This window comes from Hordeum vulgare, chromosome 7H, assembly GCF_904849725.1.
Source record: "Hordeum vulgare subsp. vulgare chromosome 7H, MorexV3_pseudomolecules_assembly, whole genome shotgun sequence".
In the NCBI taxonomy this organism is placed as follows: domain Eukaryota; kingdom Viridiplantae; phylum Streptophyta; class Magnoliopsida; order Poales; family Poaceae; genus Hordeum; species Hordeum vulgare.
The window spans coordinates 526,628,684-526,700,772 of NC_058524.1; positions in this window are offsets into that span (position 1 = coordinate 526,628,684).

Genomic DNA, 72,089 nt, shown 5'->3' on the forward strand with positions numbered 1-72,089 from the left:
GTCCCCTATGCTTCAGCCATAGGTTCTATCATGTATGCGATGCTGTGCACTAGACCGGATGTTAGCCTGGCCATAAGTATGGCAGGTAGGTTCCAGAGTAATCCAGGAGTGGATCACTGGACAGCGGTCAAGAATATCCTGAAGTACCTGAAAAGGACTAAGGAGATGTTTCTCGTGTATGGAGGTGACGAAGAGCTCGCCGTAAAAGGTTACGTCGATGCAAGCTTTGACACAGATCCGGACGACTCTAAGTCGCAAATCGGATACGTATTTATTCTTAATGGGGGTGCAGTAAGCTGGTGCAGTTCCAAGCAAAGCGTCGTAGCAGATTCTACATGTGAAGCAGAGTACATGCCTGCCTCGGAGGCGGCTAAGGAGGGTGTCTGGATGAAGCAGTTCATGACGGATCTTGGAGTGGTGCCAAGTGCACTGGATCCAATAACCTTGTTCTGTGACAACACTGGTGCCATTGCCCTGGCAAAGGAACCAAGGTTTCACAAGAAAACCAGACACATCAAACGACGCTTCAACCTCATCCGCGACTACGTCGAGGAGGAGGACGTAAATATATGCAAGGTGCACACGGATCTCAATGTAGCAGACCCGCTGACTAAACCTCTTCCACGGCCAAAACATGATCGACACCAGAACTATATGGGTGTTAGATTTATTACAATGTAAATTCACATGGTGATGTGAAGGCTAGATTATTGACTCTAGTGCAAGTGGGAGACTGTTGGAATTATGCCCTAGAGGCAATAATAAATGTATAGTTATTATTATAATTCCTGTATCAAGATAATAGTTTATTATCCATGCTGTAATTGTATTGAATGAAGACTCATTTACATGTGTGGATACATAGACAAAACACCGTCCCTAGCATGCCTCTAGTTGGCTAGCCAGTTGATCGATGATAGTCAGTGTCTTCTGATTATGAACAAGGTGTTGTTGCTTGATAACTGGATCACGTCATTGGGAGAATCACGTGATGGACTAGACCCAAACTAATAGACGTAGCATGTTGATCGTGTCATTTTGTTGCTACTGTTTTCTGCGTGTCAAGTATTTATTCCTATGACCATGAGATCATATAACTCACTGACACCGGAGGAATGCTTTGTGTGTATCAAACGTCGCAACGTAACTGGGTGACTATAAAGATGCTCTACAGGTATCTCTGAAGGTGTTAGTTGAGTTAGTATGGATCAAGACTGGGATTTGTCACTCCGTGTGACGGAGAGGTATCTCGGGGCCCACTCGGTAATACAACATCACACACAAGGCTTGCAAGCAATGTAACTTAGTGTAAGTTGCGGGATCTTGTATTACGGAACGAGTAAAGAGACTTGCCGGTAAACGAGATTGAAATAGGTATGCGGATACTGACGATCGAATCTCGGGCAAGTAACATACCGAAGGACAAAGGGAATGACATACGGGATTATACGAATCCTTGGCACTGAGGTTCAAACGATAAGATCTTCGTAGAATATGTAGGATCCAATATGGGCATCCAGGTCCCGCTATTGGATATTGACCGAGGAGTCTCTCGGGTCATGTCTACATAGTTCTCGAACCGGCAGGGTCTGCACACTTAAGGTTCGACGTTGTTTTATGCGTATTTGAGTTATATGGTTGGTTACCGAATATTGTTCGGAGTCCCGGATGAGATCACGGACGTCACGAGGGTTTCCAGAATGGTCCGGAAACGAAGATTGATATATAGGATGACCTCATTTGATTACCGGAAGGTTTTCGGAGTTACCGGAAATGTACCGGGAATGACGAATGGGTTCCGGGAGTTCACTGGGGGGGCAACCCACCCCGGGGAAGCCCATAGGCTTTGGGGAGACACACCAGCCCTTAGTGGGCTGGTGGGACAGCCCCAAGGGGGCCTATGCGCCAAGAAAAAGAAATCAAAGGAAAAGAAAAGAAAAAAGAGGGAGGAAGTGGGAAGGGAGGGGGACTCCTCCCACCAAACCAAGTCCAACTCGGTTTGGGGGGGGAGTCCTCCCCCCCTTGGCTCGGCCGACCCCTTGAGGGTCCCTTGGACCCCAAGGCAAGGTCCCCCTCCCTCCTCCTATATATATGGAGCAATTAGGGCTGATTTGAGACGACTTTCTCACGGCTGCCCGACCACATACCTCCATAGTTTTTCCTCTAGATCGCGTTTCTGCGGAGCTCGGGCGGAGCCCTGCTGAGACAAGATCATCACCAACCTCCGGAGCGCCGTCACGCTGCCGGAGAACTCTTCTACCTCTCTGTCTCTCCTGCTGGATCAAGAAGGCCGAGATCATCGTCGAGCTGTACGTGTGCTGAACGCGGAGGTGCCATCCGTTCGGTACTAGATCGTGGGACTGATCGCGGGATTGTTCACGGGGCGGATCGAGGGACGTGAAGACGTTCCACTACATCAACCGCGTTCTCTAACGCTTCTGCTGTACGATCTACAAGGGTACGTAGATCACTCATCCCCTCTCGTAGATGGACATCACCATGATAGGTCTTCGTGCGCGTAGGAAAATTTTTGTTTCCCATGCGACGTTCCCCAACATATGAGACCATGGGGCTGACATCTCATGGGACGAGAAGTCAGTGAGGGCATATCAAGGTGTGACGGTGGTAACACTGAGTTATATCATTCAAAAAAAGTGTGATACTAACCCTTGCACGAAAACTTAAACCTCCTAAGTCGATCGTAGATCGAGTCTTGTTAGTGTGTTACCTTACCTTTCTTGCTGCCACAGGTCTTCCTAAAAGGGAATACGATTTAGTAGGTCGTAAACCTGTTATTAGGTACACACCAAGTAGAGGGGGCAGGATGAAGGTATCAATGGCCCTGGAATAAAGCGAATCATCTGGTCAGGGGGCACGGGTGTTTCCGGTCTGGGACCGAGTGGTAAAGAGCTCTCCCCTTGTAGCGCGCGGTATAAATTCGATCCCATGTTAGTCGAGGATGTCGGCTTCCCCGTCTTATGGTTTTTCCCTGGAAGCGTAGCCTGGGTGAAGCCATTCTTCACGGGGGGGAATGGGTGTGTGTTGACTCTGAGTGTTTGCTTCTAAAATACCGTACACGGGATTAGTCCGAGTGACTATTGAAACATGTGGGTTGTGGGTAAAGAGTACACCCTCTGCAGAATCAAAACTATTCGAGTAGCCTTGTCCATGGTTAAGGACGACTGCTTGCCTTGCAAGTGTCGGTCTTCAGAGGAATTAAACTAAAACAGGGTGGTACCTATGAACCTGGATAATAAGTATTGTTGATATTATGAATTCTGATGTGGACTAATCATGTGTGGTATATAGATTTCTTAGAGTATCCTTGGGACGGTTCTACCTCCTGTATAGTTAGTGTTGATATTATATAAACCCTTTCTGTGGTGTCGCTTAGACGCCAGACTATGGCAACCGTTATTCTTTCATATAAGCCCTTTCTATGGTGTCGCTAAGGCGCCCGAGTGTGGCAATCGTTACTACTTTATGTGGTGTCGCTCCGACGTCCGACGGTGGCACGCATGCTATTACTTATTCATCGTTATCTTCATATAAGCCCTTTTTATGGTGTCGCTCCACACACTCAACTATGGCATGTTTAGTAATATTCCATTAACAAGTCCCTTTATGCGGTGTCGCTAAGACACCCGACTGTGGCTTGTGTTACTTGTCCTTCCGAGGTGTCGCCTCAAACGCCCGATCAACAAGCTTATAATTGATTGTTACCATTCCTTGCTTGCTTATAAAACATTGGTGGAAATGGTTTATCTACATGAATGCATTCGTGAATTAATTCTTATGGCACAATAGAGTTATTAAGTGAATTATGCATGCATCTCACCTGCTTTAACTTATCTGTTTTCTTGATGTTTGCGAGTACATTCAAAGTACTCACTGGCTTGTCCCTAGCTATTGTCTTGGCCAGATTGCTTTAGGAGAGGAGCAGGATATCGTCAACCCTAGAATCTAGGAGTCGAGGATAGCAACCTTGTGAGATAGGAATTTATCCAGGTCAGTTGTTCCTATGGGCACTGGAGATTCCTCGAGTTGCTTCCGCCGTCACCCTCAGACTTTTGTCAAAACCAGTGTACCTTCATGGTATTGTAACCCATATTTTGTATATTTGCTTGCGATTTCTGTATCAAGTGAGTGTCCACCACCTAACAATAGTCCTGGGGTTGGTGAACACAAAGGCCTGTTTTTTTTTTGAAATTATTTTTCCAAAAAATTGGTAGCTACATGATGCTTATATATAAATGATCATTATCGTGAATATCACATAACTATGCGCTTTTCTATCAATGGCCCAACAGTAATTTCTTTACCCATCGTATGCCTACGACATGAGAGATCCATTAGAGAAAACTATGGGCCCTGGGTCTATTCACTTATAAGTTTACAAACGCTACAATTACCTTGTTGTATTTATTTACTTTTTTTACTTTGTAATTATCAACTTTCATCTACATACTTTACTTGCTTGCAAATAACGAGTCCAAGGGGATTGACAACCTTCTTACCCACATTGGGTGCAAGTGTTTGCTGCTTTGTATGCAGTCGTTAAAGACGGGGGCTGGTTGTTACGCCTATTGGTTCGATAAATCTTGGTTCTCTACTGATGTAAATACTTACCTACATTATGATGTATCACCCGTTCCTCTTTAGGGAAAACCCAATGCAAATCACAAGTATCACCCTCTAGAGGCGGGATTCCTGCAGCCTCCTGAGGGGGTGCCGAGGCCTTCTATGGAGGGCCCTCGGCAGGCGCTGGCGGGGCCTTGAGGGGCTCAAGCGATGCCTCCGTAGGGACGACATCTAAATGCACAGACTCGACATGATTATTTTTAGCGCAAACTTGCTCCTCCCACTCCACCACAAGGGTCACAATGGCCATTTGGGGAGTGGCTGCTAGATATAGCAGCATGTGCTCGCGAGGGTGTGCGTCGCATCCTTCTCATCACAATGGATGGTGAGGATGCTGCTGCATCCAAGCATCTTGATGAGGCTGTAGGCATGGTGGGTCGCAGCCATGAACTTGGAGAACGTCGGGTAGCCCAAGATGGCGTTGAAGGGCAGGCCGATGTGAGCCACATCAAAGACGATGAATTCCGTACGACAGTTCTTGCGAGTGCCGAAGGTGACGGGGAGGCGCTCTTGCCCTAGGGGCAGGGTGAAGCCGCGGGTGACGCCCAAGAAGGGCCTAGTGGGTGACAGGCGCTCATAGGCACCTGGAGCATCTCGAAAGTCTCCACCGAGAGCATGTGGAGGCATGTGCCCCAGTCAATGAGCGTCTTCGTGAAGGCCACACCTCTTATAGTGGGAGTACACATGATAGGGACAGTGCATGTCGCCCTAGTGGACTTAGGGTCATCGCTGACGTCAAAGGCGATGGGGGACTCGACTCACTTGAGGCGGCCGGTGGACTCGAGCGCCAAGAGGACCGTGTTTGCCTCGCATGAGAAGCTCCTGAGGTGGTGGCTGGATGGAGGGGCCTAGGGCCCTCCTAGGATGCAAGAAACCCCATGGGTCCCTTGGGAGCCCCCACTGGTGGCAGTACCCCTGGTCGGAGCCGCGCGGCTCCCGTGCCCAACTGCAGCAATGCCGCGGGGGACGCAGCGGATGATTCAGAGGCGTCTGCCGGTGTCGCCCGTCACGGACGAACTATGGGATAGCCCCGAGGCGCACGATGCGCGGCACCATCCAGTTGTGCTGCGGCCCAGAGTAGGAGGATAAACGGTGCGTCCGCGTCGCTCGACACACGGGGGTGAAGCACGCAAGGAGCACGGGCGCACCTGGACACCCTGTGCGGCGCAGACGAGCTCAGTGACGTGCTCGAGCCAGGCGTCGCGACTGTCCGTGCCAACACACCAGCGCAGAAGCCCCTGCGCCATGAGCAAAGCGGCCTGTGGAGGGGGGCTGCGACCTGCGGGCGAGGAGGCAGTGATGCAGCGGCAAAGCGCGTGCGTGCCCACTGACACGTGGACAGAGGAGGCCACCTACTCCCCAACGGGCTCGACAAACCGCTCCCCGGGGCACCTCGGTCGGCTGCTCGACGCACAACACGCTTTCGGCGAGCATGGACGTCATCCATGTCAAAGTTGACGTCGAGGTCGAAGGCGCGGAGACACCAAGTCCCCCTACCTGACGTGCCTAATGTCAGAGTCTGGGATATGCGTCCAAGAAACCTCTCCAAGAACCGGGATTCGAACACTGGGGGGCTTGGCTTGGCAACCTATGACCCTACACAACTATGGCGAGGCCATGACTCACTCACTCACACCGGGCACGATGGGGACGCGGGAACTACCCAGGTTCGGGCCACCGTGCGGTGTAATACCCTACTCATGCATGTGTTGGATTATTGTGTAACGGAGAGCTTGTCGCTCGAGGTACATGAAGGTGTGGGGGAGAATCCCTTAATCTCCTTAAATGGAAGCGAGACTACCTCTCTTGTAGTGCGTTGGTCCTCTTCCCCGAAAATATGAGCGGGAAAGGGTGTCCACAGGGTGGCATTCGAAGGGGGACAGGAGCCCAGGCTTATCCTGACTAAAGGTGGTCTTCGCCTGATAAAGTGGTCTCCGTGACACGCTTGTGGGCTCAGTGATTACCACCATCCCGGTGGGCTGCATCAGCGAGGCCTTCTTTCACCGGAATGGCAAGCTTTGGGAACCTTCCTTTGGAGAGGCAGCGGGAGTTGCACTTTAATCACCAAAGAGTAAATCCTCCCTCTATGCGTGCCTGCTGGCACGACCTCTGTCGTCCTTGTCTGCGCGGGTGTGTCACCCATGTGATGGGCACGGAGCTTCGCGACTGGAACTATACATCGGGCCTCGTGGAGTGGCTTTGCGAGGGAAGTCGTGCGAGGCAATCTAGCGCTTGGTGGCCCGAGCTAGAACTAGCCTCGCGGTGAGGGGCCTCGCGGGGCTAGCTCCTTGCAAGGCAGCTTCTTCCGGAGCGGTCGTGGCCAAGCCATCTAGTAGCGGGCCGGCCTAAATGTCGCCTCGTGGACCAGAGGCAGACGGACCGTGGTACCCTGGTTCCCACTAGGCCAACAAAGAGGAAAGACTAAACTATGACACTGAATTGCACTGTGTGTGATGATTTAAGAGAAAGGACTAAGTTATGTTTAGTACCATACCGTGAATGGAGTAGGGGTTTAGAGGACGGACACCTATAAAACGGGACCTCATTGGTGAGGCTCTATGTGTAGCCTAGCATTTCACGATAGCTTAGCTTGACGCGCCCAACTATAACAAGTTAGTGAAGTGTGATGTTTACTTAATTTGCCTTGTGTAAACCACTAAGCTCAAGCCGTGTATGAGTTATGGGCGAAAATTTGACACATGAACTCATTGTACGAAGCAATCCCTTAAGTACTGAGCTTGAAGGAATAGAGCTCTCCCATCGAGGTAAAATTTTAGAGGTGAAGTCATCTCTCAAGTACTCATTTTAGAGGCCCATTGTGGTAAATTTTCGGTGTTCCTTCTAAATGCATGAATATTTTGAAAATTCTGAACATTTTCAAATTTATGTACTTTTTTAAAATACGTGAACATTTCCAATTTGTGAGGATTTGTTCTGAAATTCGCGAACTTTTTCTAAAATTGCATACTTTCTGAAAAATCATGAATATTTTCAATTCACAAAAATGTATTTTTCTTTAAAAAAATTCATAAATATTTTTATTTTTATTTTAGAAAAATACCCACTCTACCATTATTTCCTGTTTTCGTCCCTCTCTCTCCTTTTCCTTCTCCTTTCCAGATGGGCAAGGCCCAATTGAGGGATTGGACAAGCAAACTAAAGAGCCATTGGTTAAGCCATTGGTTAGCGAGCGCTTCTTCGGGAGCTTCGCAACGAGCACTCGCACAAGTCGTCAATTGATGCGTTTTCAGTCGCCGTCACGTATCGCGCTCCGAGCTATTCTTTCGGATTTTTTTCCTGCACGTTTTTGGCTTTTTAGATTGGTTTTTCGCTTTTTTTTCTTTCGGTTTTCACCGTTTTTTGCTATCTTTTTGACTAAAAATAAATAAATATTTTTTTGCACGAAAAAACGTGTTTTCTGGTTTTATTTTCACGAGAGGCACAGTTTTACCTTTGCAAGAGATACGGCCGGCCTCTCGGAAATTGAAAAAAAACGTGTTTTCTATTTTTTTACGAAAGACATGGTTTTGCTTTCGCGAGAGGCACGGTCGTGTCTCGAAAAGAGAAAAAACACGCTTTTTCACGAGAGACGCGGTTTTTCCTTCCGCGAGAAGTACGGTTTTACCTTCGTGAGAGGGACACCGTGCCTCTTGAAAAGGAAAAAACGTGTTTTTTTACGAGAGGTACGGTTTTACCTTCGTGAAAGGCACAATCGTGCCTCTCGGAAAGGAAAAAAACGCGTTTTTGTGTTTTCTCTCTATCGCGAGAGACTCGGTTTTTTTGTTTAATTTTTTTTGAAAAAAAGTTCGTCAAAATCTGTCAACATGAGATCTTGCTTTAAAGATCTTGACGCGATAAATTCAACGATAAAGACGGATCGAGATTTGGACGCACGATTTAAGAAATAAAATCTTTTGAAAAAATAAATCCGTAAAAAAAAAATCAGGTTGAGACAAGTAACACGCATACAATGGGTTATTTGTCATAACCGAAAGAAGTAGAAGTAACCTTTAAAAGGTGTATTTCTTAACTTGTGATTTGATCATCCTTTGACGTGTTGCATTTGTTGATTATTTCGCTGTCGGGAGAGGGCCGGACTGGTTTTCTCCTGCGTGCGTTTCTGACGCGGTAGTCCCAGGGAAGCTTGCTGGTTCTGCAGCGAGCGAGCGAGCCACCGGTTTGTCCGTCATCCGGTCGGGCATCTCGAACGATAGATTTTTCATAAAAGACTCACGCCACGCTAGCGTTGAGGAGGGCCAGAACAGAAAAAAGAAATCGGATGTTGTAGGATAGCGAAGCCAACATGTGAACCCGTTGGAGAGTGTAATGTACACATACCATCAAAGTAGGGAAGCTAGAGAAAATTAAGTATGGAAGAGAGTGTATTCTCTAGCAGATCCTGTATAAAGCCAATCTAAAAAATCATTTATAGTTTGCGGAAAAAGGATTTTACGGGCCAGCGCGGGTGCGGACATAGTCAGATCCTGTAAATCAGACCCGTAAAAAAGGATATTCGTAAAAAAAATTTATTTTACGGATCGGCAATGCAGGGTCTTCTCGGACGCCACCGCGTCGACCCGCAAACCAAAGACCCCATAAATTAGAATTACTAATGTGCAATATAAGTAAAATGTTAATATTACAATACAATAATCATTCAAAGTACAATAATTATTCAAATCACCGTAGCATCAACATCTCGTTCCCGAGATGGCGATTTCGAGGAAAATGCAAAGTGGCCGACGTTCCATCCTCGCCGCCTCTTTCGGTTCTCTTCTTCGTGCTCCTTCACAGCAAGGGCCATCACCAAACTCTGCTGGCGAAATGTGAAAAGCACTGTCTCAACATTTGAGTCATCCGAATCGGATGAATCCTCGAGCAAAAACTTCTCGCATAGTCTCAACTCCATCTCCAACGGTAGCTCTCCGACCGCGGTGGATTGGCGGATCCGGGGGAGTCGGTGCAGTGGCTCGGCGGAAGACGGCAGGGGCGCCCTCGCGACGCAATTCAGTCCGCAGATTTGGCGGAATCGTCGGCGGCGGACGGGCGGAACCAATGGCAGGGCGGCGGCGAAGGGGGTGGGGAAAGGGCGCGAGCTGAAATGTCCCTCCCACCAAATGTTTTCCTGGGATAAAAGGCACCGTATAGGCGAGGCGGAAACATGTGTTTTCTCGGGGGTCTGGGAGGGGATTTTGCTGCGCCATCAAAAAAGTTTACGGGTCGGACGCTTTTGCGGGGTCTGATCGGACAACATTTTCGCGCAGACCCGTATTTTGACGGTTATTTTGCTGGTCGGAGTATTATACGAGGTCTGCTAGAGATGCTCTGATAGTATGAAAAATGCCGATACCCGAATACAAACAACTAGCAATGGAAACATTTGACCGAACGCCATAAACCGAATTAATAGAAATATATGTCAACTCGATTTAGCTTGGTTCTATGATTTTGGGTGTAAAACTTTTCACCTTGAATTATAAAAACCCCTCCAGTCCACGTTTGTTGTCTTTCATATGTATCTAAACATATTTGAAAGGTAGATACATTTGTTTGAATGATAATTAATATAAATTAGAGGTGGCACAACAAAGCGCGAATTGCACTTTAGTAGGGAGCTATAATTTCGGACAAGTGATAGAGATGTTTTAAAGTAGACATTTCGAACTTCCAATCCAAGCAAACGACGTAAGGATAAGCCCTAGTTGTTGTAGTACTTGTAGAAGAATATATTTTTTTGGAGGGTAGTAATAGTATGGAAGAATTGGTTTCATTATTTGTTAACTGGAGCCCTCAAATGTTTTTCTATTTATATTCGTGTTTTAATATTAAGCTGATTCATATAAATATTTGATATGTCAAAATCGTAGTTGTAATTAGAGTGGTTAAGAAGGTCTATCTGTCTACATCTTTTGTGTCTCGCCAACATTTCAAGGGTCACATGATTAACAACGCATGGATACAAAGATGCTAGCATTTTCTGTCGAAAAGCTTCCTGAAATGCGGGTCACTCTCACAAATCAGGTGGACCCAAATGGTGTGGCACAACTTTAAATGAAAGTGACATTGCTTTTTTGTGAAAGTGCCGACAAATGAAACATCTTGATTATTCAAGAACATCAACAAACCGAACGCCTTAAATCGGTCTCAAACGTGTGAACGGGTCGACAGACGGATCCCTCACCGCTCAAAAAAACCGACCCATCCGGGTATCTCAAACCGGCCTTAAAAAGCAGGGTGGATATGCGGCATGCCCGGGCTCGTCCCCCACGTTAGCAGGACCCACCTTCGACCTCACATTGTCCCCACGGAAACCCTTAATCCGAAAACCCTTGCTCACTTCACTCCGCTCTCGCTCTGTCTCTTCTTCTCCCCTCCTGTGATTTTTCCGATTTTGATCCAATCCGACGACTCTGACGAGCATGTTGAGCTCCAGCTACCGCTCCGACTCCGAGCTTGTTGTTGACGAGGAGTTGGCCCTCCGCATTGCACTAGAGCGGTCAAAGGTGGCCACAGGGAGCAATTCCGGATGTGCCTTATTGCCGCTCCCCGGCTTGTGCTTTGCGGACAACAGAGCTGGCCCCTTGCGGCCCGTGCGCAGATCCGTGTCGCCCCTCCGTCATCCACCTTCTCCGTCGGCCGTTGCTCCAAAGGGTAGCAATGGGTGTTAATGCATGCTTTGCGGGCCTAGCGAACAAGGGAGAGGGACGCGGATGGGTAATTCATTCGTCGCCAATGTGGGTTGCTCATAGTATCCGACGAGGAGGAGCGATTCCTCGCTTGGTTCTACCGTTGCTTTCTTACACGGCGAAGGCAAACGCTTACCGGCTCCAGAGGAAGAAGGGCAATGCGCTTTGGCTAGCCATAGTCGGAGCGTGAGGCGGCGAAGACAATGGTGGAGGCAGTGACAAAGGCGGCGAGGGTGGCCCAGCTCAAGCGGCAGCAGTACGGGCCATCCGACAGATAAGGGCCTCTTGGCATCTCTGATTCCTCCTCGGGCGACGACAACGATCACGGCTCCATGTCCGACGACTCCAATGGTCCGCCAGCTGCGACGGACGCCTACAGTTATGCTGACGACCGGAAGGGCAAAGGGCTGACAAGGAAGATGTTCCTCCTCCGTTTAATATTATCATTTTTTAGTAATTTTAGTTCAGAACTTGGCAGGTGATTAATTGTGGTGATCTTTGGATGCTGTAGAGTGCATTATGTGTATTTGTATTTCGTTGTTCGTGTTGCCGATTTCTATGCCCGCTGTTTGATTTGTGTAGACTACTTCACGTTGCATGAGTAGTATAAATATACGGTGTCGGACGTGACGTATGCGGTTGTGTGGTCGAGAATTTGAGATTTAACAGGTCACTATCCGTGAACGAGTAGTGAGCCAGATTTGATAACTGTGGTGGTAGATGTTTCAAGTGCTCACATAAATAAAATTAAGGTCCATTACCGCAAGTGGTACAATCTGCTTACGTGGTATGACAATCACTTGAACGGCCCATGGTGAATGCCACATAATGGTGGGCACTAACAGCTATAGCCAAGATCTGTTCTGATGCTTGGAATTTATGTAATTGGAATGGTAATTGGAATTTATGTGGTCTGCATGTGAGTTGGCTTTGATGTCGGTTTCAGAAAGATTTCGCTTAATTAAGATTGTTAAAGGTAGTTCCTATAAAGAATCAAATTAATGGCGTATACAATGTTTGACTTACTGATGTAGATCCTATACCGTGGGTTTTCATTCTTGAGAGACTACGAATGTAACAAGAGCATTGGTTGACAAAAAGATCACCCTAAGATAATCATCTCATAATTATTGGGAACGAATCAAATTAGATGGTTCTATGCCTCAACCTTTCTGACTTGCTTCTTCGGAACCAAGGTGGAAGGATTGAAAAACTCAGTCATTCACAACCACTCATGGACACATTGAAGCATCGGACTTTTCATGAAGATATGTATTTCCGTTAAAACATCAATTTTCTATGCAATGTTCAATGCAAACTCAATGAAGCATTCTCAAATTTTTAACCGAAGCCAATAGAGATCACGGTAACAAAACATGAAAAGTTTCAACTTATTAACTTCACTATTATATTTCCAAAATTTAAATTATTCAATGAAAAAAATGTATCATGGGCGTTTGGTGCATCACTTACACTGGGGATAGCTATTCTGATTATGGTCGGCGTTGGTCTTATTCCCAGGGCCGCTAATACTGGCCTATATTTCATCGGCGGACAACACTTTTGGGGAATTTTTTTCCCAAAGTTCTGAGCTGCCAACCCGACGATACACGCACCGTCACAGTTGGCTCCCTCCACGTCGAGGGTCGCTCATGCCCCTCCTCGACGGCGCGGGGAGGCCATGCCGCCCATCTTGCGTTGCTGGTGGTTCCGGCCCGATGTCGAGCACCACCAGACGTTGTCCCGGCGCCGAGCAAGATTCGGGCCTGACCAGACGCCCGAGCACCACAGGATCCGGATCTGACAAGATTGTTGGCGCTGCCCATGTACCCAGCATCCTCCCCAACCACCTGAGTGTCCTCCTCTGCCACGACATCCCCTAGTGATCTTCTCCCCCATGCTCAACCCCTCTATTAACTTTATATGTTTTTGGTGTGTGTTTGGTATATGAATTTTGGCAAGTAATAACATTTGCGTAGAACATATGCCATGCATTTGTGATGAAATTGAGAAGCCTTTTTCTTCTGTCCTTATATTTATGTTTGTAAGTTTTTATTCGTTTTACTTTGTGTACATAGTGGTGTGCACAATTTGTGAAGATTACTGTAAAAGCACCGATGCCACTACTTTGACATTTACCATCCAGCTAAATGGGAGACTTCATCACTGACATATAAAAGCACGCCAATTTTTATTTGTTTAATGTTTCTTTTCTTACTTTATTTAGCAACAATAACGTTTACATCTACAGAGTCTGCTATGCTACGTAACACAACCAATTTACTAATATCACTTCCCCAACATTATTTTCTGAAGGCAAACCAATCTTTGATTGGATGATTAAGAACACACTCGTATCTTCGATACATCAGGATTCAAGTTCTGGTGCTCGCATATATTCTAAATTTATTTCAGGATTTCCGACGATGCGTGTTCATTGAAAAGAGATGTTTTCGTTACGAGGCGCCAACGATAACTTCGTAAAATTTCAAGATGATGTGTTGCCTCAGTCTCTCGAAGGTCATCATAGGGATATCGTGTACGTGTGTGCGTGAGTGTATGTGCGTATGTATGAACGCTTATGTTTGTATTGTATTAAAAAAATACTTTCTGAAGCGAGAGGGTGTCCTAAGGATAATTTGGTCTGGTTAAGGTCTGTGGCAGACTTCAACTTGCAAGAGGATGACTTGGTCTCCTTCGATTTGACATATCACATTCTTAAGGTGAACTTTTGCAACTTGATCAGCGTAGACGATCATAATGAAAAACATTATGCCCCCCCCTATGATCCGATGTCAGAAAGAAGGGAAATGATGTAATGGAGCATGAAGTTCAGATCAAGCACGTCGTCAAGTACCACATGTGCGATGATGTTCAGACCAAGCTGGTTGACCATATCCTGCATAGGAGCCTACGAGTAGCACTACATGACATATATGTGATTGACTTTTCCTAGATTTAATTGACAATTAGCTACTCCCTCCATCTCAGTTTATAAGTCCGGCACGTGTATCTAGGTCGTCAATTTGATCAACTTAATGATAATCATATCACTAGTGGGGACGGGGCCTTTAGCCCCGGCCCATAAGGGGCTTTAGTCCCGGTTCACCAACCGGGACTAAAGGGGCGGGACTAAAGGCATAACCTTTCGTCCCGGCCCTCTTACAAGCCGGGACTAAAGGTGCTCCACGTGGGCGCCTCGTAGCGCCCCAGGGGCAGGCCCTTTAGTCCCGGTTCGTTACACGGACCGGGACTAAAGATTTTCAGATTTTGCTGGTTTTGGTTTTTTTTTGAATGGAATTATTTTTGGGTTTTTGGGTTTTAGGGTTTAGGTGTTCGGGAGATTAACGTGATGCCTCGTTTGGTGTTCGGGAATTAGTTTTCATATAATTTAAATAGAAATAATTATGCATATATATATATATATAAGATTAACTTATCTAACAAACGAGCATATATATACAATTATATGGAGATCTGAATTATCGGGACTAGAGCCCGTCTATTCGATTACATGGACGAACATCGGTAATGGCCCTTAGCTACACTAAATCGTCCTTTGAGCTCTATAACTTCCGTCCTCAGAAATCCTGCAAGCTCCTCTGCAACAGCAATCGCGCGTTGCTCTGATAGGACCTTCGTCCTCATGGCCGTGTGCTATATAAGAAGAGGAGATGAATATGAATATCAATCATGATAACAAAGAATGACGGGTAAAAATAGAGGTGTGAATGTTCATTGCTTACATCGAATCTGTGATCCTTGAACTCAGAGGTAAACGTGCGAATGGTCTCACAAACATAGTATCCGCATAGATGCGTTCCCCGTGGCTGCTGGTCGCACTTTACGAGAATAGAATATATACAATCAAAATAATAATCTAGCATCATAAATGTATTGAAAATTAATAGAAGTATATCATACTACTACTTACCTGAGCCGCTCTAAAGGTCAGCTTCTCAGGAAAGTTACCGGGAGTCACGCACTTGAACCGCTTCCAAACCCTGCCCGACAAGGATAATGATTTGCTAAGTTTTTCATTAATTGATATATCAAAAAATCATCGAAAGAGACCGATAGAGCGCAAGAATGATTAAAATTACCCTTGGAGCATGTCCTGCAGGCTTTGGAACTGTTCTAAGGGTATCGATAATGGGTCGAAGGCATCAACTCTTCCCTTATCAATTTGAATGTCCAACAGAATCCAATGGAAGCTACACATGTATATATATATATGTGTCAGTAACTTATCAATTACACTTATAAGTGAATGGACACAACAGAGTAAAGACCCTCACCTGAAGTTATATGGAAACAGTATGTGGTCACAGAAAGTTTGATCTGTTAGAAACCTTAGAAGGTTTTCCTCCGTCTCCTTGGGTTTATCAGTTAGCGTCGCTATATGTATTTTATCTGGGTCAATAAACCCAATATTTAGGATGCTCTTACTTTTACAATCCAGAATCTTCATTCTGCATAATAGAGTACAAGTTATATATAGACAATGAATTGAAATAACTAAACAAGTTATATGTAGACAACGAATTGAAAAACTTACAAACAATAGCAACTCATAAGCGATTTGTCGAGGGCGTCGCCATTGTACATCTGGAAGAGTTCATCAAAGTCGATATGGATTTCTTCGGAGCGGCCGTAGTACTCCCGTGGGACACTCAACACGACCATCGTTCTCCCATTCTTTGATTCACTTAAGTACCATTTATGTAAGTAACACATATTTGTTGGGAGATCATCTTTGCTGACCAAAGGCTCTCCCATGACAAACTGTGGCTTAGGGGCTACCACAGCCTTGGGTATCCTGTCGTCTTAGGAAGCCAGCAAATCTTCAACCGAGATACCACATTCAGCCGCCCCAACTCCTTTTCTCTTTCAAAAGCTTGCCCCTGCACCGGAGGGGGCACATTCTCGGTTAACACCTTGAGGGGTGGGATTGACTGTTTGGCCTGTTGTCCAAGCTGAGGAACGTCTGATTTTTTCTTGCTTGTAGTTGAACTTGATTTGCTCCCACTTGCACTTGCACGTGAGCTGCTCTTTTTCACTTCCTTCTGCAATGTGCGTGTATAGTCATCAGGCTTATAGTGTAAGTCATACTGTGATGGAAGGGTTATGAAGTCTTTTGCCCATGCTATTTGCTTCTCGGTGTATTCCGGGCGGGGCTCGGGTTTCTTCTTTTTCATCTGCGCATCATGTTGTTCCTTTGCTATCCTGGCGTTTTCCTTGGGGGTACGATCATAAGGTCTGATAGGAAGATTAGCATGAGGTACCTTTGGGAGGGGCGACAGTTTGCGCTTTGGGGTGCTCCGTCGCTTAGAAATCATCGACGGAGCGTTCTTGCTGGCACGCTTCCGCTTAGTATCATGTGCGAGCGGCGGCGGAGACGGACGACCCAAGTCCGGCGACGGTGATCGAGATGGTCTCGTGTTGTGCTGGCCGACGTCATGTGGAGGTAATGGAGGTGTAGGTGACCTGCGACGACTCGAAGGCGGTGTTGTCCTTGGGGCCGAGCCTGGAAGCTTGATGTAGTTCTTGTCCCATAGGATGACTCCACCCAGTACTTCTCTGAGTGTCCTCTCATCTTCGGGTCCAGCTATGTCGAGCTCCATATCATTAAACCCCGTCATGATTTCATCCACCCCGACTTTAGCAAAGCCAGCTGGAATCTCACGGCCATGCCATCGTGCATCAGGGCCAGAAGGTAAAGCTTGTCCAACGGCCACCTTCATGGATATGTTCTTGAATTTCTGATGGAGTTCACATGATGTTGACTCCTTGATTCCATCCACGGGGTAGCCGGGACCGCCCTCTATCATTCTTCGTTCATCGTCGGGCGGGGCCTCAGATTCAGCCACGCTGCTTTTCCGCTTAGATGGGGCGCCGGTAATATCAAGTGCAGGATCTTCCTGGCGCGGTACTCCTCTAAGCTCATCAATCTGCTTCTGTTGCTCGTTAATCCTGGCAAGCAACTGGTTGAACTTGTCATTCTCCTCATCCTGCTGCCGCTTCTTTGCTCTCTCTCGGCTTCTGTAAGTGTCTTGGTCTCTGGCAAACCCAAGCCACCACGGGTATGAAGGACCGAAGCCTCGCGTTCGTCCTCCATGTTCGTCATTGCCGAGGACCAGTGTGAGCAAATCTTTATCTCTATCTGAAGTGAACTTTCTTTGTCCCTCCTTAATTTCTTTCACTATCCTTTTCCAATTCTCCCTGGGTATCCTAAGATCGTCATTGCAGATGAGGTCCCCTGTTATTTTGTCGTACGACCCACCATGCGCAAGGAACCAATTTGTTGCCCTCAATTCCCACTCATCACGGAGTGGTTCAGGTACGACGCCTTTATCTATCAGATCTTGTTCTTTCTTATCCCACTTTAGGATGGCAGTCTCATAGCCCCCTGGCCCCAGCTTGTGGTGATATTTCTTCTTGTCGGCATTTATCTTGTTCTTTTCTGATAATGCATGGGCATCTTCTGACTCCTTGTACTCTTGAAATGCCTTCCAGTGATTCGCCTGCTTGGCTAGATACCCCTCGAATACTGGCACTTTCTTTGTCTTCAGATAGTTTTTCCATAGCTTCTTCTTCCAGCTACGGAACAGTTCGACCATCTTCTTCAGAGTCCACTGCTTGACTTTGGCCCTCAGTTTTTCTGCGGCGTCTTCATTCTCACATTCTGGCAGGTTGAAATGTGACATGAGATCATTCCAAAGATTATCTTTGTACCTTTCGGCGACATAGTCACTATCGGCTGCCCCTTTGCGCTTGTTCCACTCCCGAACGCTGATCGGGACGTGATCCCTAACGAGAACTCCGCATTGCTTCTTGAATGTGTCAGCAGCATTCTTAGGAAGCTTGGGTTCGCCCGTAGGAAATATCACCTCAAATGTGTAATGCGTCTGTGCATCCAACTTTCTAGTCGGGCCTCGTTTCGTAGTTTTGCTCGATGTGGAGGCCTAGGAGGGACAAACATTCGTCAAATGAATGTATATGTATACAATATAGAGCTATCTCCAATATTTTTCACATATTACAAGTGATTGTCGAACTTCATATGTATACCTCGCCGGACTTCTCCTCTTCACCGGCTTCTCCATCAGTGGAGCTATCACCTTCTCCGTCATTGGTCCTATCTCCTGCCCCATCGGCTTCATCTTCGTGTCGCTCGACCTCCATTCCAACGTCCTGGTTTAGATATGACGACGGAGATTCAGCTGGTTCAACGTCGGGGCCGTCTTTGATTATATCTTCGAGAAGTTCTTCCTCTTCGAGGTTCCTGATATGTGGATCCATAGTTCTGCAAAAAAACGGATTCTCTTAACCTTTGTACCAAAAAAGAATTATTCTATCAGGAACTCCGTTCCAAAACAACTTAAGTCCCGGGTCGTGGCTCCACCCGGGACTCCTAGATTTCTGCATAGTATTCAAAGTAGGAGTACTTTTCCAATTTGAGCATTCAATAAGCAAAACCAAATCGTAAAATAAAGTAGTATTCAAATTAGCATGCATTCAATTATAAGCTAATACATCATCACTTTTGTCCGTACATCGTCGAATATTATCACTAATACTCCTCGAATACTATCATACATATAGCATCACTGATACATCTAGAACCGTAGCGCCCGACGGGTATCGGCGCGGGCGGTGGACACCCAAAGAGAAGGAACCATCACAGGATCATATCTCAGTGAGATCCCCGAAGAACCTGTCAGGTATGCTCGAATCTGCCCTCCAACGCAACCATGTAGCGACGGACGTGCTCATCCTCCTCGCTGACATGGTGAAGTACCACCTCCGCGGTGTCCGGAAGCCTCAACACCCTCACTGGTCCACACGACCGCCACCAAACAAGGATCGGGTCAACGACGGGCTGGCTCCTCACCAACCTACGCCCCCCGGAAGGTAGCACCTCCCAATACCAGCCGGGCGGAGCCCAGTCCCGGACAGGGCCCCTCTGATCAAGCAGGTGTCCTCCGCCGAGTCGACGACGAGGATGCGGGATAGACATCGTAAAATAAACTAAAAAAATAAACTAGTTCTATTAATTTTCTTGCTAAAAATAAACTATTAACACTTAAGCATATACAATAGCAAAATTAAACTATTAACACTTATACAATAGCAAAATTAAGCAATAATCTAAGAAACACTATTAACACTTAAGCATATACACTATACAATAGCAAAATTAAGCATATACACTATACAATAGCAAAATTAAATGACACTATACATATTTTTGTTCATATACACTATCTTATTTTCTTATTTTTGTTCATATTTCTTCTTCTTGTAACCCTAACCTAATTCTAAATATTACTAACCCTAATAATCTAGCACAAACCTAATAACAATAGGAATTAAATGACAAAAAAAACTTTTTATTTTTCTTCTTTTCTTCTCCTTTTTTTTTCTTTTCTTCTCCTTTTTCTTCCTTTCTTCTCTTTTTTCTTCTTTTCTTCTCCTTTTTCTTCCTTTCTTTTACTGGCCGGGGTGTTGGGGAGGAGGGGGCAGGGGGCTTACCGGCCGGAGGTGTCGACGGCTCGCGGCGAGGAGGACGGCGCGGCGCGTGGCGAGGAGGACGGCGGCGCGCGACGAGGAGGACGGCGGCGACGAGGAAGACGATAGCGACGGCGAAGAGGACGGCAGGCGGCGGCGAGCAGGACGTCAGGCAGCCTGATGGCGTCGTCGAGTTCGTCGTTGTGCCGCGCCGGGCAGGAGAACGAGAGGAAGAAGAAGAGAAATGGACGATTTGGGTTGGAATTTTTCGAAGTCCCGCTTATATAGGTGGATCTTTAGTCCCGGTGCGTGGCTCCAACCGGGACTAAAGACCCCCTTTAGTCCCGGGTGGAGCCATGGCCCGGGACTAAAGCCCCTCGTTTCCCGCCTCCTCGCCTGCCGAAAAGGGGTCTTTAGTCCCGGGGCGTGGCTCCAACCGGGACTAAAGGGGGTCTTTAGTCCCGGGGCGTGGCTCCAACCGGGACTAAAGCCCCTCCTCGGATGTACGATAAGTTTAGTCCCACCTCGCCCAGCGAGGGGGACTAACACTTGTTTATAAGCCCCGTCGCAGCTTCTCCATCGAGCTCCTCTCTTAAGCAGGCTTACGGGCCTAAAATCACTAAAAATTGTAACTATATTAGAAATTATATGGAAAATTCAATCTAAATTATATGGAAATTATATTAGTTTTGACTATCCAAACTATTATCTATTTCTTTATTTTCAATTAAAAACTATGTTTATTAAAAATTCTTTTTGCATATTTGAGAATTTGACAAAACTATGATAATGAAAAGTGTTTCAAATTGAATAAATAATGCAAAACTATTTTTTATTTTCATAATTAATTATTTTGACTATCCAAACTATTATCTCTCGAAGTAGCAGCGTTTCGAACGAGAACTCATCTCTTACAAAGGGATTTCATTTTTTTGAACTTATTTGAACTCCATACTTTTTGTGTGTTCAAAATGCACCATTCAAAGGCACATCACAAAATTTCAACAATTTCTGACTTCATTTGGTATTCTTCGTGCATTTACTTATTTTTTTTGAGCTAGTTGACCCTGAAATTGAAAAGCACTACAAATGAACTATGAAAATGTTGAAAGTTGGCATGCTATCATCATTTCACCCACATAGCATGTGTTAAAAAGTTGAGAGGGCTACGACAAAAACTGGATGCAGTTCGTGTACAAAACGGACAATCTCTCTCGAAGTAGCAGGGTTTCGAACGAGAACTCATCTCTTACAAAGGGATTTCATTTTTTTGAACTTATTTGAACTCCATACTTTTGTGTGTTCAAAATGCACCATTCTAAGGCACATCACAAAATTTCAACAATTTCTGACTTCATTTGGTATTCTTCGTGCATTTACTTATTTTTTTTGAGCTAGTTGAGCTTGAAATTGAAAAGCACTACAAATGAACTCTGAAAATGTTGAAAGTTGGCATGCTATCATCATTTCACCCACATAGCATGTGTTAAAAAGTTGAGAGGGCTACGACAAAAATTGGATGCAGTTCGTGTACAAAACGGACAATCTCTCTCGAAGTAGGTGCGTTTCGAACGAGAACTCATCTCTTACAAAGGGATTTCATTTTTTTGAACTTATTTGAACTCCATACTTTTTGTGTGTTAAAAATGCACCATTCTAAGGCACATCAAAAAATTTCAACAATTTCTGACTTCATTTGGTATTCTTCGTGCATTTACTTATTTTTTTTGAGCTAGTTGACCCTGAAATTGGAAAGCACTACAAATGAACTCTGAAAATGTTGAAAGTTGGCATGCTATCATCATTTCACCCACATAGCATGTGTTAAAAAGTTGAGAGGGCTACGACAAAAACTGGATGCAGTTCGTGTACAAAACGGTCAATCTCTCTCGAAGTAGCAGGGTTTCGAACGAGAACTCATCTCTTACAAAGGGATTTCATTTTTTTGAACTTATTTGAACTCCATACTTTTTGTGTGTTCAAAATGCACCATTCAAAGGCACATCACAAAATGGACAATCTCTCTCGAAGTAGAAGCGACCCCCACAATAAGAGACGACATTCTTCTTCTCTCATATATGGTGGACACTAGCTCACCTGTTTTTTCAACCGTCGATGATGGTCGCTACTCCTACTTCCCCTAGTGCATAACCAATATCTAGCACAAGGAGAAGAAGGAGAAGCGACCCCCACAACAAAAGTGGTTCCGCGGCACGCCACGTGGTTCCACTGCACGCCACGTGGGACTAATGGTCTTTCATTTTTAAATGACTGTTTTAATCAAAAACAGATCTGTTACAAAAGGGATTTCATTTTTTGAACTTATTTGAACTGAAGACTTTTTGTATATATATGTGGTCGAAATGCATGATACCATGAAGTTAGAAAGGGCTAAACCATTCAAAAGTAGCAAATGAAGTTAGAAAGGGCTAAACCATTCAAATTTGGAAACTATAATGGCACAAACAGAAACTAGACATACATAAATTGGTCCAAGAAGTACATGATACTAGTCCAAACAGTACATAATAATAGCTACCATAGATATATATACAAGTGTTCGACGTTCAGAACACTACTCGTCTGAATCATCTAAATCAGAATGTCCGCCTTCCTCGAGGTGACGCTGGCCATAGTGGACGACTCGAATCGTGCGGTACAACTCGTATGAAACGTATGCATCTTTTGCTACATACTCAATGTTGATATCATCAAGTGGGCCCTTCTCCCAAAGTTTGTGCTGAGACTTTGGGAAATTGGTCTTCATATCACCACATGAATCGTCGATCAAGGCAACTGCCATATGAGCCATCGAAGTCATGTCATGTCGAAGCCTGAATATCGTTTGGAGATCAACGAGGCAACCAGCTGGTATCTCAATACCGAAGCTGTGCCTCATCTTCAGCTTGTCGTTCCTTATGTCAACGGAAGCAAAAGTGATGCCGCTGCGAAGGAAGTCCATGAGTTCTGGACAATGCTTATCACTCCTGCAACAGAAACAAATTAAAATGGAACAAATGTTACATACTGCTGCAATAAGGAAACATGTTTCACTACAACTAAAGAGAAAATTATCTTTAGGATTCAAATAGAACATATGCAATGGAACCTAGAGAGATCACTATAGCTATCCAATGGAACCTAGAGAGATCACTAGCTATATGCAATTTTCATGACTATGACATATCATATTGCTATCCAATGGAACCTAGAGAGATCACTAGCTATATTCAATTTTCATAACCTTGGATCAAAGAACACCGCATAAAATTGTGTCACTACAACTATGATTTCAATGGAACATATTGAACCAATCAGATTTTCAGATTGTGGAACACTATTCCAATCAGATTGTGTTCCCTTCAACTAATCAAAATTGTTTCACGACAACTATTTGAAGCGAACCAACTATGATTCCAATGGAACATATTAAACACTAGTTGATTCTAATACGATTTTTCAGATTATGGAACACTATTCCAATCAGATTGTGTTCCCCTTCAACTAATCAAAATTGTTTCACTACAACTATTTGAAGGGAACCAACTATGATTCCAATGGAACATATTAAACACTAGTTGATTCTAATACGATTTTTTAGATTATGGAACACTATTCCAATTAGATTGTGCTCCCCTTCAACTAATCAAAATTGTTTCACTACAACTATTTGAAGGGAACCAACTATGATTGAAACAAATAAACTTACAATGTCATTATCTTGGATCAAAGAAAGCCTCAAAACTTACCTCGCCCATTGGAAGCTCAAGACATGGCATGCGAAGCATAGTTGGATGACGGCAACACCGCGTTGATCGGCCGTGTACTCCAGATCAAGCCCCAAGAACTTCTCATGATCCACTGCGTTGTCAAACCATCGTTCCTTCAACTGTTGAAGAAAAAACGGCACCTCCCTGCTCAGGTTCGTGTACACGACATGGAGCTTGGTCGTGCCATGTGCGAGCACCTCATGAAAGCTAGTTGGCATGGTGGAAGAAGAGAAGGGAAGAAGAGAGGAGAAGAACAGAGAGGGAGAGCGAGAGAGAAGAAGAAACAGAGAAATGGCGACTGTACGCTTCGGTTCGTGCTTTTCATCGCCCGAAACGACGCGGGATGCAAACCGTTTGGGCCTTTAGTCCCGGTTTGAGCCACCAACCGGGACTAAAGAGGCATACCAACGGTTGCCACCACTACGGCAGGCCACATGTTAGGCCTTTAGTCCCGGGTTGAGCCATCAACCGGGACTAAAGGGGGATACGAACGGTTGCCACCACCACTGCCCACCGCGTAGCCCTTTAGTCCCGGTTTGGGACATGAACCGGGACTAAAGGCTCCTTACGGGCCGGGACTAAAGCCTCGAGGGAGGCATTGATAATTGGGGCGACGTGGCCAGGCCTTTAGTCCCGGCCCAGAGGCAGGCCGGGACTAAATGGTCCCGGCCAAAGGCCCGTTTTCCACTAGTGTATATTACAAAAAATATATCATTAAAAACTTTAGATGTTCTATTTTCAAATGATATAATTTTTATATTAAATAATATATTTTATATAAGTCAAATTAACGACCTAGGTATACGTGCATGCTTTATAAACTCTGACGGAGGTAGTATATGACATATATGTGATTGGCATGCATGTTATATCTTCTTTTTTATGTGATCTAAGTTGAAAGTCAACTTTCCTTTAGAGAATGTGAATTAATTCCATAAAATGTTGTTAGTATAGTATTTTTTATTTTTTTAATTCTGTCAAAATTACTAGCAGCATGGAGAACAAGTGGCATGTTAGTAGTAAATTAATTACTAACGGTGACTTTCTAGGTGTGCCACCACTAATTTGGGACATATATATTGTGTTTGCGTCCTAATGCCACCGTAATGTTAGTTACTACTCACATTCACTTCGAACGCCACTAAGAGATATACTATCAACATCGCCGCTAGTGAACCTTCATCACTTGACATCATACTAGTAGTGTTGGGCATCCACGTCGCTAATGTCGTTTATTGAACGTTGCTACGAGGCTTTTCTGCACTAGCGTAATTGTGTGTGCTATGGGACTAAACTGTGACAACTAGTGGGTGGATGAAGTTGACTTTATATCACATGAAGTCACATATAAATCTTTATAAGTCTCTATTTCTAAAAGCTCAATCCGTAGGTTGTCATTGGTTTTTGGTTCGCTTCACCCAACCAACGAAGATCCCACATGTTTTCATTCGCTCCATCACATCCCCTTGATATCACCTTCCCTGATACAAACTCGTCGATCCTACAATTCCCTAATGCACAATAAAAATCAATCGAGGGAATCAGATTCTTTCCAAAACAAGCCAATCCACAATAAAAAGCAATCAGGAGAATCGAGGGAATCAGATCCTTCCCAAACCGAGTGAGTCCACAATAAAAAGTAATCGAGGGAATCTTTTCCTTCCATAAAGAACACCAATCAATTTGTTTGGTCTTTCCATGTTACACCTTCAATGGGAAACATCAATAATATAAAAATGGCGCAACCTTCCACATATTGGCCTTGATTACAGGGAGATCCAAATTTTATTGGTTACTAAAAATAATTAAATATGTTTGTTAGGTTGCCAAATATTCTGCAAATGATGAATTGGGAGGATGTCCTTCATTATAGCAAGATCTGAATTTATTTTGTTACTACAGATAAATAAATAAATTTAATATGTTGCCGAAGATTGATCAAATAACTTGCGATTTTGCTGGTTGAATATAGACCATGCTCGGTGAGGGAAGTGGCCTTGATTATAGAGAGATCTGAATTTGATTGGTTACTAAGAATAATTGGCAACGTTGATTAGCTTGCAAAAGATTGATGAAATGACTACTGTGTTCTCTCGAGGAGTGGGCGTTGTACGACAAAGATTTTTCACGGACTGGCACCTAGACCGCCAAAAACAAATGTTGAAAGGTATTTCATTTTATCGCCGCCCACTGTGCTTATATAAAAATTCCCCGCACCACCATACATGTCCCATATTTCTACATAGGCTCATCTCCTCCATGACAATGGTAATCTCATGCAGATTGAGAAATTCTAAGAGGGTGATGGCATCACCGCCGGTTCCTGCCATCCCTCAACCTATCACCCCTCCGTTGAACATGCAAGATAGATGAAGCATCATGTAGAACAATTTGCCATCACTGCTCAATTATTTACACCATCCTTTTATTCTATGCATAGGAACTTGGCTTTTCAAAGAGCAAATTTATTAGAATTGCTGAACATTCATGCTAGGGTCATGTGGAAGGCCCAAATCAAAGATTATGGAATGAGAAATGTTTACCTTCAACTTATATTGTTGGAATCTTATAGCATGTTTTTAATATACACATTTCACAAACATTTTTGTTCCCTGATTATTGTTATGATTCATAAAAAAAATATTAGGTAAAAAAATGGAAGCTATCGTATACAACAACCAAGAAGTTTGCTTCAGCACCATGCTACAAAACGGCGTGACCTGTGACTTTACTCACGTTGGGTTCAACCCCACGGAGTCACCACATGGATATTTTTGGTATCTAGCCATGGAGTTTGTAATCACACTAAATGCTAGGACCGAAGTTTAGAAGTCATCGCACACAATAGCATCGACAATTTTATCCATCGTGCTTCCCATAGTTTGGGGCCATATTCTCGCCACGGGACAAATGTATCACTGGTACACCATTTTAACTTTGTTCTTGCATATTACTCCATAAAATGAGTGTCTCACTTTGATTAAATTTTCGCTAATGTTGTTGCTATTCTTGCCTACGTTGGTAAGATACAACGTTCGTTCACTAGTAGAAAAAGGTCCATTTGTCCTGGTTCCAGAGGCCCATTAGCCTTGGTTCCTGAACCGGGACTAAAGGCCCAAACCTTTAGTCTCGGTTGGCCTATGAACCGGGCCCAAAGGAGCTCCACGTTGCCGCTGCGGGGAACCCAGGCAGGATGAACTTTAGTCCCGGTTGGTCACACCAACCGAGACCAAATTGCATCTACGCGTCAGCATGTAGCCGGAGCTGGGTTTTTTGTTTTTTTTGAATGGGGGGGGGGGTTGGGGGGTTTTGGAGGGTTAATTTAGTGGTTTCATATTGTGTTAGCTAGCTAATAGATAGAAGTGGCCTCTCTTTCTCCGTGCTTGGTCGACGCTACTATTATACATATAGAAAGAACTTGACGCTAGCTAATAAAAAAATGAAGAAAACCATTTACAATCCCTAACATATATATACAATATAACATCTTCTACAATCCCTAACATCATCTAATTAAGATCTAATCACAAATCCACATGGTATTCTTCGTCTTTAGGTATGACCTGGTCATGAAAGAATCCCGCCAATTCCTCTTGAATTGCTCGTATGCGATCATATGGTAGGAGTTGATCCCGCATCTCGCAGATCTAATTTAAAGAAGAGGGTCAATACATGCATATATATATATGAATAGAACTCAACACAATTGATGATAATATATAAAATAAAATTATGAATATTATTTACGTACTTCAAATGGTTCCTTAGAGAATCCCCGTTCAGAGGTCGAGTGGCGAATGAACTCACATACGTAGTGTCCACATAAAACAGTCCCTTCTTTCTGGTGCATATACTTTACGAGAATAGAGTTCAATCAAACTGATAAGCAAGCATGGTAATGATATAATTGAATCAATTAGAGATGCGTGGAACTAGCTAGTACTACTTACGTTGGGTGCGTAAATCGCAACTCTCTGTTTAGACCAGGAACCTTATTGGCGAACTTCTTCCAAATCCTGCCAGGCAAAGAAAATGATTACTTGATATCAGCCCATTAAAGAAAGTTGCATGCCGATATGGTCCCGGTATTGACTGGACTTACTTCAGTCATGTCCGCATAATCCTCTTCGGCTTTACGTCTTGAGTCTAAGACAATTACTAATGCCCTGCCAACGTCAATGGATAGCAAAATAAAGTGGTATGTGCGCATACATATATAACTCATCAATTACATTACTTAACCTCGAGTAACCGAAACCGAGTATACAGAAAAGACAGCAACACTCACTTGAAGTTGTAAGGAAATATTATTTCCCTTTTGTTTTGATGTATAAGGAACGAGTTTAGCAAGTTCTCCTCAGACTCTTTGATTGAGTTTCGTACCGTCAATTCATTTACGACATCTGGGCTAATGAACCCAACGTCGATGATTCCTGCTTTTTTAATTCGACGATCTTCAGTCTCCATAATATATATAGTGAGGATAATTATATATACATGCAATGAACAAACTGAGCTAGAGACTTACAGATAGTAGGAAGTCATGAGTTGTTTGTCGAGGGCCAATTGATTGTATAACTGAAATAACTCCTCAAATTTAATAGGAATCACGGGAAGTTCAATGAATTTGTGCTATGTTTTCACTGCCACATACATAGCGTATTTTTCACACTCCCTACCTCCGCACCGAAAGTGGCCCACGCGACCGCCACCAAAGACGTTCCGGGTCTACAACGGGAGCCTGATTCCTCGCTAAGATGCGTGCCCCAGAAGGTAGCACCTCCCAGTGCCAGCCCGCCGGAGCCCAGTCCCGCACATGCTAGCGCCTATAAAGTAGGTGGTCGCCACCGAGTCGACGACGAGGATGCGGGATGGGCATCGTTAACGTCGAGAAATTTTTTTACAACTATTTAAAGCCCTACAATTTAAAAAATAAATCTGGAATTAATATATTTAAAGCCCTCATCTTTTACTGCAAAAAAAAGAAATCTAAAACTAAACCTAAAATACATCTAAAACTAAATTTGCAAAAGCTTTGACTCATCCAATTTAATATGAAATCTAAAACTAAAATACATCTAAAACTAGCAATTTAATTAGGTAACGGAGGACCTCACCGGGGCCAATGAGCTCGGGGCGGCGACGACGACGGGCTCGGGGACGGCGACGATGACGATGGGCTCGGGGCGATGGCGATGGGCTCGGGGGCGACGACGACGGGCTCTGGGCGACGGTTACAGGCTCGGGGGCGACGACGACGGGCTTGGGGCAGCGACGGCGACATGCTCGGGGGTCGCGACGACGACGGGCTCGGGACGGCGACGACGACGAGGAAGACTAGATCGGCCACGGTGACGACGACGGCGACGGGCTCGGGGGGACGACGACGCGCTCAGGGCGGCGACGACGACGTGCTCGGGGGCGGCGACGACAACGGGCTCGGGGACAGCGGCGACGACGAGGAGGACTCGATCGGGGGCGACGACAGCGACAACTCGGGGGGCGGCGACAAGGACGAGGAGGAGGACGGGCTCGGGGCGGCGACGACGACGCGGAGGACGACAGGCTCGGGACGGCGGCGACGACGAGGAGGACGGGCTCGGGGGCAAATGAGAGAGTTTGGGGGAATTTTTGACAACTCCCGCATATATACGAAAACATGTGGTCCTCGTTCGAGGCATAAACTGGGACCAATACACCCCTTTCGTCCCGGTTGGTGCGGCAAACCGGGACTAAATGACAATTTTCAGCAGCCCAAAGGGCGGGAAGAAGAGACCTTTAGTCCCGGTTGGTGCCCAAAGGGCGTATTTCGTGTCGGTTGGTGGCACAAACCGGGACTAAAGGCTTGTGCCTGCCACAGCCGCGGTGCGGTTGGATGTTTAGTCCCACCTCATTAGCCGAGAGAGCCAGCGAGTGGTTTATAAGCGTTGGTGCACAGACCCTCTTGAGCTCCTCTCAACTACACGCTTCCCGGCCTAATTTGTCACTTCGTGTGGGCCTACTCGGCCTTCTACGGGCCTGAATCCTTGCCCAACTCTCTTGTTGGGTTTCTAGTCGTATTCACGACGTGGTGGCCTAGTAGGTGGCATTTTTTTGAAAAATCTAGTTTTTTTTACTATATTTATTTTATTTTGTGAATAACTTTATTAAAAATAGATTTTTGAGTGATTCTTTTCCCGGCTGTTTAATATTACCGTGTTTTCCCATTATATTCAATTTGATAGGTTTTAGGTGTTGGACATATGCCCTAGAGGCAATAATAAATTAGTTATTATTATATTTCCTTCTTCATAATAATCGTTTATTACCCATGCTAGAATTGTATTGATTGGAAACTCAAATACATGTGTGGATACATAGACAACACACTATCCCTAGTGAGCCTCTAGTTGACTAGTTCGTTGATAAAAAATGGTCAAGGTTTCCTGGCCATAGGCAGGTTTTGTCACTTGTTAACGGGATCACATCATTAGGAGAATCATGTGATAGACAAGACCCAAATTATATACGTAGCATACTGATTGTGTCATTTTATTGCTATTGTTTTCTGCGTGTCAAGTATTTATTCCTATGACCATGAGATCATATAACTCACTGGCACCCGAGGAATACCTTGTGTGTATCAAACGTCACAACGTAACTGGGTGACTATAAAGGTGCTCTACAGGTATCTCCGAAGGTGTCCGTTGAGTTAGTATGGATCAAGACTGGGATTTGTCACTCCATATGACAGAGAGGTACCTCGGGGCCCTCTCGGTAATACAACATCACACACAAGCCTTGCAAGCAATGTGACTAAGTGTAAGTCATGGGATCTTGTATTATGGAATGAGAAAAGAGACTTGCCGGTAACGACATTGATATAGGTATGCGGATACCGACGATCGAATCTCGGGCAAGTAACATACCGAAGGACAAAGGGAATGACATACGGGATTATATGAATCCTTGACACTGAGGTTCAACCGATAAGTTATTCGGAGAATATGTAGGATCCAATATGGGCATCCAGGTCCTACTATTGTATATTGACCGAGGATTACCTCGGGTCATGTCTACATAGTTCTCGAACACGCAGGGTCTGCACACTTAAGGTTCGGCGATGTTTTAGTATAGTTGAGTTATATGTGTGGTTACCGAATGTTGTTCGGAGTCCCGGATGTGATCACGGACGTTACGAGGGTTTCCGGAATGGTCCGGAGATGAAGAATGATATATAGGATGACCTCATTTGATTACCGGAAAGTTTTCGGGCATTACCGGGAATGTACCGGGATTGACGAATGGGTTCCGGATGTTCACCGGGAGGGGCCAACCCACTCGGGGAAGCCCATAGGCCTTAGGGGTGGCGCACCAACCCTTGGTGGGCTAGTGGGACAACCCAAAAGGGCCCTATGCGCCAACGATAGAAAATCAAAGAGAAAAAAAAGAGGTGGGAAGGAAGGGAAGGACTCCACCTTCCAATCCTAGTTGGACTAGGATTGGAGGTGGACTCCTCCACGTCCTAGCCGGCGCATCATAAGGGGCCTTGGCCCTCAAGGCAAGCCTCCCCTCCCCTCCTCCTATATATAGTGGAGTTTTAGGGCTTATTTGAGACAACTTTTATCATGGCAGCCCGACCACAAACACCACGGTTTTTCCTCTAGATCGTATTTCTGCGGAGCTCGGGCGGAGCCGTGCAGGAGTAGATCCTTCACCACCACCGGAGCGCCGTCACGCTGCCGGAGAACTCATCTACTTCTCCGTCTTGCTTGCTGGATCAAGAAGGCCGAGATCATCGTCGAGCTGTACGTGTGCTGAACACGGAGGTGCCGTCCGTTCGGCACTAGGTCGGAGTGCATCGTGGGACGGAACGCGGGACGGTTTGTGGGACGGTTCGCGGGGTAGATCGAGGGACGTGAGGACGTTCCACTACATCAACCGCGTTTCTTAATGCTTCCTGCTGTGCGATCTACAACCTGTGTCAGTTCTAGGTCTTCTGTGAGGTGTACTTGTAGAGAGAGCCCATAGTTCCTTTATTTTGGAACTTCTTCCATTTGAATCGCCAGACCGAGTTTCCCAACGGTCCCAACCACGAGCTCGGAGGAGTCAACATTCAAAGACGCCGCGAGCGTGGATTTCCAACAGTCCTTCTGCCCAGCCATCCCAAGGGCTGGGCCGAGTCATGGTTTTATTGCCGGGACACCTCTCCACCTGGCTAAAACCCTCTTCCGGGCTTCAGAGCAGATCGCCTGCCCATGGACTTCAAACTGCCCGAGAAAGCTCACAGAAGTAGAAGAGTCGGAGTTTATCCCCATTTTCTCCGAGTTAAAGTCTGTGACCAACAACGGGCTCATCGGGATTGATCTATTCCGTTGCTGGATAGAGTAGAATATTCTTCCCTTGAGTCGCCGAAATGGGCTGATGTATGAATATGATGGTACGGTCGAGTGAAATTGTCGGAATCATCAAGAAACAAACCAGTGAGAGCTTGGAAGAATGTGCCAAGATTGGGCTCAAGGCCTTCTGCTGCGCCAACCTGGTGCCGCCAATAAGAATCCAAGATGCCTTTCATTTCTCTGTACTTATCAATGCTCTTGGTTTGAAATTCACTTCTATTCACAAAAAACATGATCCATTTTGGCGAAGGGGCCCCAAAGTGACCGCCCAAAATACCACCAAGCCGCCACCAAAAAAGAAGAAGAAGGCAAGCAAAAGTAAAGCCGCCACCAAATATTCATCTTTTGTTGGTGAGTCACAAGCTGACGAAGCGCATTCAGAGGTAAGGCTTCCCCCTCACTCATTATCTATGTATTTCGACTTATGATTATACCATGCGTCTTTATGTGTAGGGCGAGGACGATGAGAGACAAGATGATGCGGTCGAGGTAATTTCCATTTCTTTCGACTCACCTTCTCCTTCTCCTAGACCAGTCAGGCGGATCTGTGGAAAAGTGTCGGTGTCTCACCCATATGCTTATATGGACCCTGATTTCCTTTTGAAGAAAGCAAGATATACCCCCAAGCGCAAGACCCGTAGTCGCTTTGGCGACTTAATCACCGGACTGCCTGAGAAGACAACCGGTCGGAAAAGCACCAACGAGGTACACTTTTGTTTTATCATACCCTTTTTTGTGTAAAATGTGACTCACCGCTTCTTTAACTTCAAGCCTTTGTTCTATCAGACTTCTCCCCCTACATCTGGCGACTCGGCAATATCAGCTCTCCCGTCTATGATTCGTGTACAAGGGTGAGTCTCTTTGTTAATCCCAATTTCTTCTAAACAATGATATGCGCTTTTAATCTTGGTGCCTTTGTCTGAGAGCACAAGCGAAGAGAAGGAAAACCGGCGACCTATCTTCTGCTCCGAAAACATCTGACGCCTTAGGCACGAGCACCTTTGTCCCTGAGATTGATGAAGAGCAAGCGGCGGCTCATTATATTCCTGCGGACGATATTCCTGAAGCCCAGGATGACTCGCCCGTAATTTTGAAGGAAGCCGCTGATAAGGTTAACCCGCCAAGCCCTCTCAAGGCGACTGACGATCCAGACAACGTTTGTGGTCACCGGTACGGGCTATTCCACTCCATCGGTTGTGGTACTTTTCAAGCATACCTTCAAGGAATCTCGCCCTTCTCCTGATCAAGACACAAGTAAATTCAAGCTCCCCCAGTATGAGAAGCTGGAATTCGACCAACTTTGTTCCGGCTTCGCAAGTCATCTAGAGAGGGATTATGAGATGAACAAGAGCATGATTCGTCTTATGAGGATTGGGCATGAGGTACGCCTATTTATGTATTTTCCTTCACCCATTAGCCTTCCAAGGGCCGACTCATCTTTTGAAAGATGATCCGGGTCTTTGAATAAAAATCTTCATCCTGTAGCCCCCAAGGGCCGGGTCATCTTTTTGAAAGATGAGCCGGGTCTTGAATAACAAATTTTCAACCTATAGCCTCCAAGGGCCGGGTCATCTTTTTGAAAGATGAGTCGGGTCTTCAATAAAATCTTCAACCTGTAGCCCCCAAGGGCCGGGTCATCTTTTTGAAAGATGAGTCGGGTCTTGAATAAAATCTTCAACCTGTAGCCCCCAAGGGCCGGGTCATCTTTTTGAAAGATGAGCCGGGTCTTGAATAAAATCTTCAACCTGTAGCCCCCAAGGGTCGGGTCATCTTTTTTGAAAGATGAGCCGGGTGTTGAATAAAATCTTCAACCTATATCCCCCAAGGTCCGGGTCATCTTTTTGAAAGATGAGCCAGGTCTTGAATAAAATCTCCAACCTGTAGCCCCCAAGGGCGAGGTCATCTTTTGAAAGATGAGCCGGGTCTTGAATACGGTATGATTTTGAAGAAAATCATACATTAGCCCCCAAGTATCAGGAATATTGCTTGCAGTAATGCTGAAACTTGTCTCCCCAAATTTGATGTACAAGAGTCTATGACTCAGAGTGAGTCGGCTGTAGCCGACTTAAGGAAAAATCTAGCTGACCAACAAGATTCACACTTCGAGTTGGAGAAGAAATACCGCTTAATTCAGGCTGAGCTGGAGAAAATGAAGGCTGACCAGCAAAAACTTGAGAAGAAAGCCAAAGCTGACCAAGCCGCCATTCTCAAGCGTGCTGATCAGGCTGAGGAAAACTTGGAAGCCGCCCAACAAGAGCTTTCTGGCTTAAAGAAACATATTTCCAATATGAGTGTCGCTATGTTTGGCAAGTGTTATCCCTGGACTGTTGACTAATTAATCTGGTATCGAAAATTATCAAATACTGATATGCCCTTCAAAGGTGCACGAGCCGCCAATCTTCCAGACGACTGCCTGCTGAAGTTAAAAGCTATATATACCTTCGCTGAGCAGCTATACACCGGGGGCATGCTGACGATTAAAGCGGTGATGGGCAGCAAGGAGCAAGTCAGAACCATTAAGCACATGCTCGGCTTTGTGTCCACATTGCATCCTTAGATAGAGGAACTGAAAAGGTCAGCCGCCCGGAAGGGAGTCATGAACACCCTGAGTCGGTGCTTAGCCTATGCCCCGAAGCTCAAACTAGAAGAAATAGCCGCCGGCTACCCCGAGCTGAAGGATGACGGGTCAGAATCCACCGAGGTGGACTATCATCGAGTTATCATAGAATCTCTCTATGCGGCGACTCAACTGGCAGCCAGCTTGGATTTGAGTAAATACCAAGCCGCCTATGACGAGAAGAAAAAGAAGGTGACACCTCCCTCATATGAAATTGCTAGCTTGGTTCCTCGCCGACCCAAGAATTCTTTTGATCTTGACATGGACCTATCTCTCTTCCTTGATGATGAAGACGAGTTCGTTGCCCTCTCCAAGTGTAAATGGAAATTGGGCGACTTATGAATCGAAGGCGGCGAGAGCTCAAGGCAAGGTGACTCGGCGGTGGCCTGATTGGTCCATGGATCCTTTCTTCACTGGGGGATGACACCCATTTTGGCCACGTGAGCCATGTAATAGCTTTGTTAGTGTTTGTGGAAAAACAATCAGTCAGTAGTACCTTGCTACTGCAACAAAAGACCTTCCAATGGCGCCAGAAATAGGAGTGTTTGCTTGATACTCCTCAGCAACAGCGCGAGGAAGCCTTCAGCTGCGGCTACGCCTTGAGGGACTTCCTAGGCAAGTATGCAAAGGATTTTCCCCGTGGCCTTGGAGCCTTGCCTTGGTGTTCCCTTGAAGCGGAAAGGGTGATGTAGCGTAGCGGTGGTAAGTATTTCCCTCAGTTTGAGAACCAAGGTATCAATCCAGTGGATGAGTATCTCAAGATCCTGCACAAACACAGAAGCTTGCTCTCAACGCTATGAAGGGGTTGTCAATCCCTTATAGATTGTTTGCCAAGTGAGAACTGAAAGCACCAAAGTAACAAAGCAAAGTAAAAGCGGAGGTGTAAACGATGGATGTGAATAGACCCGGGGGCCGTAGTGTTTACTAGTGGCTTCTCTCATGAAAGCAAGTAGACGGTGGGTGAACAAATTGCTGTCGAGCAATTGATAGAACCGCGCAAAGTCGTGAGGATATCTATGCAGTGATTATATCTATAGGCATCACGTCCAAAACAAGTAGACCGATACTTTCTGCATCTAGTACTATTACTCCATACGTCGACCGCTATCCAACATGCATCTAGTGTATTAAGTCCATAAGAACATATAACGCCTTAAGCAAGATGACATGATGTAGAGCGATAATCTCAAACCAATGATAAAATCCCATCTTTTTACACTTGATGGCAACTACTTGATGTGTGCCTTGCTGCCCCTACTGTCACTCGGAAAGGTCACCACATGGTAGAACCCAAAACCAAGCACTTCTCCCATTGCAAGAATCATAGATCTAGTTAGCCAAACAAAACCCAAGACTCGGAGAGACTTACAAGGATATCAAATCATGCATATAAGAAATCAGCAAAGACTCAAATATATATCATAGATAATCTGATCACAAATCCACAATTCATCGGATCTCGACAAACACACCGCCAAAGAAGATTACATCGGATAGATCTCCATGAAGATCATGGAGAACTTTGTATAGAAGATCCAAGAGAGAGAAGAAGTCATCTAGCTACTAACTACGGACCCATAGGTCTGAAGTGAACTACTCACGAGTCATTGGAGGGGCAATGATGATGATGAAGAAGCCCTCCAACTCCAAAGTCCCCTCCGGCAGGGTGCTGGGAAGGGTCTCCAGATGAGATCTCGCGGAAACGGAAGCTTGCGGTGGCGGAAAAGTATTTTCGAGGCTCCCCTGATTTTTTGCTAAATATTTGGGAATATATAGGCCAAGGATCTAGGTCAGGGGGCGGCCAGGGAGGCCACAAGCCCTCACACCGCCGCTTCCCCCTGGTGGCGGAGCGGGAGCTTGTGGGCTCCCTGGAGCCCACCTGGCTTGGCCCACAGGCCCCCTGATCTTCTTTTGTTCGGGAAAAAAATCATTTCGGGGTTTTTATTCCGTTTGGACTCCGTTCCAAAATCAGATCTGAAAAGAGTCAAAAACACAGAAAAACAGGAACTGGCACTTGGCACTGAATTAATAAGTTAGTCTCAAAAAGATATAAAAAGGTACATAAAACATCCAAAGAAGACAAGATAACAACGTGAAACCATCAAAAATTATAGATACGTTTGAGACGTATCAAGCATCCCCAAGCTTAACTCGTGCTCGTCCTCGAGTAGGGAAGTGATAAAGAATCAATTTTTGATGCTTTCATGCTACCTAGCATAGATGTCCTTTGTAATTCCTCTTATGTGGCGTGAATGTTCATATCCATTAGATTCAAAACAATAGTTTGCTATTGACGTGGAAACAATAATAATTCAAGCAAACTAGCAAGGTAATCATGAACTTTCAAAATAACAAGGCCAAAAGAAAGTTATCCCTACAAAAGCATATAATCTAGCTATGCTCTATCATCATTGCACAACGAATTTAAATCATGCACAACCTCAGTATTGGCCAAGTAATTGTTTCACACCTTTACTTTCTCAAACCTTTTCAACTCTCATGCAATACATGAGCGTGAGCCATGGTTTTAGCACTATAAGTGGTGTGGAGTGCGGTGGAGGTTGCAAGACAAAAAAGGAGAAGATGATCACATTAACTAGGCATATAAATAAGCTGTAGAGATGCTCATCAGTAGATATCAATGTGAATGAGTAGGGATTGCCATACAAATGATGCACTAGAGCTAGGAGTATGTGAAAGCTCTTAAAGAAAACTAGTGGGTGTGCATCCAACTTGCTTGCTCACGAAGACCTAAGGCAATTTTGAGGAAGCCTATCATTGGAATATACAAGCCAAGTTATATAATGAAAATTTCCCACTAGCTATATGGTGGTGACAAAACGAGAGACTCTCAATCATGGTGCTTAATATGCACAAGTGTGGAAAAAGTGGTAGCATTGTCCCTTCTCTCTTTTTCTCTCATTTTTTTTATTTGGTGGGCTCTTTGGCCTCTTTTTTTGTGGGATTCTTTGGCCTCTTTTATTTCCTCACATGGGAAGATGCTCCATTAATGATGATCATCACACTTTCAACTCAAAACTTAGAGTAACGATGACTCTATATGGAATGCCTTCGTTAGTGTACCGTGGCAATGATCTAGCATGGCATAGACATCAATGGAAACATCATGCTAGCTATCTTATGATCATGCAATGGCAATGTAGACGTGGTGTCACATGTCATGGTGGTAGTTGCATGGCAATATATCTCGGAATGACTTTGAAAAAGCCATAGTAGGTAGGTATGGTGGCTGTTTTGAGGGAGGCTAATGGTGGGTTTTGTGCATCGGCGAAAGTTGCACGACACTAAGAAGATAGTGATGGTGGAAGTTGAAAGTGCATCTAAACCATGGACTCAACATTAGTCATGAAGAACTCATATACTTGTTGCAAAAGTTTTATTAGTAATCGAAACAAAGCATTCAATGCATACTCCTAGGGGAAGGGTTGGTTGGTATAAACCATCGCGCGATCCCGACCGCCACGCAAAGGATGACAATCAATATATTAATCATGCTCAGATTTCATCACATGGCGGTTCACCATACGTGCATGCTACGGGAATCACTAACTTCAACACAAGTATTTCTAGATCCACAACATCTTACTAGCATGACTTCAATATTACCATAACCACAACTCAAAACTAATTGAGATGAATCAAACTTCTCTAACTATTCAATGCACATGAAGGTGGAAGTTTTCGTATCCCTTTGGATAACTACCCCTTTTGAGACTACTTTCAAAGCATACATCAACTACCAAGCCACGCACAACTGTGCTCTAAAAGATATAAGTGAAGCACATATAGCAAAAGTATCTAGCTCAAAAGATATAAGTGAAGCAGATGTGAGCTGAATTGTCTACCAAAAGATATAAGTGAAGCTCGACAAAATCACGGTGTGTGCATGTCTCTCTCTCTAGGTGTGCAGCAAGGATGATTGTGACACAACAAAAATAAAAAACTCCTACTATACAAGACACTCCAAGCAAAAACACATAACATGTGGTGAATAAAAATATAGCCCCAAGTAACGTTACCGATGTATTGAAGACGAAAGAGGGGATGCCTTCCCGGGGCATCCCTAAGCTTAGGCTTTTACGGCATCCTTGAATATCTTGGGGTGCCTTGGGCATCCCCAAGCTTGAGATCTTACCACTCTTTATCTCTTTGTCCATAGGAACTTCACCCAAAACTTGAAAACTTCACAACACGAAACTTAAACAGAAACTCGTGATAACATTAGTACGAGAAAGCAAACCACCACTTCCTTAGGTACTGTAGCAAACTTAAATTATACTTATGCTGATGTTGGGTTACTATATTTTCAATCTTCCATGGCTAATACCCCCCGATACTATCCATAGTTTCATCAAAATCAGCAACCAACACAACAAAAACAGAATCTGTTAACAGCAGACCAGTCTGTAGCAATCTATATATTTGGTATACCTCTAGTACTTCAAAAATTCTAAAAATTACGACAGTCTATAGAATTTTCGTAGCAATCAGCAGAAAAACGAATCAACTCAAAATCTCTTACAGAAAAAAAAATCAAAATTATTTTCGTGAGCAGAAAGTTTCTGTCTTTTCCAGCATGACCAAATGATCATCCCCAAGACTAATCATAACGGTTTTGCTTGGCACAAACGCAAAAAGAAACACAAAAACACAATCATAACAGAATTATGAAAATGTGGAAAACACAAAACAGAAAGAAAAAGGATAGATTCGTTCGGTTGCCTCCCAACAAGCGCTTTTGTTTAACGCCCTTAGCTAGGCATTCAATGATGCTGTCACAAAAGACAAGAATTGAAGCACAACGAGAGCATCCTAAAGCATGTGAAAATCACATCTAAGTCTAACATACTTCCTATGCATAGGAATTTTATAGGGAAACAAATTGGCAAAACAACCAATAGTTACCAAATGCAAGGAAGAAGAAAGAGACAATAGCAATCTCAACATCACGAGAGGTAATTTGGTAACATGAAAGTTTCTACCAAAATATTTTCCTCTCTCATAGAAATTACATGTGGGATCATATTCGAATTCAACAATGTAACTATCACATAGGATATTCTTTTCATGATCCTCATGCATGCAAAGTTGACGCTCTTCAACAATAGTGGGATTATCATCAACTAAAGTCATGACGTCTCCAAACCCACTTTCAATAATATTGCAAATATCATATTCATCTTGAGGCTTGAAAAAATTTTCAAGATCAAAAGAAAAATCATCACCCCAATCATGATCTTTGCAACAAGTAGTGGACAAAGCAAAACTAGCATCCCCAAGCTTAGGGTTTTGCATATTTTTAGCATGATTGTCACTAATAGAATTTATAGTGGAACCATTGCAATCATGCTTTTCATCCAAGGAGCCCTCGTGAATCACTTCATGAATTTATTCCTCACAATTTCCAGATGCACGCATCTTAAGAAAAACTCCATAGAAATAGTCAATTGCCCTCAACTCACTAGCAATTCGTTCCACATAAGTGGTCTCTTAAAGAGATTAACAAACGAAGATGCAAGCATATTGAAGGCACATGGCACACAAGCGAACAGAAAGCAAGCGAGAGAAAACGGCGAACGAAAAAAGGCAAATGGAAACAGCAAATGTGAAGTGGGGGAGAGGAAAACGAGAGGCAACTGGCAACAAAAGTAAATGCAAGAGATGAGTTTGTCAGACCTACTTGGATAGATCTTGATTTCTCCTCCCCGGCAACGGCGCATACTTCTGCTACTTCAACAAAAGAGCTTCCAATGGCGCCAGACATAGGAGTGTTTGCTTGATACTCCTCAGCAACGGCGCCAGGAATCCTTCAGCTGCGGCTACGCCTTGAGGGACTTCCTAGGCAAGTATGCAAAGGATCTCCCCCGTGGCCTTGGAGCCTTGCGTTGGTGTTCCCTTGAAGCGGAAAGGGTGATGTAGCGTAGCGGTGGTAAGTATTTCCCTTAGTTTGAGAACCAAGGTATCAATCCAGTGGAGGAGTATCTCAAGATCCTGCACAAACACAAAAGCTTGCTCCCAACGCTGTGAAGGGGTTGTCAATCCCTTATAGATTGTTTGCCAAGTGAGAACTGAAAGCAACAAAGTAACAAAGCAAAGTAAAAGCGGAGGTGTAAACGATGGATGTGAATAGACCCGGGGGCCGTAGTGTTTACTAGTGGCTTCTCTCATGAAAGCAAGTAGACGGTGGGTGAACAAATTACCGTCGAGCAGTTGATAGAACCGTGCAAAGTCATGACGATATCTATGCAATGATTATATCTATAGCCATCACATCCAAAACAAGTAGACCGATACTTTCTGCATCTACTACTATTACTCCACACGTCGATCGCTATCCAGCATGCATCTAGTGTATTAAGTCCATAAGAACAGAGTAACGCCTTAAGCAAGATGACATGATGTAGAGGGATAATCTCAAACCAATGATAAAAACCCCATCTTTTTACCCTTGATGGCAACTACTTGATGTGTGCCTTGCTGCCCCTACTGTCACTGGGAAAGGTGACCACATGATAGAACCCAAAACCAAGCACTTCTCCCATTGCAAGAATCATAGATCTAGTTGGCCAAACAAAACCCAAGACTCGTAGAGACTTACAAGGATATCAAATCATGCATATAAGAAATCAGCAAAGACTCAAATATATGTCATAGATAATCTGATCACAAATCCACAATTCATCGGATCTCGACAAACACACCGCCAAAGAAGATTACATCGGATAGATCTCCGTGAAGATCATGGAAAACTTTGTATTGAAGATCCAAGAGAGAGAAGAAGCCATCTAGCTACTAACTACAAACCCGTAGGTATGAAGTGAACTACTCACGAGTCATTGGAGGGGCGATGATGATGATGAATAAGCCCTCCAACTCCAAAGTCCCCTTCGGCAGGGTGCGGGGAAGGGTCTTCAGATGAGATCTCGTGGAAACGGAAGCTTGCGGCGGCGAAAAAGTATTTTCGAGGCTCCCCTAATTTTTTGCTGAATATTTGTGAATATATAGGCCAAGGATCTAGGTACGGGGGCGGCCAGGGAGGCCACAAGCCCTCACACTGCTGCCTCCCCCCTGGTGGTGGAGTGGGAGCTTGTGGGCTCCCTGGAGCCCACCTGGCTTGGCCCAGAGGCCCCCTGATCTTCTTCCGTTCGGGGAAAAATCATTTCAGGGTTTTTATTCGGTTTGGACTCCGTTCCAAAATCAGATCAGAAAAGAGTCAAAAACACAGAAAAACAGGAACTGGCACTTGGCACTGAATTAATAAGTTAGTCTCAAAAAAGATATAAAAAGGTACATAAAGCATCCAAAGAAGACAAGATAACATCGTGAAACAATCAAAAAATATAGATACGTTTGAGACGTATCATACCTTTTGATGGAACCACTTTTATTCCTTGAATATATGCATGACTCGCCTGCAACTTTGATGAACCAGGGAATATCATAAGTTGACAAACAAGTTTTCACCTTATGTGTAAGGAAAAACATCAGCCGACTCAGTGAGTGCATGGAAAAGAATAGACCAGCCCCTTGGATTATGCCCAAAAAATAGAGCAGCCCCGGGTTATGTCAAAAAAATAGATCAGCCCCGGGTTATGGCAAATAATGGTTAAAAATGAGTCGGGGCGAGTTATAATCAAAAGCCGACTCAAATATATTATGGAACCTTGTGGTCTTGCCATCAAGAAAGAAAATTTTATCGACTCAGTGAGTTACGATAGGATAAGACGAGTTTGCAAAACTCTAGTGTTACCCTTAGAAACCTTTTTGCAACAAGCCTTGTTATTTAGACCGGCTGATCAAGCGCGAGTCAAGCTTCCGTGAAGCAGGTTCAATGAACCTATGGTTTCTCTATTACCCATGTGTGACTCTGGCCCGTACCTTTTATGTTTTAACCAAGGCGAGTTCAGGGTCCAAATAACATATTGACTCGCCCTGAGTACATAGGTCCATGTGGCGGCTTGTTCAACACATAGTCCAGTATAACCATTTGTAATGCGGTAATTTTTTGCTAGCCAAGTGGGTATTCAGGCTGAACTCAATGAGTGGAAGCCCCCAAGTGACCTATGATTCAGGAAGAAACCAGGCATAGGATCAGAGAAGCGTATACACTCTTACTGCAAAACGACTTGGGGACTAGTAGCTCCCAAGTAAGCCGACTTAATTCTCAAAACCACATAAGGCGCCTATGTTTGAACCGTGCAACGTGGCAACGTTGGTCCTCTTTGGCTTTATCAAAGCCCAGTTTTGAAGTAAACGCAGCATGGCGACTTACGCTTTTTGGCTTTGATAGCGTCCATGTTTGGGCGACTTATAGAACAATAAAGACTCATGCTTTCAAAAGCTGAAACGGCAAGGGACCCCGAAATTCATAGGTGCAGGCTTTATTGCTTTCATAATTCATGGATTACAATTTTCTGAAAACTGGTAAAGAAAAAAGGGGGAGCTCATGGCTATAAGTGTAGTAAGGCCGCAGATGGGCTATGTTCCAGGGGCGAATTGTCTCAACCTCTGTAGTTGGCCGATCTGGGCGAAGGTCCACCAAGTAGTACGAGCCGTTTCGAAGAGCCTTGCTGATGACAAACGGTCCTTCCCACGGAGGTGATAGCTTGTGCATATCAGTATGATCTTGAATCAAGCGGAGCACCAAGTCTCCTTCTTGGAAAGTCCGGCTCTTGACCCGGCGACTGTGGTAATGTCGCAAGTCTTGTTGATAAATCGCCGATCGTGATGCGGCTAAGTCTCGTATCTCCTCCAAGGCGTCCAGCGAGTCCTGTCGCGCCAGCTCGTTGTCCTGTTCCACGTAGGCGGCGACTCATGGGGAATCGTGTTTGATGTCACTTGGTAACACCGCTTCTGCTCCATAGACCAAAGAAGGGATTAAACCCCATGGAGTGATTTGGAGTTGTCCTAATACTCCATAGTACTGATGGTAACTCCACCACCCAACACCATGGAGTACGTTCCAAAGGCACCATGAGCCGAGGCTTAATCCCTCGCAATATTTCCTGATTCGCCCTCTCCGCCTGCCCATTAGACTGGGGATGTGCAACCGCGGAAACATCAAGTCGGATATGCTCTCGTGAACAAAACTCTTGCATTGCACCTTTGGATAGATTGGTACCATTGTCTGTAATGATACTATGAGGATATCCAAATCTGAAAATTAGTTTCTTCAAGAATTTGACGGCCGTATCTGCATCACAGCTGCTAACAGGTTCTGCCTCCACCCACTTGGTAAATTTGTTAACCGCTACCAATAGGTGAGTGTTTTTGGTGGAAGACATCTTGAAAGGGCCTACCATATCAAGCCACCAAACTGCAAATGGCCAAGTGATTGGTATCATCCACAATTCCTGAGCCGGCACGTGCATCTGGCGTCCACATTTTTCGCAGACATCACATCGGCGAACGATCTCCTCTGCGTCTGCGTGAGCCGTCAGCCAATAGAACCCGTGTCTGAAGGCCTTAGAGACCAAGGATCGGGACCCGGCATGATGACCACAGTCGCCCGCGTAAATCTCATTGAGGATCATACATCCTTCTTCAGGAGAGACACATCTTTGAAAAACCCCCGAGGTGCTTCGTTTGTGTAACTCGCCATTGTGTATGACCATGGATTTACACCGACGGATGATCTGGCGAGCTAATAACTCGTCAGCTGGTAACTCGCCTCTGGTGAGATATGTCATGTAAGGAATTGCCCAGTCTGGAGTAGCATGGAAAGTCGCCACGAGTTGAGACTCGGGGTCCGGTACCGCTAAATCTTCCTCTGAAGGCAGTTCCACCGAGGGGTTATGCAATACATCCAAAAAGACATTGGGAGGAACTGGCTTACGTTGTGAACCGAGACAGGAAAGAGCGCCCGCTGCTTCGTTAAGCCGCCGGTCGATGTGATCCACTTGATAACCATTGAAGTGACCCGCCACATCTGACACAACTCGTTTGTAAGCCGCCATCAGAGGGTCTCGTGAATCCCAGGTACCAGAAACCTGCTGTGCCACCAGATCTGAATCGCCCAGACACCAGACTCGCGTGAGATTCATCTCTTTGGCGAGTCGCAAACCATGGAGCAAGGCTTCGTACTCTGCTGCATTATTTGTACATGGAAACATGAGCCGAAGGAGATAGCAAAAGTTGTCACCTTGAGGCGAAGTTATCACCACACCAGCCCCCGAGCATTCCAATTGTGTGGACCCATCGAAATAGATGGTCCCATAAGTGAGATCGGGTCTCTCCTCCGGGATTTGTAACTCGGTCCAATCATTGATGAAGTCCACGAGTGCATGAGATTTGATGGCCGCCCGAGGCATATATCCCACATGATGGGATCCAAGCTCGATGGCCCACTTAGCAATCCATCCAGTGGCCTCTCGATTTTGTATAAAGTCGCTGAGGGGGCGGAACTAACAACCGTGATCGGGTGTTCTTGGAAGTAGTGCTTCAGCTTTTGACTCGCCATAAACACCCCAAAAACCAGCTTCTGCCAATGTGGGTAACGTTTCTTGGAGAGGGTAAGGACCTCGCTGATGAAATACACCGGTCAATGGACCGGATACTCCTTCCCTTCTTCCTTTCGCTCGACAACCACTGCCATACTAACTGCCTTGGAATTTGTTGCAATGTACAAGAGCATAGGTTCCTTATCTGTCGGAGCCGCCAATACTGGCGGGTTAGCTAATTGCCGCTTCAAGGCTTCAAAAGCTTCGTCGGCTTCATCCGTCCAAACATAACGATCAGTTTTCTTGAGCAAGTGATAGAGAGGGATGGCCTTCTCCCCAAGGAGACTTATAAAGCGGCTCAGAGCTGCGATTCGTCCCGCCATACGCTGGACCTGGTTAACGTTGGCCGGTTTTCCGAGTGAGAGGTAATTGCCTCAATCTTTTCCGGGTTGGCCTCAATGCCATGCTCTCATACCAAAAAACCCAATAACTTCCCCACACGGACACCAAAAACGCACTTGGTGGGGTTAAGCCTCATCTGGTAAACGCGCAGGTTGTCAAATGTTTCCTTGAGATCTCCCAAGAGTGACTCTTTTCGGTGAGACCTGACCACGATGTCATCCACATAAGCGTGGACATTACGACCTATCTGGTTATGCAAACAATTTTGGATGCAACGCTCATAAGTCGCCCCCGCACTCTTGGGCACAAACGACATGGACACGTAACAGAAAGCTCTGAATGGGGTTATGAAGGATGTCTTCTCCAGATCCGCCACCGCCATCTTGATCTGATGATATCCTGAATAAGCGTCCAAGAAACACAGACGTTCACAACCCGCCGTCGAGTCAATAATTTGATCGATGCGGGGAAGGCCGAAGGGATCCTTCGGACATGCTCTGTTGAGGTCAGTATAGTCGATGCACATGCAGAAAGTGCCATTCATTTTTAGCACCAGGACCGGGTTAGCCAGTCACTCAGGATGGAAAACCTCGACGATGAACCCGGCGGCCAGGAGCCGGGCTACTTCCTCTCCAATCGCCTTACGACGCTCTTCATGAAACCTGCGAAGGTACTGCCGAACTGGCTTAACTTTAGGGTCAGTATTAAGATGGTGCTCAGCGAATTCTCTCGGTACACCCGGCATGTCAGAGGGTTTCCATGAAAAGATGTCCCGATTCTCATGGATGAATTCGATGAGCACGCTTTCCTATTTGGGGTCGAGACCCGCCCCAATAGTGAACTGCTTCGTGGAGTCGCCAGGCGTAAAGTCGATAACCTAGGTGTCGTCCGTTGGTTTAAACTTGAGGGGCGGCTCAGAATCGACGGTCAGCCTCTTGAGCAGCGTCATGTCCGCCAGATCAACATTAGATTGGTGAAACTTGAGCTCCTCAACCGCGCAAGCTGACTCGGCATAAGCCGCGTCTCCTTCTTCACATTCTTGAGCTATCTTCCTGTCGCCGCTGATGGTAATAGGACCCTTAGGTCCGAGCATCTTGAGTTTGACGTAAACATAGCATGGGCGGGCCATGAATCAGGCGTACGCCGGCCGTCCAAACAACGCATGATAGGGGCTCTTGATTTTGACCAGTTCGAACAGGAGGGACTCGCTCCTGTAATTTGACCATGTGCCAAAATCCACGTTAAGTTTAATCCGCCCAATTGGATATGCCGACTTACCAGGGACGATGTCGTGGAAGACCGTGGATGATGGCATCAGGTCTTTCTCCAAGAGGTTCATCCGCCGGAAAGTGTCGAAATATAAGATGTTGATGGTGCTGCCCCCGTCCATCAGGACCTTGGAGAGGGTGTATCCTCCGACTTGGGGAGCCACGACTAAAGCCAAGTCGCCAGGGTTGTCTACTCGGGGGGGGGGGGGATGGTCTTCTCTGCTCCAAGTTATAGGCTTCTCAGACCGTGAAGGTACCGATGGAGTGCCGCAGCTATGCTGAAGGTTCTATGCTTCACCTTATGATCACGCTTGCAGGTGCTGGTGATGAACACGTGATATTGCCCGTTGTTCAATTGTTTGGGGTTATTCTGAAACCCGCCATGATGTTCCTGTCGCTGGGGATCCCCTTGCGGGGGTGGTTGCTGGAATACTCCCGGCGGATGATACTGCTGATTGTGAACTTGGTACTGCCCAGCGTTGGGCTGAGACCCGCCCTGTGGTGCCGGGTTAGGAAAATTGCTGAACGGGACCTGGCGTGACCCGGATGCGCTGGGTTGTTCCTGTCGCGGGCCATGTTCACCACCTTGGCCTCTTTTGAGCGCCTCGACCCGGAATTCCTGGATCATGTAGCAATCCTCCCAAGAGTGAGTCGTCGGTCCCTCCGACGTGGCATGTTGTGGACAAGGGCCTTTGAGCATCTCGTGATAATTGCGCGGTTTCTTCCCACTAAAGCCCCGCTTCTTCTGACGCGGGTTTCCGTTGCTGGTATTAGTATTAGCGACAAACTTCGTAGGACCTTCCTGTTGTCTCTTTTTCCCGTGCCCACCATGGTGGTCGTTGCCCCGGCCTTGAAACTGAGAATGGCCCTTGTGTAACTCGCCTTTCCTGGTGGTACTAGCATTGTCGTCATCCTCCCCAGGATCCTTGGTATCGTCTGACTCAGCATACCTGGTAAGGGTATCCATTAACTCATCCATGTCCTGTACTTTTCGCTTAAGTCGCCCTAGCTTTAGTACCAGAGGTTCGTAATGGCTATTCTTCTCCAGGATCAACACCGCCTGAGCCGCCGAGATGCCTTCCGATGAATGAATAACTTCCGCGACTCGCCGGGTCCAATGGTGGGCCGACTCATCCGGCCGCTGGACGCAGTGCTGTAGGTCGACGATGGTCATCGGGCGCTTGCAAGTCCCTTTGAAACTCTTGATGAAACGTTCTTTTAGCTCCGCCCAGGTGTTGATGGAGTTGGGCGGTAAGTTTTTCAACCACGCACGTGTCGTCCCTTCGAGCATCATAGTGAAGTACTTAGCGCAAATTGCCTCATTTATGTCGAGCATATCCATCGCCAGCTCGTAACTCTCGATCCACGATCCTGGTTCGAGATTTGGTGAGTAATTAGGGACCTTCCGGGGCCCTTTGAAGACCTTCGGCATTCGCTCGTTGCGCAAAACCGGTGCAAGACATGATACCCCGATGGGCTTATCCCTGGCGTCGAGGGGCGCGGGAGGCGATGGCATGTAAGCCGGGTAAACCTAACCCGCCGCGGCTGTTGGCTCTACTTGACGCGTGGCTTGCGCTACATCCACGATATCTTGGGCTCGCGTCTCGGGCATCCCAAGCGGGTCGTGTTGAGGGAATCGCCACGGCCCACTGGTTACTGCGGGCAAGTCCTCATGGCGACTTCTGGTGTGACTCGCCTGAGGCGTGGAGTGTAGCCGATCGAGGCTATGAGAATATTGCGCGTGCTAGACCACGGCCGTCTTCAGCATCTCGATGGTGTTTCTGGCTTCTATCTCGGCAGAGGAGTTTCTATAGATCAGAAGGGACTCCAGGTGGCGGGTTGCCGCCAGCACATTGTGTGCGGGATTCGAGAAGTGACCCCGTGGCGTCTAGGACCGAGTTGCATGGGCATCCATTGGCTGAGGCGGCGGCGAATTGGGCGGTGGAACCATTCCTCCCCCCGGGACAGTTTGTAAAGGCCGATCGGGACCCGCCCCGGGGGTGCGTGGAGTGTTTAAAAGGCGAGTTGGATGTAAGTCGGCCGGGATGCGCCCGTGGTGCCTCCTTTGGTGAACGGCGTCGGACGCGTGCTGTCGTCTCTCGAGCCACCATCCCTTGGTGTTCAACCGCTCTGTATGTGCTGCGATCGCAGCGTGCTGCGTCTCTGCCCTAGCGGCTTCTGCTTCCATGTCCCGTTGTGCCTTGGCCATTGCCTCCTGCAGCTTGACTAGCTCGGCATTGACAGACTCCTGATTCTTGGTCGTGACTGTGGTTGCCATGAGGCTGGCGACCTCCGCCACTAGCTCTGCCATGGTTTGTGTTGGGGGTTTGGACGTTCCACCGGTATCATTGTTGCCAATTGGATTTTGCTGAGGCTGCGCTGATCCTGCCATGTAGATGGCGATTTGCCGACGGGGCCTCTCAAAGACTTCGAGGTCCATTGCCAACGACAGCCCTCCGAGTTGTCCTTCCTGGAGAGGGTGGATTGAATTTGTCTCACCCATGGATGACTCGCCATCGGAATTGACTGGGGTGATCTCCTGGACCGCCACTTCGTCTTGTACGTCGTTTTCCTGCATAAATCCGACGAAGGCGTGGAGACTCCTGTCTCGCCATGTGATGGGGAGGACGTACCTGGCCGGCTCGACGATGTCGGTGGAGGTGTCCGACTCAGGTACGGGCGACCCAATCATGCCGATGAAGATGTTGATTTTGCCGAAGGGGACTCGGTAACCACATTCGAGTGAATCGGCTTCCGGCTCCCACAGTGAGTTGTCGATGTAGTACCTCCCACGGCGACGTTTCGTCATGATGCCAACCTCATAGCTTTCTAACCCCGGTAGGGCTCCCTTCGAGAACTCAACTCCACCGTGCGCTAGCCCCACGGTGGGCGCCAACTGTCGTGGTTTTGTGACGGCAGATGTCCTCATGAAAGGACTTAAAGATGGAGCCATCGCACCTTGGTGGCGACTCGAAGGGGGTGAGCGAAAGCAAGACTCAGATTTACCCAGGTTCGGCCCCTCGTGAGGAGGTAAAAGCCTACGTCCTGCTTTGTGTGGATTAAGGGTGGTTTCGATTACAAGGAGGGCGTAACTCGCCTGACCTAGCTCTCGATTCTCTCTAACTCGCCTGACCTCTCCCTGGGACTTGCCTTTATATACAGGTCAAGGCCCTAGGGTTTACAAAGTCCTGCCATGCTACTCTTTGTGGCTTTCCTTATCTCTAAGTCGTTGTGTCCTCCACGATCAGGAGCTTTCTTGGTAATCCATCATCCGCACGATCACTTGAACCACCATCCAGCTTCTGGGACATGGGACACGCGGTAAATGGTAAGTCGCCCCTTTGGTGACCCGGCCCACTAAGGGCGGGTTACCCACACGTAATATCCCCAACACGCAGGGTGTGCACACTGAAGGTTCGACGATGTTTTAGTATAGTTGAGTTATATGTGTGGTTACCGAATGTTGTTTGGAGTCCTGGATGAGATCACGGACGTCACAAGGGTTTCCAGAATGGTCCGGAGACGAAGAATGCTATATAGGATGATCTCATTTGATTACCGGAAAGTTTTCGGGCATTACCGGGAATGTACCGGGAGTGATGAATGGGTTCCGGATGTTCACCGGGAGGGGCCAACCCACCCGGGGAATCCCATAGGCCTTAGGGTTGGCACACCAGCCCTTGGTGAGCTGGTGGGATAGCCCAAAAGGGCCCTATATGCCAAGGATAGAAAATCAAAGAGAAAAGAAAAAAAAAGAGGTGGGAAGGAAGGGAAGGACTCCACCTTCCAATCCTAGTTGAAATAGGATTGGAGGTTGACTCCTCCACCTCCTAGCCGGCGCACCATAAGGGGCCTTGGCCCTCAAGGGAAGCCTCCCCACCCCTCCTCCTATATATAGTGGAGTTTTAGGGCTGATTTGAGACAACTTTTGCCACGGCAGCCCGACCACAAACACCACGGTTTTTCCTCTAGATCGTATTTCTGCAGAGCTCGGGCGGAGCCCTACAGGAGTAGATCCTTCACCACCACCGGAGCGCCGTCACGCTGCCGGAGAACTCATCTACTTCTCCGTATTACTTGCTGGATCAAGAACGCCGAGATCATCGTCGAGCTGTACGTGTTCTGAACGCGGAGGTGTCACCCGTTCGGCACTAGATCGGAGTGGATCGTGGGACGGATCGTGGAACGGTTCGTGGGACGGTTCGCGGGCCGGATCGAGGGACGTGAGGACGTTCCACTACATCAACCGCGTTTCTTAACGCTTCCTACTGTGCGATCTACAAGGGTACGTAGATCCAAATCTCCTCTCGTAGATGGACATCACCATGATAGGTCTTCGTGCGCGTAGGAAAATTTTTGTTTCCCATGCGACGTTCCCCAACATTAGGTTATTTTAAATGACTGTTTTAATAAAAAAACAGATCTCTTACAAAAGAGGTTCCATTTTTTTGAACTTATTTGAACTCAAGACTTTTTGTGTGTTCAAAATGCACCATTCAAGGCCACATCATCAATTTTCAACACTTTCTGAGTTCAATTGGTATTTTTCATGCATTTACTGATTTTGTTTTGAGCTAAATGACCCAGAAATTGAAAAGCAGTACAAATGAACTATGAATAGGTTGAAAGTTGGCATGGTATCATCATTTCACCGACATAGCATGTGCTAAACAGTTGAGAGGGTTGCGGCAAAAACTAGATGCACTTCGTGTACAAATCGGACAATCTTTTTCGAAGTATCAAGGTTTCTTACAAAAACTCATCTATTACAAAAGGGATTTCATTTTTTTGAACTTATTTGAACTCATGACTTTTTGTGTGTTCAAAATGCACCATTGAAGGCCACATCATCAATTTTCAACACTTTCTGAGTTCATTTGGTATATTTCATGCATTTACTAATTTATTTTGAGCTAAATGACCCAGAAGTTGAAAAGCAGTACAAATGAACTCTGAATAGGTTGAAAGTTGGCATGGTATCATCATTTCACCCACATAGCATGTGCTAAACAGTCGAGAGGGTTGCCGCAAAAACTGAATGCACTTCGTGTACAAATCGGACAATCTCTTTCGAAGTTTGAGGGTTTCTTACGAAAACTCATCTCTTACAAAAGGGATTTCATTTTTTTTTGAACTTATTTGAACTCAAGACTTTTTGTGTGTTCAAAATGCATAATTCAAGGCCACATCATCAATTTTCAACACTTTCTACGTTCATTTGGTATTTTTCATGCATTTACTAATTTTTTGAGCTAAATGACCCAGAAATTGAAAATCACTACAAATAACTCTGAATAGGTTGAAAGTTGGCATGGTATCATCATTTCACCCACATAGCATGTGCTAAAAAGTTGAGAGGGTTGCGGCAAAAACTGGATGCACTTCGTGTACAAATCGGACAATCTCTTTCAAAGTATCAGAGTTTCTTACGAAAACTCATCTGTTACAAAAGGGATTTCATTTTTTTGAACTTATTTGAACTCAAGTTTTTTTGTGTGTTCAAAATGCACCATTCAAGGCCACATCATCAATTATCAACACTTTCTGAGTTCATTTGGTATTTTTCATGCATTTACTAATTTTTTGAGCTAAATGACCCAGAAATTGAAATTTACCTTTCGTCCCGGTTAGTGTCGCAAACCGGAACTAAAGGGCGTATTTCGTGTCGGTTGATGGCACAAACCGGGAGTAATGGATTGTGCGTGCCACAGCCGCGGTGCGGTTGGATGTCTAGTCCCACCTCGCTAGCCGAGAGAGCCCGGGAGTGGTTTATAAGCGCTGCTGCGCTAACCCTCTCGAGTTCCTCTCAACTGGAGCCTTCCGGGCCTAATTTGTCAGTGCGTGTGGGCCAATTTGGCCTTCTGCGGGCCTTAATCCTAGCCCAACTCTCTTGTTGGGTTTCTTGTCGTATTCAGGCCATGCTGGCCAAGCAGGTGGCATTTTTTCTAAAAAATCTAGTTTTTTTGTTTGTTTTTTTACTTTGTTTCTTTTATTTTGTGAATAACTTTACTCAAAAATAGATTTTTGAGTGATTCTTTTTCCTGCTATTTAATATCACTGTGTTTTAATCATTATATTCAATTTGGTAGGTTTTAGATTTTTTTAAATGACTGTTTTAATCAAAAATAGATCTGTTACAAAAGGGATTTCATTGTTTTGAACTTATTTGAACTGAAGACTTTTTGTATATATATGTGGTCGAAATGCATGATACCATGAAGTTAGAAACGGCTAAACCATTCAAAAGTAGCAAATGAAGTTACAAAGGGCTAAACCATTCAAATTTGAAAACTATAACGGCACAAACAGAAACTAAACATATATAAATTGGTCCAAGTTGTACATAATAATACTAGTCCAAACGGTACATAATAATAGCTAACATAGATATATATACAAGTGTTCGCCGTTGTGAACACTACTCGTCTGAATCAGAATGTCCACCTCGTGGGAGGTGACGCTGGCCATAGTTGACGACTCGAATCTTGCGGTACAACTCATATGAAACGTATGCATCTTTTGCTGCATACTCAATGTTGATAGGGTCAAGTGGGGTCCTCTCCCAAAGTTTGTGCTCAGACTTTGGGAATTTCGTCTTCATATCACCATACTCCTCACCGATCAAGGCGACTGTCATATGAGCCATCGAAGTCCTCTCATGTTGAAGCTTGAATTTCTATTGGAGATCAATGAGGCAATCCGCTGGTATCTCAATACCGAAGTTGTGCCTCATCTTCAGCTTGTTGTTCCTTATGTCAACGGTAGCAAAACGTATGTCACTGCGAAGGAAGTCCATGAGTTCTGGACAATACTTGTCACTACTGTAACAATAACAAATTAAAATGGAACAAATCTTACATACTGTTGCAACAAGGAAAAATGTTTCACTACAACTAAAGAGAAAATTATCTTTAGGATTCAAATGGAACATATTTCTATCCTATGAATTGATCAATAAACCCTCAATTAACTATCCAATGGAACATATATTCTCCCACGGTTTTGCAAATATGCAACAAGAAAAATTGTTTCACTACAACTAAAGAGAAAGGAAGATATTGCTATCATATGCAAGAAACCCTCAATTAACTAGCAATGGAACATATATAGAAACTGCATATTGCTATAAAATGGAACCTAGAGAGATCACTATATGCAATTTTCATAACCTTGGATCAAAGAACGTCGTGGAAAATTGTTTCACTACAACTAAAGAGAAATTGATCTTTATAGGATTCCAATTGAACATATTGCTATCCTATGCAATTTTCGTATCCTATGAATTGATCAAGAAACCCTCAATTAACTATCCAATGGAACATATGTAGAAACTGCATATCGCTATGCAATGGAACCTAGAGAGATCACTATATGCAATTTTCATAACCTTGGATCAAAGAATGCCGCATAAAATTGTTTCACTACAACTAAAGAGAAATTGATCTTTATAGGATTCCAAAATGGAACATATTGCTATCGATCCTATGCAATTTTCATATCCTATGAATTGATCAAGAAACCCTCAATTAACTATCCAATGGAACATATATAGAAACTGCATATTGCTATCCAATGGAAACTAAAGAAATCACTATATATATATATATGCAATTTTCATAACCTTGGATCAAAGAAAGCCTCAAAACATACCTCGCCCATTGGAATATAAAAACATGGAGTTTGAAACATAGTTGGATGACGGCAACATCTCGTTGATCGGCCGTGAACTCCAGATCAAGCCCCAAGAACTTCTCATGCTCCACCGCGGCATCAAGTCATCCCTTCAACTGTCTAAGAAAATGTGGCATCTCCCTGCTGTTGTTCGTGTACACGACATCGAGCTTGGTCTTGCCATGTGCGAGCACCTCTCCGTAGCGAGTTGGCATAGTGGAAGAAGAGAAAGGAAGAAGAGAGGAGAAGAAGACAGGAAGAAGAGAGGAGAGCGAGAGAGGAGAAGAACAAAGAAATGGCGACTGACTCTGCTTCGGTTGTGCTTTTCATTGTTGGAAACGAAGCGGGAGGCAAATCATTTGGGCCTTTAGTCCCGGGTTGAGCCACTGATACGTCCATTTTGCATCATGCTTTCATGTTGATATTTATTGCTTTTTGGGCTGTTATATTACTTGTGGTACCATATTTATGGCTTTCTCTCTTATTTTGCAAGGTTTATTTGAAGAGGGAGAATTCAGGCAGCTGGAATTCTGGACTAGAAAAGGAGAAAATCCTAGTCCACTATTCTGCACATCTCCAAATGCCCTGAAAAGTTACGTGGATTTTTTCTTGATTATATAAAAAACACTGGGCGAAAGAACTACCGGAGGGGGGCTGCCAGGGTGCCACAAGCCCTGACACCGCCACCCCCTGGTGGCGGGGTGGGGGCTTGTGGGCTCCCTGACGGTCCACTAGCCCCCCTATTTTGCTATATGAAGCGTCCTGGTCCAGAAAAAATCAATCGGGAGCTTTTTCGTGGTTTCGCTGCCGCCACGAGGCGGAACTTGAGCAGATCCAATCTAGAGCTCCGGCAGGACGATCCTGCCGGGGAAACTTCTCTCCCGGAGGGGGAAATCGTCGCCATCGTCATCACCAACACTCCTCTCATCAGAGGGGAGGCATCTTCATCAACATCTTCATCAGCACCATCTCCTCTCCAATCCCTAGTACATCTCTTGTAACCAATCTTCATCTCACAACTCCGATTGGTACTTGTAAGGTTGCTAGTAGTGTTGATTACTCTTTGTAGTTGATGCTAGTTGGATTACTTGGTGGAAGAGTTTATGTTCAGATCCTTGATGCTATTCATTACACCTCTGATCATGATTATGATTATGTTTTGTGAGTAGTTACTTTTGTTCCTGGGGACATGGAATAAGTCATGCTGATAATAGTCATGTGAATTTTATATTCGTTCGATATTTTGATATATTGTATGTTGTTTTTCCTCTAGTGGTGTTATGTGAACGTCAACTACATCACACTTCACCATATTTGGGCCTAGAGGAAGGCATTGGGGAGTAGTAAGTAGATGATGGGTTGCTGGAGTGACAGAAGCTTAAACCCCAGTCTATGTGTTGCTTCGTGACGAACTGATTTGGATCCACTAGTTTAATGATATGGTTAGACTTTGTCTTAATTCGTCTTTTGTAGTTGCGGATGCTAGGGAGAGAGGATAATCATAAGTGGGATGCTTGTCCAAGTAAGGGCAGGTAATTTGATATGTTGTATGTTATTTTTCCTCTAGTGGTGTTATGTGAACGTCGACTACATAACACTTCACCATTATTTGGGCCTAGAGGAAGGCATTGGGAAGTAGTAAGTAGATGATGGGTTGCTAGCGTGACAGAAGTTTAAACCCTAGTTTATGTGTTGCTTCGTAAGGGGCTTATTTGGATCCACTAGTTTAATGCTATGGTTAGACTTTGTCTTAATTCTTCTTTGGTAGTTGCGGATGCTTGCGAGAGGGGTTAATCATAAGTGGGATGCTTGTCCAAGTAAGGGCAGTACCCAAGCGCCGGTCCACCCACATACCAAACTATCAAAGTAACGAATGCGAATCATATGAACATGATGAAACTAGCATGACAGAAATTCCCGTGTGTCCTCGGGAGCGTTTTTCCTCATATACGACTTTGTTCAGCCTTGTCCCTTGCTACAAAAGGGATTGGGCCACTTGCTGCACCGTTGCTACTACTTGTTACTTGTTACTTTTTGCTCGCTACGTTTCACCTCACTACACTATCACTTGTTACCGCTACTTTCAGTGTTGCAGTTATTACCTTGCTAAAATCCGCTTATCAGAGCCTTCTGCTCCTCGTTGGGTTCGACACTCTTACTTATCGGAAGGACTACGATTGATCCCCTATACTTGTGGGTCATCAAGACTCTTTTCTGGTGCTGTTGCCAGGGAGTGAAGCGCCTTTGGTAAGTGGAAATTGGTAAGGAAACATGTTTATACTGTGCTGAAATTTATTTTCACTTGTCACTATGGAAACTGTTCCTTTGAGGAATTTGTTCGGGGTATCTTCACCACGAACGGAAGCACGAGGAGTTGCTCCTCAACCTGAGGTACCTACTGAGAATATCTTTTATGAAATTCCTTCGGGTATGCTTGAGAAACCGCTGGCTAATCCTTTCACAAGAGATGGATCTTCACATCCAGACTTGCATCTAATCTATGTAGATGAAGTTTGTGGTTTATTTAAGCTTGCAGGTTTGCCCAAGGATGAGGTAAAGAAGAAAGTCTTTCCTTCATCTTTGAAGGATAAGGCGTTGACATGGTATAGGCTATGTGATGATACTGGATCATGGGGCTACAATCGGTTGAAATTGGAATTTCATCAAAAGTTCTATCCTATGCATTTAGTACATCGTGATCGGAACTTTATTTATAATGTTTGGCCTCGTGACAGGGAAAGCATAGCTCAAGCTTGGGGGAGGCTTAAATCAATGCTATATTCATGCCCCAATAATGAGCTCTCGAGAGAAATCATCATTCAAAAATTTTATGCTCGGCTTTCTCATGAAGATCGTACCATGCTTGACACTTCTTGTACCGGTTCTTTTATGAAGAAGGATATTGATCACAAGTGGAATTTAGTGGAGAGAATCAAACACAACTCTGAAGGCTGGGAGCTGGAGGAAGGTAAGGAGTCAGGTATGAATTTCCAGTTTGATTGCGTTAAATCTTTTGTTGAGACAAACACTTCTAGAGATTTTAGCGCTAAGTATGGACTTGACTGTGAGATAGTAGCTTCTCTATGTGAATCTTTTGCTGATCATGTTGATCTTCCCAAAGAGAAGTAGTTTAAATATCATCCTCCCGTAGAAAGAAACATAGCCAAAACCAATCTAGTTGAGGCGAAAGTCATTGCTTTTAGTGATCCTGTTGTTCCTTGTGCTTACTGTGATACGTAGGGGTTACATTAGATCACTTGCACCCCCTGAGGAAATTAGAGTTGAACCTAGTGTTGCTATTATCAAAGATCTCTTAGCCGAAGACATAGACAGGCATGTTATCAAATTCTGTGAGGACTCCGCTAGAATTGCTAAACCTCACGCGAAAGACAAACACGGATCTGTAGTTGGCCTGCCCGTTGTTTCTGTTAAGATAGGAGATCACTGTTACCATGGTTTATGTGATATGGGGGCTAGTGTTAGTGCAATACCCCGTTCTCTATATGATGAAATCAAAGATGAGATTGCACCTGCTGAGTTAGAACCCATTGATGTCACTATTACGCTAGCTAATAGAGACACTATCTGCCCTCTAGGAATTGTGAGAGACGTAGAAGTCTTGTGTGGTAAGACGAAGTATCCTACTGATTTCCTCGTCCTTGGTACTGCACAAGATAGCTTTTGTCCCATCATATTTGGTAGACCCTTTCTCAACACTGTCAATGCTCACATTGATTGCATTAAGCAGACTGTCACAGTAAGTTTCGAGGGTGTGTCTCATGAATTTAACTTCTCCAAGTTTGGAAGACAACCCCATGAAAGAAAGTCGTCTGGTAGGGATGAAATCATTGCTCTTGCCTCTATTGCCGTACCTCCTACGAATCCTTTAGAGAAGTATCTTCTTGAGCATGAAAATGATATGCATATGGAGGAAAGACATGAGATAGATAAAATTGTCTTAGAACAATATCCTATTCTCAACAATAATATGCATGTTGAACTGTTTGGGGATCCTCCCCCACCAAAGGGTGATCCCGTGTTCGAGCTTAAACAGTTGCCTGATACTCTTATGTATGCCTACCTTGATGAGAAGGAGATATATCCTGTCATTATTAGTGCTCTCCTCTCAGAGCGTGAAGAGAAGAAGTTACTAAAAAATCCGAGGAAGCACCGCGCTGCTATCGGATATACTCTTGATGATCTTAAGGGTATTTGTCCTACTCTATGTCAGCACAAGATTAAAACCGATCCTGACTTTAAACCAGTTGTTGATCATCAAAGGAGATTAAATCCTAAGATGAAAGAGGTCGTTAGAAAAGAAATATTAAAGCTTCTGGAAGCAGGAATCGTTTATCCTATTGCTCATAGTGATTGGGTAAGTCCAGTACATTGCGTACCTAAGAAGGGAGGTATCACCGTCATTCCTAATGATAAGGATGAACTAATCCCACAAAGGATTATTACCGGCTATAGAATGGTGATAGACTTCCGGAAACTAAACAAGGCAACCAGGAAAGATCATTATCCTTTGTCGTTCATCGACCAAATGCTAGAAAGGCTATTAAAACACACACACTTCTGCTTTCTAGACGGTTATTCAGGTTTCTCGCAAATACATGTTGCACAATCTGATCAAGAGAAAACCACTTTCACCTGCCCTTTTGGTACCTTTGCCTATACATGTATGCCTTTTGGCTTATGTAATGCACCCGCCACCTTCCAAAGATGTATGATGGCTATATTCTCTGACTTCTGTGAAAAGATCGTCGAGGTTTTCATGGATGACTTCTCCGTTTACGGGTCTTCCTTTGATGATTGCCTCAGCAACCTTGATCGAGTCTTCCAGAGATGCGAAGAAACCAACCTCGTCTAGAATTGGGAGAAGTGCCACTTTATGGTTAATGAAGGTATCGTCTTAGGACACAAAATTTCTGAGAGAGGCATTGAAGTTGATAAGGCTAAGGTTGATGCAATTGAGAAAATGCCTTGCCCCACAGATATCAGAGGTATACGAAGTTTCTTAGGTCATGCTGGTTTCTATAGAAGGTTCATTAAAGACTTCTCTAAGATTTTTAGGCCTCTTACCAACCTCTTGCAGAAGGATGTTCCTTTTGTTTTTGATGAGGATTGTGAGGAAGCTTTCGAAATACTTAAGAAGGCTTTGGTAACCGCACCTATTGTTCAACCACCTGACTGGAACTTGCACTTTGAAATCATGTGTGACGCTAGTGCTTATGCTGTTGGTGCTGTTCTAGGACAAAGAGTTGACAAGAAGTCGAATGTCATTCACTACGCTAGTAAAAATCTTGAGAGTGCCCAAAGAAACTATGCCACTACGGAGAAGGAATTTTTAGCAGTCGTGTTTGCATGTGAAAAGTTCAGATCTTACATAGTTGACTCCAAAGTCACTATTCACTCTGTGATCATGCTGCTATTAAGTACCTCATGGAGAAGAAGGATGCTAAGCCTAGGCTAATCAGATGGGTTCTCCTGCTACAGGAATTTGATTTGCACTTCGTTGACCGAAAGGGTGCTGATAACCCTGTAGCAGATAACTTGTCTAGGCTAGAGAATGTCCTTGATGACCCACTACCAATTGATGACAGCTTTCCTGATGATCAACTAAGTGTCATCCGCACTTCACTTAGTGCACCGTGGTATGCCGATTATGCAAACTATATCGTAGCCAAATACATACCACCCAGTTTCACCTATCAACAAAAGAAGAAATTCTTCTTTGATTTGAGACACTACTTTTGGGATGATCCTCACCTTTATAAGGAAGGAGTAGATGGTGTTATTAGACTATGTGTGCCTGAACATCAACAGGGACAGATCCTGCAGAAGTGTCATTCCGAAGCCTACGGAGGACACCATGCTGGAGATAGAGCTGCGCATAAGGTATTGCAATCAGGTTTCTATTGGCCCACTTTCTTCAAGGATGCCCGTAAGTTTGTCTTGTCTTGTGACGAATGCCAAAGGATAGGGAACATCAGTAAGCGTCAAGAGATGCCTATGAACTATTCACTTGTCATTGAACCATTTGATGTCTGGGGCTTTGATTATATGGGATCCTTCCCGAGTTCCAATGGGTACACTCACATCTTAGTTGATGTGGATTACGTTACTATGTGGGTAGAAGCTATCCCCACTAAAAATGTTGTTCACCACACCTCTATTAAGATGCTTAAAGAAGTCATATTCCCAAGATTTGGAGTCCCTAGATACTTGATGACTGATGGCGGTTCACACTTCATTCATGGTGTTTTCCGCAAGATGCTAGCTAAGTATTATGTCAACCATAGAGTTGCATCTCCTTATCATCCTCAGTCTAGTGGTCAAGTTGAGTTGAGTAATAGGGAGATCAAGTTGATCTTACAAAAGTCCGTCAATAGATCTCGAAAGAACTGGTCTAGCAAACTTGACGATGCACTATGGGCTTATAGGACTGCTTATAAGAATCCCATGGGCATGTCACCGTATAAAATGGTTTACGGTAAGGCCTCTCATTTACCTCTTGAGCTGGAACACAAAGCTTATTGGGCAATCAAAGATCTCAACTTTGACTTCAAACTTGCCAGTGAGAAGCGGTTGTTTGATATTAGCTCGTTAGATGAATGGAGAGCCCAGGCATACGAGAATGCCAGGTTGTTCAAGGAAAATGTTAAGAGATGGCACGACAAACGAATACAGAAACGAGAGTTCAATGTAGGTGATTATGTCTTGCTATACAATTCTCGTTTGAGATTCTTTGCAGACAAGCTTCTCTCTAAATGGGAAGGTCCCTATGTTGTCGAGGAAGTATATCGTTCCGGTGCCATCAAAATCAATAACACGGAAGGAAATTTTCTAGAGTGGTAAATGGGCAAAGAATCAAGCATTACATCTCTGGTACTCCCATAAATGTTGAGACCAATATCATCAATGTCATAACTCCAGAGGAGTACATAAGGGATGTTTATCAGCCTGTTTCAGACCTAGAAAACAAAGATGTATCTGTTTCGATAAGAAATTGGACTCCGATACTTTTCCAATAGGAAATTTCTTCCGTTTTGGAATTTTTGGAAAATTAGAAAAATAAAAGGCAGTCTGGAGAGCGAACGAGGCAGCCACAAGCCCTGCCACCGCCCCCTACCCCCCTGGTGGCGGAGGGCAAGCTTGTGGGCACCTCGTGTGCCTCCCGGACTCCGTTTTCTTGCGGAGGACTCCTTCTGGCCCAGAAAAAATCAATATATAGTTGCCCGACGGTTTTGATCTCGGTATTGCATAGTTTTCCTCTGTTTTCGTTTCAAGCCTGTTTCTGTGACAGATCTAGATCATCATGACTTCCCCAAACACTCCTAAGGACAAGATCTTCGAGAAGGTCATCAATCCTTACCTCACGGAAGTGCTGAAACACGCTCAATCTATCAAGATGAGCGAGGGGATGTTGCACATCCGTGATGTTGAGGGGCCTAAGAAGACCGGAAGCGTGGAGACGAGGCTCGAATCAATGGAGCAACAAGTCTTCAAGTGCCAAGGGATGGTGGAGCGTGGACTCAACGCCAACCACACGATGATCACGGAGTTCTCTAGCAATCACAAAATGGATGCCATTGATATTGGGAAACACCTCTCCAGGCTCTACGATAGGGTTGATCAACTTCAGGGCCAGATCTATGACTTGCAGAATCAAAACTGTGAGTATGAGTACAGATTTAAATCAATAAGGTTGGGTGCAGATTTGAGGATTCCAGCGACTCGTTCATCCTGCCATGATGGAGCACCTATGCCTTGGAAGACGGAGGATCAGACTACTCCGACAACAACACCACCATCACCACCAAAGGAAGACAACTAAGCATTGGTATGGGCAATCCCCTTGGCTTCTGCCAAGCTTGGGGGAGTTGCCCTGGTATCGTATCACCTTTATATCTTTTACTTTTACCTTTGTTTTAGTTCTTTCCATTTCAGTTTTTATTTCTTCTCTTAGAGGAATAAGTCTTTAGTTCTAAGTTTGAGTCTTTTGCTTTTGTCTCTCCCTCGATGTATTCGAGCTTACGAGCTATATAATAAAGAGTATCTCAGTTAAGGGCTTTGCTTTGTGCCATGATCAAAAGAATGAAAAGAACGATAGCATGAAAGATCATGAGACGATCTTATGGAAAGTGATAGCTTCACATTTGACTTGTATGATGATTGAAACTTGTCGAGAATGAATCAACATAGACCTCAGTCATTGTTGCAATTAATAAGAAGTAATAAGGAAAGAGAGGTTCACATATAAATATATCATCTTAGACACTTTTTTTACAATTGTGAGCACTCACCAAACTATTACATGCCTAGGAGTAGATGTTGGACAAGGAAGACAACATCCAAACAATGTTATATGATTAGAGATCCCTTAGCATGTGACGATTGCTTCCACCTCATATTAGCCAAAACTCCCGTGACAAGTAGAGATACTACTTGTTCATCCATAAACCTCCAACCAGTTTTGCCATGAGAGTCCACCATACCTACCTATGGATTGAATAAGATCCTTCAAGTAAGTAGTCATCGGTGCAAGCAATAAAAATTGCTCTCTAATATGTATGATCTATTAGTGTGTGGAAAATAAGCTTTTTATGAACCTGTGATGAGGAAGACATAAAAGCGACAGACTGCATAATAAAGTTCTTTATCACAGGAGGCAATATAAAGTGACGTTCCTCCGCACTAAGAGGACACACATTCAAACCTCAAAAGCGCATGACAACCTCTGCTTCCCTCTGCGAAGGGCCTGTCTTGTACCTTTACTTTTTACCCTTGTAAGATTCATGGTGATCTTCACCAATTCCCTTTTTGCCTTTGTCTTGGCTACCGTAACATGCTTGGGAAAGATCTATATTCATATATCAACTTGGAGTTGAGTACTCATGCTTTATTGTTGTTAACTTTACCCTTGAGGTAAATGGTTGGGAGACAAAACTATAAGCCCCTATCTTCCTCTATGTCTAGCTGAAACTTTGACACCATGAGTACCACGTGAGTTGTAACAATTGTGGAAAACAAAAGAGATGATTGAGTATGTGGGTTTGCCTTACAAGCTCTTATTTGACTCTTTCTGATGTTGTGATAAATTGCAATTGCTTCAATGACTTTGGATTATTGTTGGTTACTTCTCGGTAAGGTTTTTGCTTCATGCTTTGCTTTGTGAAGGAATTGTTACTTTCCCATAAGAATCTTTATGATGTATTGTTGTTCTATGAGTGATCATGATGCCCTCATGTCCGTATTATGTTTTATCGACACCTTCGTCCCCAAACTTGTGGGCATGTTTATGGGACTTGGTTTTCGCTTGAGGACAAGCGAGGTCTAAGCTTAGGGGAGTTGATACGTCCATTTTGCATCATGCTTTCATGTTGATATTTATTGCTTTTTGGGCTGTTATATTACTTGTGGTACCATATTTATGCCTTTTCTCTCTTATTTTGCAAGGTTTATTTGAAGATGGAGAATTCAGGCAGCTGGAATTCTGGACTGTAAAAGGAGCAAATTCTAGTCCACTATTCTGCACATCTCCAACTGCCCTGAAAAGTTACGTGGATTTTTTCTGGATTATATAAAAAATACTAGGTGAAAGAACTACCGGAGGGGGGCTGCCAGGGCGCCACAAGCCCTGACACCGCCACCCCCTGGTGGCGGAGTGGGGGCTTGTGGGCTCCCTGACGGCCCACTAGCCCCTCTCTTTTGCTATATGAAGCGTCCTGGTCCAGAAAAAATCAATCGGGAGCTTTTTCGTGGTTTCGCCGCCGCCACGAGGCGGAACTTGAGCACATCCAATCTAGAGCTCCGGCAGGACGATCCTGCCGGGGAAACTTCCCTCCCGGAGGGGGAAATCATCGCCATCATCATCACCAACACTCCTCTCGTCGGAGGGGAGGCATCTTCATCAACATCTTCATCAGCACCATCTCCTCTCCAATCCCTAGTTCATCTCTTGTAACCAATCTTCGTCTTGCAACTCCGATTGGTACTTGTAAGGTTGCTAGTAGTGTTGATTACTCTCTGTAGTTGATGCTAGTTGGATTACTTAGTGGAAGAGTTTATGTTCAGATCCTTGATTCTATTCATTACACCTCTGATCATGATTACGATTATGTTTTGTGAGTAGTTACTTTTGTTCATGAGGACATGGGATAAGTCATGCTGATAATAGTCATGTGAATTTGATATTCGTTCGGTATTTTGATATGATGTATGTTGTTTTTCCTCTAGTGGTGGTATGTTGAACATCGACTACATAACACTTCACCATTTGGGCCTAGAGGAAGGCATTGGGGAGTAGTAAGTAGATGATGGGTTGCTGGAGTGACACAAGCTTAAACCCCAGTCTATGCGTTGCTTCGTGAGGGGCTGATTTGGATCCACTAGTTTAATGCTATGGTTAGACTTTGTCTTAATTCTTCTTTTGTAGTTGCGGATGCTTGCGAGACAGGTTAATCATAAGTGGGATGCTTTTCCAAGTAAGGGCAGTACCCAAGCCCCGGTCCACCCACATACCAAACTATCAATGTAACGAACGCGAATCATATGAACATGATGAAACTAGCATGACAGAAATTCCCGTGTGTCCTCGGGAGTGTTTTTCCTCCTATAAGACTTTGTTCAGGCTTGTCCCTTGCTACAAAAGGGATTGGGCCACTTGCTGCACTGTTGCTACTACTTGTTACTTGTTACTTTTTGCTCGCTACGTTTCACCTCACTACACCATCACTTGTTACCGCTACTTTCAGTGCTTGCAGTTATTAACTTGCTGAAATCCGCTTATCAGAGCCTTCTGCTCCTCGTTGGGTTTGACACTCTTACTTATCGAAAGTACTACGATTGATCCCCTATACTTGTGGGTCATCAGCCACCAACCGGGACTAAAGGGTGATACGAACGATTGCCACCACCACTTCGTCCCGGTTTGATCTACTAACCGGGACTAAAGGGGGATACGAACGATCCACCTGGTCCCGGTTTGATCCACTCATACGTCTCCGTCGTATCTATAATTTTTGATTGTTTCATGCCAATATTCTACAACTTTCATATACTTTTGGCAACTTTTTATACTATTTTTGGGACTAACATATTGATCCAGTGCCTAGTGTCACTTCCTGTTTGTTGCATGTTTTTTGTTTCATGGAATATCCATACAAAACAAAGTCCAAACGCAATAAAAAAACCTACGGGGATTTTTTTGGAATATTTATGAGTTTTGGGAAGAAGAATCAATGCGAAACGATGCCCGAGGGGGTCACGAGCCTCGGAGGCGCGCCCTACGCCCCCCCCCCCAGGCGCGCCTGGCAGGCTTGTGACCAATGCCTAAGGCGGTTGGGGGGCCTTCTTTCGCCGCAAGAAAGATAATATCCGGAAGAAAATTGTGTTAAAAGGACACCTCAATCGGAGTTACTGATCTCCGGGAATTTAAGAAACGGTGAAAGGCCAAAATCTGGGAGAGCAAAAACAAGGACACAGAGAGAGAGATCCAATCTCCGAGGGGCTCTCGCCCCTCCGCCGCCATGGAGACCATGGACCAGAGGAGAAACCCTTCTCCCACCTAGGGAGGAGGTCAAGGAAGAAGAAGAAGAAGGGGGGCTCTCTCGCCCTCTCTCCCGGCGGTGCTGGAACGCCGCCCGAGACATCAACGTGTGACAACGATCTACACCAACACCTCCGTCATCTTCACCAACACCTCCATCACCTTCCCTCATCTATATTCTGCGGTCCACTCTCCCGCAACCCACTATACCCTCTACTTGAACATGGTGCTTTATGCTTCATATTATTATCCAATGATGTGTTGCCATCCTATGATGTCTGAGTAGATTTTCGTTGTCCTATCGGTGATTGATGAATTGCTATGATTGGTTTAATTTGCTTGTGGTTATGTTGCTGTCCATTGGTGCCCATCATATGAGCGCGCGCGTGGATCACACCATAGAGTTAGTAGTATGTTGATAGGACTATGTATTGGAGGGCAAGGGTGACAGAAGCTTCAGCCTAGCATAGAAATTGATGCATATGGGATTGAAGGGGGACCAGTATATCTTATTGCTATGGTTGGGTTTTACCTTAATGAACATTAGTAGTTGCGGACGCTTGCTAATAGTTGCAATCATAAGTGCATAGAATTCCAAGTAAGGGATGACATGCTAGCAGTGGCCTCTCCCACATAAAACTTGTTATCGGTCTAGTAACATAGTCAATTGCTTAGGGACAATTCCGCAACTCCTACCACCACTTTTCCACACTCGTTAAACTAACGTAATTGTTTTTTTATATAAACAGCCCCTAGTTTTTATTTACGTGTTATTTATTATCTTGCAAACCTATCCTATCACACCTACAAAGTACTACTAGTTTCATACTTGTTCTAGGTAAAGCGAACGTAAAGTGTGCGTAGAGTTGCATCGGTGGTCGATAGAACTTGAGGGAATATTTGTCCTACCTTTAGCATTACATTGGGTTCGACACTCTTACTTATCAAGAAAGGCTACAATCGATCCCCTATACTTTTGGGTTATCATCCACCAACCGGGACTAAAGGTGGATACGAGCGGTTCCGGCCTATTGGTCCCGGTGTGTGTATGGAACCGGGACCAAAGGGTTGACACGAACCGGTACCAATGGCCCATGATGCCCGGCTGGCGCCCTGGTCTCACGAACCAGGACCAGTGGAACCATAGGTGATACGTCCATTTTGCATCATGTTTTCATGTTGATATTTATCGCTTCTTTGGTTGTTATTTCACTTCACGGTACTATTCTTATGCCTTTTCTCTCTTATTTTGCAAGGTTTACATGAAGAGGGAGAATACCGGCAACTGGAATTCTGGCTTGAAAGTGGAGCAAAGTTGAGATACCTATTCCGCGCAACTCCAAACGCCGTGAAAATCAACGGGGATTTTTCCCCAATCTATAAAAAATACTGGGCCGAAGAAGCGCCAGAGGGGCGCCAGGGGGTGGCCACAAGCCTGCACGGTGCAGCCACCCCCCTAGGCCGTGCCATGGGGGCTTGTGGGCACCCTGCTAGCCCACTGGCCCCGTCTTTTGCTATATGGAGGGTTTCGTCCAGGAAAAAATCAAGGAGGAGTTTTTTCGTGGTTTCGCCGCCGCCACGAGGCGGAACTTGAGCAGAACCAATCTAGAGATCCGGCAGGACGATCCTGTCGAGGAAACTTCCCTCCCGGAGGGGGTAATCGTCGCCATCGTCATCACCAACACTCCTCTCATCAGAGGGGACTCGTCACCATCAACATCTTCATCAGCACCATCTCATCTCCAAATCCTAGTTCGTCACTTGTAACCAATCTCCGTCTCGCGACTCCGATTGATACTTGTAAGGTTGCTAGTAGTGTTAATTACTTTTTGTAGTTGATGCTAGTTGGATTATTTGGTGGAAGAGTTTATGTTCAGATCCTTGATGCTACTCATTACCTCTCTGATCATGAGTATGATTTGTTGGGGAACGTCGCATCGGAAACAAAAATACGCGCACGAAGACCTATCATGGTGATGTCCATCTACGAGAGGGGATTTCCGATCTACGTACCCTTGTAGATCGCACAGCAGAAGCGTTCAGAAACGCGGTTGATGTAGTGGAACATCCTCACGTCCCTCGATCCGCCCCGCGAACCGTCCCACGAACCGTACCGCGATCCGTCCCACGATCCGCTCCGATCTAGTGCCGAACGGACGGCACCTCCGCGATGAGCACACGTACAGCTCGACGATGATCTCGGCCTTCTTGATCCAGTAAGAGAGACGGAGAGGTAGATGAGTTCTCCGACAGCATGACGGTGCTCCGGAGGTTGGTGGTGATCTAATCTCAGCAGGGCTCCGCCCGAGCTCCGCAGAAACGCGATCTAGAGGAAAAACCGTGGAGGTATGTGGTCGGGCTGCAGTGGCAAAGTTGTCTCAAATCAGCCCTAAAACCTCCGTATATATATGTGGGAGGGGAGGGGCCTTGCCTTGGGGTTCAAGGAGCCCCAAGGGGTTCTGCCGAAGCAAGGGGGGAAGTCCTCCCCTTCTAATCCTAGTCCAACTAGGATTGGAAGGTGGAGTCCTTCTCCACTTTCCCACTTCCCCTTTTTTTCTTTCTCTTTGATTTTTCTTTCTCCTACGCATAGGGCTTCTTGGGCTGTCCCACCAGCCCACTAAGGGCTAGTGTGGCACCCCTAAAGCCTATGGGCTTCCCTCGGGTGGGCTTGCCCCCCCGCCCCCGGTGAACATCCGGAACCCATTCGTCATTCGCGGTATATTCCCGGTAACTCCAAAAACCTTCCGGTAATCAAATGAGGTCATCCTATATATCAATCTTCGTCTCTAGACCATTCCGGACACCCTCGTGACGTCCGTGATCTCATCCGAGACTCCGAACAACATTCAGTAACCAACCATATAACTCAAATACGCATAAAACAACGTCGAACCTTAAGTGTGCAGACCCTGCGGGTTCGAGAACTATGTAGACATGACCCGGGGGACTCCTCGGTCAATATCCAATAGCGGGACCTGGAAGCCCATATTGGATCCTACATATTCTACGAAGATCTTATCGTTTGAACCTCAGTGCCAAGGATTCATATAATCTCGTATGTCATTCCCTTTGTCCTTCGGTATGTTACTTGCCCGAGATTCGACCGTTAGTATCCGCATACCTATTTCAATCTTGTTTACCGGCAAGTCTCTTTACTCGTTCCGTAATACAAGATCCCGCAACTTACACTAAGTCACATTGCTTGCAAGGCTTGTGTGTGATGTTGTATTACCGAGTGGGCCCCGAGATACCTCTCCATCATACGGAGTGACAAATCCCAGTCTTGATCCATACTAACTCAACGGACACCTTCGGAGATACATGTAGAGCATCTTTATAGTCACCCAGTTACGTTGTGACGTTTGATACACACAAGGTATTCCTCCGGTGCCAGTGAGTTATATGATCTCATGGTCATAGGAACAAATACTTGACACGCAGAAAAACAGTAGCAACAAAATGACACGATCAACATGCTACGTTCATTAGTTTGGGTCTAGTCCATCACATGATTCTCCTAATGACGTGATCCCGTTATCAAGTGACAACACTTGCCTATGGTCAGGAAACCTTGACCATCTTTGATCAACTAGCTAGTCAACTAGAGGCTTACTAGGGATAGTGTTTTGTCTATGTATCCACACAAGTATTGTGTTTCCAATCAATACAATTATAGCATGGATAATAAACGATTATCATGAACAAAGAAATATAATAATAACTAATTTATTATTGCCTCTAGGGCATATTTCCAACAGTCTCCCACTTGCACTAGAGTCAATAATGTAGTTCACATCACCATGTGATTCTAACGAATCCAACACCCATATAGTTCTCGGGTCTGATCACGTCTTGCTCGTGAGAGAGGTTTTGGTCAGCGGTTCTGAAAACTTTCAGATCCGTGTGTTCTTTACAAATCTTTATGTCATCTTATAGATGCTGCTACTACCTGCTATTCGGAAATACTCCAAATATCTACTCTACTATATGAATCCGTTTCACTACTCGTAGTTATTCGGATTAGTGTCAAAGCTTGCATCGACGTAACCCTTTACGACGTACTCTTTTAATCACCTCCATAATCGAGAAAAAAATCCTTAGTCCATTAATTACTAAGGATAACTTTGACCGTTGTTTAGTGATTCAATCCTGGATCACTCTCTATACCTCTTAACAGACTTGAGGCAAGGCACACATCAGGTGCGGTACTCAGTATGGCATACTTTAGAGTCTACGGCTAAGGCATAGAAGATGACCTTCGTCTATTCTCTTTATTCTGCCGTGGTCGGGTTTTGAGTCTTACTCAAATTCACACCTTACAACACAGTCAAGAACTCCTTCTTTGCTGATCTATTTTGAACTCCTTCAAAAACTTGTCAAGGCATGCATCTTGTTGAAACTTCTATTAAGCGTTTTGATCAATCTCCATAGATCTTGATGCTCAACGTTCAAGTATCCCAATCCAGGTATTCCTTTGAAAAACTCCTTTCAAACAACCTTTTATGCTTTACAGAAATTCTACATTACTTCTGATCCACAATATGTCAACCACATATACTTATCAGAAATTCTATAGCGCTCCCACTCACTTCTTTGGAAATACAAGTTTCTTATAAACCTTGTACAAACCCAAAATCTTTGATGATCTCATCAAAGTGTATATTCCAACTCCGAGATGCTTGCACCAGTCCATTGAAGGATCGCTGGAGCTTGCATACTTGTTAGTATCTTTAGGATCGACAAAACCTTTTGGTTGTATCATGTACAATCTTCCCTCAAGGAAACCGTCGAGGAAACAATGTTTTGACATCGTATGTGCAATATTTCATAAATAATGCAGCAACTACTAACATAATTCTAACAGATTTTTAGCATCGCTACGAGTGAGAAAGTCTCATCATAGTCAATTATTTGATCTTGTCGGAAACATCTCTGCGACAAGTCGAGCTTTTCTTAATAGTGACTTATTACCATCATCAGCTGTCTTCCTTTTAAAGATCCATCTTTACTTAATAGTCTTACTACCATTAAGCAGTTCCTCCAAAGTCTACACTTTGTTCTCACACATGGATTATCTCTCGGATTTCATGGCCTCCAGCCATTTGTCGGAATCCGGGCCCACCATTGCTTCTCCATAACTCGTAGGTTCATTGTTGCTCAACAACATGACCTCCAAGACAGGGTTACCGTACCACTCTGTAACAGTACGCGACCTTTGTCGACCTACGAGGTTTGTAGTAACTTGATCCGAAGCTCTAATGATCACTATCATCAGCTTCCACTTCAATTGGTGTAGGCGCCACAGGAACAACTTCCTGCACCCTGCTACACACTGGTTGAAGTGACGGTTCAATAACCTCATCAAGTTCCACCACTCTCCCACTCAACTCTTTTCAGAGAAACCTTTCCTCGAGGAAGGATCCGTTTCGAGAAACAAACACTTTGCTTCCGGATCTGAGATAGGAGATGTATCCGACTGTTTTGGATATCCTATGAAGATGCTTTCATCCGCTTTGGGTCGAGCTTATCAGACTGAAACCTTTTTCGCATAAGCATCGCAGCCCCAAACTTTCAAGAAATGACAGCTTAGATTTCTCTAAACCTCAGTCTATACTATGTCATGTCAACGGAAATACGTGGTGCCCTATTTAACGTGAATGGGGTTGTCTCTAATGCATAACCCATAATCGATAGTGGTAATTCGATAAGAGAGATCATACTATGCACCATATCAAATAGGGCGTGGCTATGACGTTCAAACACATCATCACACTATGGTGTTCCAGGTGGCATGAACTGCGAAACAATTTCCACGTTGTCTTAACTGCATACCAAAACTCGTAACTCAGATATTCATTTCTATGATCATATCGTAGACAGTTTATCCTCTTGTTACGACGAACTTCACTCTGAAACAGAATTGAACTTTTCAATATTTCAGACTTTGTGATTCATCAAGTAAATACTGATGTATCTACTCAAATCGACAGTGAAGTAAGAACATAACGATATCCACTGCGTGCCTTAGCACTCATTGGACTGCACACATCAAAAATGTATTATTCCCAAAAAGTTACTCTCTTGTTTCATGTGGTATGTTTTGCATGTCTCAAGTGATTCAAAATCAAGCG